The sequence below is a fragment of the Nerophis lumbriciformis genome, linkage group LG03, assembly GCF_033978685.3.
Source record: "Nerophis lumbriciformis linkage group LG03, RoL_Nlum_v2.1, whole genome shotgun sequence".
Lineage (NCBI taxonomy): Eukaryota > Metazoa > Chordata > Actinopteri > Syngnathiformes > Syngnathidae > Nerophis > Nerophis lumbriciformis.
Genome location: NC_084550.2, coordinates 35,037,195 through 35,109,283, shown reverse-complemented (window position 1 = coordinate 35,109,283; position 72,089 = coordinate 35,037,195). Strand labels below are relative to the sequence as shown.

Here is a 72,089-nt window from a genome sequence, read left to right as displayed (position 1 = left end):
TGATCAATGTGATGAAATGAATGCGTCGTCGTATGCATAAAATGACCAAACTACGTAAATATTACACTACATACATACATACATACTTATTTGTATATAAAAAGTTAAATGATTTTTGAGTGTTTTATAGATGGAATATTGCAACTTGCATAGGCTCCTTTGTAAGCTGACTTTTGCTAGCATTTGTTTACAAATTATAATGCATAAAAAAATAAAAACAATGTGCTTGTTTTACAAACCCCGTTTCCATATGAGTTGGGGAATTGTGTTAGATGTAAATATAAACGGAATACAATGATTTGCAAATCATTTTCAACCCATATTCAGTTGAATATGCTACAAAGACAACATATTTGATGTTCAAACTGATACATATGTATATTTTTTTGCAAATAGTCATTATATTTAGAATTTGATGCCAGTAACACGTGACAAAGAAGTTGGGAAAGGTGGCAATAAATACTAAAAAAGTTGAGGAATGCTCATCAAACACTTATTTGGAACATCCCACAGGTGTGCAGGCAAATTGGGAACAGGTGGGTGCCATGATTGGGTATAAAAGTAGATTCCATGAAATGCTCAGTCATTCACAAACAAGGATGGGGCGAGGGTCACCACTTTGTCAACAAATGTGTGAGCAAATTGTTGATCAGTTTAAGAAAAACCTTTCTCAACCAGCTATTGCAAAGAATTTAGGGATTTCACCATCTACGCTCCGTAATATCATCAAAGGGTTCAGAGAATCTGGAGAAATCACTGCACGTAAGCACCTAAGCCGGTGACCTTTGATCCCTTAGGCTGTACTGCATCAACAAGCGACATCAGTGTGTAAAGGATATCACCACGTTTTAAAAAGTCATACATTTTACTTTTTGAAACCGATACCGATAATTTCCGATATCACATTTTAAAGCATTTATCTACCGATAATATCGGCAGTCCGATATTATCGGACATCTCTAATTGTGACACATATTAAATAGAGAACGTTGAATAGAGAAACTGGAAATTGTGATGCATCATGTTGTATGCATGCATGTTCGAAATAAACACAAACTCAACTCAACTCAACTCAACATATACTTCGCTGTTGCCCCCTGTGGTGTGGCGGGCGTACTGCATACTGCAACCCTGTTTTGAGCAAATTCATCCAGTCTATTTGGGTGATGTTCGGCGGGCCAAATGAAAAAATCTCCGGGCCGCTAGTTGAAAAGCCCTGACTTATAGTCATGAGTGTGAATTCTAAAATGATTGTGCACTGAAAAGAATAACTCTCTCATCATAGCCTTCCTCTACGCTTCTGGGTGAACGTGATCAAGAACCCGCAGTTTGTGTTCGACATCCACAAGAGCAGCATCACGGACGCTTGCCTGTCCGTGGTGGCCCAGACCTTCATGGACTCCTGCTCCACCTCAGAGCACCGCCTGGGCAAGGACTCGCCCTCCACCAAGCTCCTCTACGCCAAGGACATCCCGCATTACAAAAGCTGGGTAGAAAGGTACACCCGTGTCTCCTCAACTAGCGTGAAGAAAAGCATGCAACACACCCACAGTGTGTCCCGTCTGCTGGCAGGTACTACGCCGACATCAGCCGCTTGCCCGCCATCAGCGACCAGGACATGAATGCCTACTTGGCCGAGCAGGCGCGCCTACACTCCAGCGAGTTCAACGCGCTCAGCGCCCTCCACGAGATCTACACCTACGTGGGCAAATACAGCCAGGAGGTGAGGAGAATGTGATGAAGTCACTCACATTTTCACTGTGCTGCAAGTCTTCACTGACCTTTAAAGCACGCATGGAGGAGGACAGTTTCAATATAGTGAAAATAATTCTAGGAATTGGTGAAGGTGCTACGAACATTATTATCATGGAAAATGTCACATTCTATAACATGCATGCTAACAACTCAGGAAACCGTGTGTGTGTATAATATATACATATATATATATATATATATATATATATATATATATATATATATATATATATATATATATATATATATATATATATATATATATATATATATGTATATGTATATAAAAATGTGTAGGTATATATGTGTGTGTATGTATATATATATATATATATACACACACATATATATATACACACACATATATACATACACACACATATATACACGTATATATATATATCAGTGACGTGCGGTGAGGTTGATGGCTGGTGAGGCACTGACTTCATCACAGTCAGATTTACAAACATATGAACCCTAAAGAGTATCTTATTCACCATTTGATTGGCAGCAGTTAACGGGTTATGTTTAAAAGCTCATACCAGCATTCTTCCCTGCTTGGCACTCAGCATCAAGGGTTGGAATTGGGGGTTAAATCACCAACAATTATTCCCGGGCGCGGCTCCGCTGCTACCCACTGCTCCCCTCACATCCCAGGGGGTGAGCAAGAGGATGGGTCAAATGCAGAGGACAAATTTCACCACACCGAGTGTGTGTGTGACAATCATTGGTACTTTAACTTAACTTTAACTTTACACATACAAACTGTAGCACACAAAAAAGCACATTTAATAAAAAAAACGTTATTATGGTCTTACCTTTACTTATAAGTGCGGGAACAGTGGTGTTCGTGTTGGAGGAGTTGTGAATGAATGAAATATGAAATCCGTGCTGCAGTCTGCAGGTGTACCTAATGTTGTGTCCCTGCAGTCGTTCACGGCTCCTCCGGCGCGAGCAATGTTGTTTTTGCACTTTTTGGCTTCTTGTTAAGTGACTTTTTTTGGGTGGATTCGGTCTTGCACGTGGAGGGTTTGGGTGTGGGCTTTGGTTGGTGTGGCGTTCCCGTCGGGGCAGTCTGCGGCGGAGGTGCATTAACCGGCACCAGGAGGCGGGATTACGCAAGCCTCACACAGTGCGTCTTCGCAGCAGTTTTATGATCGCTCAGCACAAGAAATACTTTACACACATACAGTTGTTGACAAAATACACTGTACATTATATACCTCAGCTAACTAAACTATGGAAATGTATAATATAATTCATATAGCAATACGGTCTCACTGCACAGTAGACCAGCAGTTAGCCGAGTCCGTCCATGTTGAGGCACTGAGTGACGCGCCTCGACTGGCTGCTGATCACCGCACCGTCTCTTCTCAGTATTTGAACGGCAAATGTGAAAATTCAGCGATTTTGAATAAAAATAATCTAAAACTGGTGAAGTTAAATGGAAAATAACTTTATAGTATAATCACTGGATACATATAACAATTTAATTTTTTTTTTTTCTTTTTACATTTTTTTTTTCCATGATGGCAGGTGAGGCCCCGTCTCACCTGCCTCTAGTGACTGCACGTCACTGCTGTATATACACATAAATACATATACACGCACACATTTTTATTAATGGTGTAACGGTACACAAAAATCTCGGTTCGGTACGTACATCGGTTTAGAGGTCACGGTTCGGTTCATTTTCGGTATAGTAAGAAAACAACAAAGTATAGATTTTTTGGTTATTTATTTACCAAATTTGTAAACAATGGCTTTATCCTTTTAACGTTGGAACACCATAATAATTCTGCCCAAAAATAGAAATAGCTCTATGTGTGTTCCAATTCAATTATTTAGTGTCTCTGGATCTTGTTTAAATCTCAGCAAAGATTATACAGTTCTTGGAGAAAGGTTTTGGAGAGTAAAGCAGTACAGTCCATGTGCTGCAGGTTAAGGGTGAAAATGTGTAGAGGGTTGGCTCGAGAGCCTCCTACCAGCCCAGACAGAACAGGTGGTGGGGTTCCTGGCTGGAATCTCCCAAGAACGATCCTCGGACTAGATGCTTTTTTTCCTTAGCTCGCCATCATAAAGAGAAGCCCGGCCTGTGTAAGAACCAGGACCATCCTTATAAATCAATGTGTACACAAATCAAATATCTTTATTAAATAACACTAATTGCATTATAAAGTATTTAGAACAGGGTCTAGTTTTTTCCTCAATATAGTACAATATAAATCAACATACATGTCAGAATCATAAATAAAGTGCTAAAATAACCATTAGCAGCATAAATATGACCTATACAATTCGGTCAGATAGATAGATAGATAGATAGATAGATAGATAGATAGATAGATAGATAGATAGATATTACTTTATTGATTCCTTCAGGAGAGTTCTCTTAGAAAAATTCAAATTCCAGCAGCAGTGTACAGAAATGAGATGTGTGTGGGGGGTTTGGTGGTAGCGGGGGTGTATTTTGTAGCGTCCCGGAAGAGTTAATACTGCAAAGGGTTCTGGGTATTTGTTCTGTTGTGTTTATGTTGTGTTACGGTGCGGATGTTCTCCCGAAATGTGTTTGCCATTCTTGTTTGGTGTGGGTTCACAGAGTGGCGCATATTTCTAACAGTGTTACAGTTGTTTATACGGCCACCCTCAGTGTGACCTGTATGGCTGTTGATCAAGTATGCATGGCATTTAGAAGTCGCACATATCGTCTGACTGGGCCGGCACGTTGTTAGAATGAATGAAAAGCGGACGTGACGACAGCTCGTAGAGGACGCTAAAGCCAGTGCCTTTAAGGCACGCCCCCAAGACTGTGATCCGGGTGGACTACGACAGTGGTCCCCAACCACCGGGCCGCGGACCGCCGATTGGTACCGGGCCGCACAAGAAAAAAAGTTTTTTATTTTATTAAAGCAACATAAAAACACAATATATACATTATATATCAATGTATATCAATACAGTCTGCAGGGATACAGTCCGTAAGCACACATGATTGTATTTCTTTATAAAAATAAAAAATAAAAATAAATATTTTTCAAGCGTTGACCGGTCTGCAGCTACAAAAAGGTTGGGGTCCACTGGACTACGAGATATAATGACTGATGAACACCTTCGTTGGATAATAAAGGTTGCCTCAGCTCAAAGCCTGAGCCCCGACATTAATGAACTAGCATCCAAGAAAAGATGGCAGGTATCTGGCTTGGGCACATCAGATTAGATCAGTGTGTTGCAAACTGAGCAGTTTAAAGTCCTGAATGGTTGGTTTATTCATTGTTATTTTATTTTCACATTTATTAGCCTGTGGAAAAAGTTAATGTTGATATTTACCTCAGAAGGCTGCAAATAGAAAAGAGGCATTACATGTTTATTTAAATTGTATTTGATATGCCAGTGATATATTTTAATTATTATTATTATTATTTGAAACGCGATTTTGCATGTCACGATAAAGTTATATAAGCCTTGCTTGTTCAATATTCAATGCAAAACTTGTTTGGGTCCCTATTAAAAGGTTAATTTGTTCAACCTTGGCCCGCGGCTTGGTTCAGTTTTACATTTTGGCCCACTCTGTATTTGACTTTGACACCCCTGATGTATATGGACGATTGAGAAATATGCCACAAAGACTGTTGTAATGAAACAATGGAAGAAAGACTAATATATTTTCATAAACATGGACTCACCAACTCCGCTTCTACAGTCACACACAGCTTAATGACAACAAATCCGACGCTGGTAGTCGGCTCTATAAAGTTAACAAATAGGCATTTAGTTTAGAATCCCGTCAGCATAATATTTTGGGTGAAAACGAGAATAAAAACCTACCTCGAGCAGAAATACAATCTGTCTCCCCTCACGTCCTGTTTACTGGCCACATAAGCACAGCTGATTGGACCGCGGCGGTCACGTGACTAGGGAGAGCGTGCAGTTCTCAAGAGCCTAAAAGTCTCCACAAAAGTGAGTATTTGACACCTGCGTTACACCAGTGTTGTGCCTCGGTGTGCATTGTTTACACAACGTGTGGTACGCTACTTATGTCCGTCCGTGCAGTGCGCTACTTAATATGTTCCTGTGGAAACTCCGAACCGAACCCCCCGTACTGAAACGGTTCAATACAAATACACGTACCGTTACACCCCTAATATATATATATACATATACACACACATACATACATATACACATATCTATATACATATACGTATATAAAGCCTATACATATGAGTACATAGTATTATAATAATATAACAGATATATAATTGATATAATCAATAAAGTACTATCTATCTATCTATCTATGTGACAGTCCAAAGTCTACCTAGTTTACTTCCGTGATGACCTCCTTAAAGTTTTGTAATAAAAACAGAAATATCGAGCAGTTCAAATGTGCCAAACATGGACAAGTGTGGAGAGAGTTTTTAGCATTTTTCCCCATCATCCTGTGTAGTGGATTTAAATGGTGGTGATTTAGATATTTGTTTTGTTTATGCTGATTGGGACGTTTTTTTTTTAATGATATCCACAGAGTTCAATGAGCAGGTTGTGTTGTGTGTCATCGTGTGTGTTGACTTTTTTTTGTGCTGGTTAATTTTTTATTTCCTGCACCATGACTAGGGAAGGTTGTTTGGATGGGTCATATAGGTAGTTGCTGTGCTGTGAATCCTTGCAAGTTCAATTAATGGTTAAGCAGGCGACAAGTAAGCTAGCTAGATGGTAAGCTCGCAGGGTTGTTTTGGTGCTTTTGATCGTCTCCCCGTCCTGAAACTCCGTGCGGCGTTTAGACAAAAGGAACAGCGAGTACATATTCTTATTAATAATTCATTTTAAGGAAGTGATATTTTGACGCCAAAAATCAATTGGAATTGGTACAACTGGTCAAGGTCTTCACCCAAATGAGCTGGGTCCCATGGTTGGCGCTAGGATGCCTCCCACAGCTGGACTGGCTGGACACCACAGTGGCTGCAAGCATGTGTGCCCTCTGATAAGAGTTGGCAAACATTCGCGGTGCAGCGTACTACAAAATAAAAGCTCAAAGGTCGAGTGGCACAAGTGACAACATTAAAAACACGACTCATGAATAATGTCAAACTGGACTATATGACTGGCTAAAGAATGCTCATCTCTTGGTTTCGGTTTGTGTGCTTGCTAACTGTGTGTGCGTGTGTGTGTGTGTGTGTGTGTGTGTGTGTGTGTGTGTGTGTGTGTGTGTGTGTGTGTGTGTGTGTGTGTTAGATCACGGAGGCGCTGGAGCAGGACGAACAGGCCCAGAAGCAGAAACTGGCATATAAAGTGGAGCAGATCATCTCAGCCATGTCTGCCGAGAGCTGAGACGCACGCGCCGACATACATGCACGCACACACACACACACACACACACACACCTACACACACACTCACACACATATTCTTGTATTTGTTGCCTTCTTGAGACCTCCGAAAAATGCCTACCTCTTTAGGACCACCCTTTCTAGATATATAAAGATTTGTATTTACAACATTAATAATATATGCATACTATGCAAATATAAAAAAGCTTGTTGTGAAAAATGATATGGAATTTCACAAGAAAAAGGTATTTTGGTAGTATTATAAAAAGAGTCATCATTTTACTCAACGCAAGTCAAAATTTTACAAGATATGCTACACAAACTGAACGTTTGTGCAGTATTATGATAAAAGTTGGAATTTTACTCAATCACAGTCGCAATTTTACAAGAAAAGCTTAAAATGTTGGCAATTTTATGAAAAGAGTCGTAATTTTACTCGATAAAAGTCACAATTTTATAAGAAAACTTTACAACTTTAGCAATGTTATACTAATAATCGGAATTTTACTTGGCAAAATTATGACAAAAGTCATAATTTTAACTTTTAACTTTAACTTTTGTCATAAAATTATGACAAAAGTCATAGTTTTACTCAAAAAACTTCACTATTTTACAAGAGCAACAACAAAATTGGCAATATTGTGATAAAAGTCAGAATTTTATATGACAAATGTCGCCATTTTGCATTAAAAAGTAATAATTTTACATAAAAAAGTAATAATTTTACATAAAAAAGTAATAATTTTACATAAAAAAGTAACAATTTTACAAGAAAATATTGCAATATTACAGAAACGGAAAGAATATGATAATTTGTTCCCAATTTTATAAGAAAAAAGTTGACCCACTGTGAGAAAAAGAATGCTTTTAGTTTATTTTTTGCATTTTTTGTTTGTAATTGTTTTTTAATCTTTATTATTTACTTCAAGTTATTACAGCATGTCTCTATATACATATTTGTTTTATACATTTTGGCCTTAGGGGGTGCATTTCGATTTCTTACACACACTTGTTATTACATATGTTGACCAGAGGGGGAGCACTTTTAAAACCGACACACAGTCAATTTGAAAAATCCCTCCTTTTTGGGACCACCCTAATTTTGATAGATTTCACCACCAGACTCTGCAGCATCGCGTGGATATCGGGGACGGTACCTCTGGATTGGCAGACCGGGGTGGTGGTTCCTCTCTTTAAGAAGGGGAACCGGAGGGTGTGTTCCAACTATCGTGGGATCACACTCCTCAGCCTTCCCGGTAAGGTCTATTCAGGTGTACTGGAGAGGAGGCTACGTCGGATAGTCGAACCTCGGATTCAGGAAGAACAGTGTGGTTTTCGTCCTGGTCGTGGAACTGTGGACCAGCTCTATACTCTCGGCAGGGTCCTTGAGGGTGCATGGTAGTTTGCCCAACCAGTCTACATGTGCTTTGTGGACTTGGAGAAGGCATTCGACCGTGTCCCTCGGGAAGTCCTGTGGGGAGTGTTCAGAGAGTATGGGGTATCGGACTGTCTGATTTTGGCGGTCCGCTCCCTGTATGATCAGTGTCAGAGCTTGGTCCGCATTGCCGGCAGTAAGTCGGACACGTTTCCAGTGAGGGTTGGACTCCGCCAAGGCTGCCCTTTGTCACCGATTCTGTTCATAACTTTTATGGACAGAATTTCTAGGGGCAGTCAGGGCGTTGAGGGGATCCGGTTTGGTGGCTGCAGGATTAGGTCTCTGCTTTTTGCAGATGATGTGGTCCTGATGGCTTCATCTGGCCAGGATCCGACTGGATCGGTTCGCAGCCGAGTGTGAAGCGACTGGGATGAGAATCAGCACCTCCAAGTCCGAGTCCATGGTTCTCGCCCGGAAAAGGGTGGCGTGCCATCTCCGGGTTGGGGAGGAGATCTTGCCCCAAGTGGAGGAGTTCAAGTACCTCGGAGTCTTGTTCACGAGGGAGGGAAGAGTGGATCGTGAGATCGAAAGGCGGATCGGTGCGGCGTCTTCAGTAATGCGGAAGCTGTATCGATCCGTTGTGGTGAAGAAGGAGCTGAGCCGGAAGGCAAAGCTCTCGATTTACCGGTCGATCTACGTTCCTATCCTCACCTATGGTCATGAGCTTTGGGTTATGACCGAAAGGACAAGATCACGGGTACAAGCGGCCGAAATGAGTTTCCTCCGCCGGGTGGCGGGTCTCTCCCTTAGAGATAGGGTGAGAAGCTCTGCCATCCGGGAGGAGCTCAAAGTAAAGCCGCTGCTCCTCCAGATGGAGAGGAGCCAGATGAGGTCGTTCGGGCATCTGGTCAGGATGCCAACCGAACACCTCCTGAGGGAGGTGTTTCGGGCACGTCCGACCAGTAGGAGGCCACGGGAAAGACCCAGGACATGTTGGGAAGACTATGTCTCCCGGCTGGCCTGGGAACGCCTCGGGATCCCCCGGGAGGGGCTGGGGAGAGGAAAGTCTGGGCTTCCCTGCTTTGGCTGCTGCCCCCGTGACCCGACCTCGCATAAGCGGAAAGAAGATGGATGGATGGATGGATGGATCACCACCAGGGGTGCAAATGAGATCTCTTTTTTTTGTAATGTGCTTAAGGCCGACGACAAACGAGTCACGGACCACAGATGGCCCCTGTGCCGTACTTTGGGCAACCCAGCTGTAGAAGCTAACTGTTAATGACCACTATAGTCTTAGGACCGTAGTGTATTTGTTCATCCTATGGTCACATATGAGACGCGGGTTGTCTTACGTCAGCACCGGAAGTCGTAAAATCAGCTGTTCACCTGGCGGGTTTTTTCGGAGGGATGAATAGGGAAGTCCTTCTTTAGCTGCCGTCTTGTTTCATCATCAATCAATCAATGTTTATTTATATAGCCCTAAATCACAAGTGTCTCAAAGGGCTGCACAAGCCACAACGACATCCTCGGTTCAGATCCCATTCCATAGTCCTGGAGCTTGAATAGAAAACGCTCTATAGCCCACAGGCTTTTTTTGCACGTATTGCTGCCTTTGCACAGGTCAATGTTTACTTTTGTATGAAAAATCCGGACTTTGGAGCAATGTTCACAGACTCTAGTATTTGGCTCTCTATTAGATGCAATGGTTTTCCGTATTGGAACCATGATTTCGGTCCTCACATGGAAGGTACGTTTCCTTGTTGATGTCTCAAGAAGGGTAGAAATACAAGATCACACACACACACACACATACAGATAGACGATTCCAACATATGCCGGTGTGAGGAGGAGGAGGAGCAAGGTGCACAGGCACCATGTTTATGCCTGCACACAAACACGGAGGCTAATATATGCAGAGACGCTGCACACGTGATGGACCTAGTACAAACGACGACAACACGCACATGATCATGTGCACACACAAAGACAACACGCACACAGCAGACCCACCCAAAGCATGATGTTTGTATCCAATGTCAGTGCTTGGCAACAACCATCTCCTAAAAGTGCACCACCCCCAGGTAGATCTGTCCAGCAAATGTGATCCAGGGCTAAACTTGGCAACTCAACTCAAAGAAAGGTGCCGATGTAGTGTCTGCATAATAATAATAATAATAATAATAATAGCTATTCTATGTTTAAGACAAAGGTACTGGCTGGACATGACGCAAACATTTAAAGGGAAACTGCACTTTTTTTGGAATGTTGTTTTTTGTTCACAATTATTATGAGAGACAAGAAGACTAACCGTTTTTTTTTTGTTTTTTTTTGCATTCTAACATGTAAAAGTCGGCTCGTTCTTGGTGGCTAGCAATGCAGCTAATGTTAGCAATCAATTCTACCTCTAAATCACTTGAAAAATGCATTCAAAAGGCGTCAACAATACTTCATTTACGTTCTGTAACCTGTATAATAACCAAGCTAAAGCGACATTGTTATTGTAAGAGTGAACACTGAGGAACTACTTTTTCTCGCGTAGTAACACATCGACGTGCTGTAAGGTATTAGCCGTAAAAGCTAGCTTCGGCGAGAGATAAGCTAGCTTGTATTTTAGCAGGAAACATGTTTGAGTTTGTAATGCACAACACAATGTGATAGGACACCGTGGGAAACATGAACAATCATATTACAGTATCTGTAAAGTATTATTTCATGTTTTGCTTGTACACAGCTAGCCAGACAGTGTATGTACTGTAGTTGTAATAACACACATAACGTGCTGCGTGTATCATCATCAATATAAAGTGTGACTCACTCGATGGACAGTTGTCTGGCTGGGTCCGTTTTTCAGTTTTTCCCGGTTTATTTGGATAAGCACTCCATTTATGTTGAAATATCATTGCTTCAAATTCCAGAGTCACTTTCACCTCACTCTCTCGGCTTCCGTCTGCTCCAACGTCTCACTCCTCCTTCGTGCTCGCTTCTAGAAGCAGTGGTTCATCCTCCGTATGTTCAGCTTCAAAAAGACAAAGTTGTGAATCCTCATTCGTCCGAAAATAGTTGTTTTCCTTGTTTGTTTCCAAGTCTGCTATGATTAGAAACACACACTCCCGTTTGTTTCCGTGAGGAGGAACACACATTTGTTGCCAGAAGTCGGAACTGCGCTGCTATGGAAACGGAAGTTACGAGGAAATTAGTCCCGGCAATGATTAAAATGACCAAAATAGGGTAAATATTGAACATATTACATATTATTATAAAAGTGTCTGTTAGTACATTATATATATACTTGCAGTGTGTATATTGTACATATTACATATTGTTATGAAGGTGTCTGTTACTACATTATATATATACTTGCAGTGTGTATTCTGTACATATTACATATTGTTATGAAGGTGTCTGTTACTACATTATATATATACTTGCAGTGTGTATATTGTACATATTACATACTGTTATGAAGGTGTCTGTTACTACATTATATATATACTTGCAGTGTGTTTATTGTACATATTGTTATGAAGGTGTCTGTTACTACATTATATCTATACTTGCAGTGTGTATATTGTACATATTACATATTGTTATGAAGGTGTCTGTTACTACATTATATATATATATACTTGCAGTGTGTATATTGTACATATTACATATTGTTATGAAGGTGTCTGTTACTACATTATATATATACTTGCAGTGTGTATATTGTACATATTACATATTGTTATGAAGGTGTCTGTTACTACATTATATATATACTTGCAGTGTGTTTATTGTACATATTGTTCTGAAGGTGTCTGTTACTACATTATATATATACTTGCAGTGTGTATATTGTATATATTACATATTGTTTTGAAGGTGTCTGTTACTACATTATATATATACTTGCAGTGTGTATATTGTGCATATTACATATTGTTATGAAGGTGTCTGTTACTACATTATATATATACTTGCAGTGTGTATATTGCACATATTACATATTGTTATGAAGGTGTCTGATACTACATTATATATATACTGTGTATAAAAAGTTGATGGAGGGTTTTTAAGTGGTTTTAGAGACTTTGAAGGTTACAACGATGACTTCCATTAGCCGTATCTTTCAAGCGTTTATCATCGTTAAAGCCCCTCCCCCCCAAAAAAAGACATGTGTGTTCTTGTCTCTCATACTGAAATAAAAAAAAAAAAGGTGCAGTTCCCCTTTAAGCGTTTAGCACGTAGCATGTCCATGCTAAACTGTTGTGTATTTGATCCAATGTGCTAACTGAGGATGTTCTCAACACGTTTCATGTTTGCTCCGGTTGTTGCCCGGCCAAACAAACGGGTTTGTAAAAACAGCCGCGGGTTCAAAGAAGGAAGCGGTGCACCGTGGTGCCCCAACTTAGGAGCTCTTAACTCAAAACACTTGTATCTCACATAACCTGTCTCCGAGTGAACGGCGTGGCGTGCTTTTTAAAAAGAAATACTAACTTTTAGACAGGAAATATTACAATAAAATGTATTACAGTACAAACTACAGTAGTTTTATGGAGTATTGTAGTAATAATGTACAGCATTTACATTGGAGAGTGGACTTCTTCGATCTCCGTCAAACACGCTATCAGCAGCTTTCTCATATTTTCGTGGATAAATGCTCCCAACTGCTTCACGCTCTGTCGTATTCATATTTCTTTAATTCAGTGAATATAATCCACTTCTTCTCAGCACGGCCCAAACAAAGCTATGTCGATCTCTCGCTATAAGCTAAAAAATAGCGAGTGAGAGTGGACGTTTGAGGCGGAACATGCGGGGTTCGGGTTGCTATGGCAACTAACTCCATTCGTAGCTTAAAGCCTCGCGATTAGCCGAGGGACAGCTGAAAACACTCTTAAGTTGAGGTACCACTGTTTGTATGTATTTTGAATTTGAATATTTTTTTCAGTGTGATTAACCAAGACCGTACACACCTTGTATTGTTTTCTGTTTTGGTCCGGACAGGAGAACCAAAGTGTGAACAGCAGCCTTAGTCTTCTTCTGACCCGACCTCGTCTCATCACCCTTCCCTTTGATCTTGTTGGCTCTGAAGTACAACATTGTACACAGCAGTGTGGTACGCCAAAGAATCACTGAATGAAATACTTAAACACAGTGTGACTGTTCAAACTGTGTAATGTCACAGTGGCCAAAAATATTAAATATACCGTATATTCCGGACTATAAGCCGCTCCTCTTTTTCACGTTTTTTTTTGCTTTTTCTTCACTGGCGGCCTTAATGCGAATGGTTTTCAGAAAAAAAAACAAAGCAAAGACACTGAAAAAGTGTGTTATTTTTTGTGCCACGGCGCCATCTTTTGGACCAGGTGCTGCAGTGCCCTTTAGTTTAGCGCTTTCAACCGCAAGTTTCGTCTTTTAGCCGTCCATAGCGTTTCTACTCGTATGGAACCTTCATTCATCACTCCAAGCAACGTTTGTAAGTTTTACAATATAACTAAAACAATTCTTACTTACTAAAGTGTCCCAAGTGTGATGTCTGAAGGCATGTTTTCATTCATATTTGTACGTGCTATCGTAATGTAATGACGCTAGCGTTGTTAGCATTACCTAATATGATAACACGTTTAGAAGTGTCTGTGTTAGTATTATTAACTTACGACAACCTTCTTTTTGTATTGTTGCACTTTCACAAATTCCTCAGTAAATTCACCAAAACGTCACCGTGGAGTTATTGAGTCTGTTTAGCTGATTGGAGAGCTAGCTTGCGCAGCTAGTGTGTCCATGACGATGACTTTGGTTTTGTCTTAGAATCGGTTCGACTGAAATGCGAAACAAACGGGTCCGTAACACAACCGCGTGTGCAGAGAAGGAAGTGGGGATCTTCTATTTAGCGCTTTCAACCGCAAGTTTCGTCTTTTAGCCGTATAGCGTTTCTACTTGTATGGATCCTTCATTCATCACTCCAAGCGACGTTTGTAAGTTTTACAATATAACTAAAACTATTCTTACTTACTAAACCGTCCCATGTGTGATGTCTGAAGGCATGTTTTCATTCGTATTTGTACGTGCTATCGTAATGTAATGACGCTAGCGTCGTTAGCATTAGCTAATATGATAACACGTTTAGAAGTGTCTGTGTTAGTATTATTAACTTACAACGGCATTATTTTTGTATTAATTCACTTTCACAAATTCCTCAGTAAATTCACCAAAACGTCCCCATGGAGTTATTGAGTCTGTTTAGCTGATTGGAGAGTTAGCTTGCGCAGCTAGTTGGTCCATGACTATGACTTCTGCTTTGTCTCATTATCGGTTCGACTGAAATGCGAAACAAACGGGTCCGTAACACAGCTGTGTGTGCAGAGAAGGAAGTGGTGATCTACTGTTTAGCGCTTTCAACCGCAAGTTTCGTCTTTTAGCCATCCATAACGTTTCTACTCGTATGGACCTTCGTTCATCACTCCAAGCAACGTTTGTAAGTTTTACAATATAACTAAAACAATTCTTACTTACTAAACTGTCCCATGTGTGATGTCTGAAGGCATGTTTTCATTCGTATTTGTACGTGCTATCGTAATGTAATGACGCTAGCGTCGTTAGCATTAGCTAATATGATAACACGTTTAGAAGTGTCTGTGTTAGTATTATTAACTTACGACGACCTTCTTTTTGTATTGTTTCACTTTCACAAATTCCTCAGTAAATTCACCAAAACATCACCGTGGAGTTATTGAGTCTGTTTAGCTGATTGGAGAGCTAGCTTGCGCAGCTAGTGTGTCCATGACGATGACTTTGGTTTTGTCTTAGAATCGGTTCGACTGAAATGCGAAACAAACGGGTCCGTAACACAACCGCGTGTGCAGAGAAGGAAGTGGGGATCTTCTATTTAGCGCTTTCAACCGCAAGTTTCGTCTTTTAGCCGTATAGCGTTTCTACTTGTATGGATCCTTCATTCATCACTCCAAGCGACGTTTGTAAGTTTTACAATATAACTAAAACTATTCTTACTTACTAAACCGTCCCATGTGTGATGTCTGAAGGCATGTTTTCATTCGTATTTGTACGTGCTATCGTAATGTAATGACGCTAGCGTCGTTAGCATTAGCTAATATGATAACACGTTTAGAAGTGTCTGTGTTAGTATTATTAACTTACAACGGCATTATTTTTGTATTAATTCACTTTCACAAATTCCTCAGTAAATTCACCAAAACGTCCCCGTGGAGTTATTGAGTCTGTTTAGCTGATTGGAGAGTTAGCTTGCGCAGCTAGTTGGTCCATGACTATGACTTCTGCTTTGTCTCATTATCGGTTCGACTGAAATGCGAAACAAACGGGTCCGTAACACAGCTGTGTGTGCAGAGAAGGAAGTGGTGATCTACTGTTTAGCGCTTTCAACCGCAAGTTTCGTCTTTTAGCCATCCATAACGTTACTACTCGTATGGACCTTCGTTCATCACTCCAAGCAACGTTTGTAAGTTTTACAATATAACTAAAACAATTCTTACTTACTAAACTGTCCCATGTGTGATGTCTGAAGGCATGTTTTCATTCGTATTTGTACGTGCTATCGTAATGTAATGACGCTAGCGTCGTTAGCATTAGCTAATATGATAACACGTTTAGAAGTGTCTGTGTTAGTATTATTAACTTACGACGACCTTCTTTTTGTATTGTTTCACTTTCACAAATTCCTCAGTAAATTCACCAAAACATCACCGTGGAGTTATTGAGTCTATTTAGCTGATTGGAGAGTTAGCTTGCGCGGCTAGTCGGTCCATGACCATGACTTTGGTTTTGTCTTAGAATCGGTTCGACTGAAATGCGAAACAAACGGGTCCGTAACACAGCCGTGTGTGCAGAGAAGGAAGTGGTGCTCTTCTGTTTAGCGCTTTCAACCGCAAGTTTCGTCTTTTAGCCGTCCATAACGTTCCTACTCGTATGGATTCTTCATTCATCACTCCAAGCGACGTTTGTAAGTTTTACAATATAACTAAAACTATTCTTACTTACTAAACTGTCCCATGTGTGATGTCTGGTTTTCATTCGTATTTGTACGTGCTATCGTAATGTAATGACGCTAGCGTCGTTAGCATTAGCTAATATGCTAACATGTTTACAAGTGTCTATGTTGACATTATTAACTTACGATGTGTTTCAGTTTCACAAATTCCTCAGTAAATTCACCAAAACATCACCGTGGATTTATTGAGTCTGTTTAGCTGATTGGAGAGTTAGCTTGCGCAGCTAGTGGGTCAATGACCAGGACTTCTGTTTTGTCTCATTATCGGTTCGACTGAAAGGTGAAACAAACGGGTCCGTAACACAGCCGTGTGTGCAGAGAAGGAAGTGGTGCTCTTCTGTTTAGCACTTTCAACCGCAAGTTTAGTCTTTTAGCCGTATAGCGTTTCTACTCGTATGGACCTTCATTCATCACTCCAAGCAACGTTTGTAAGTTTTACAATGTAACTAAAACAATTCTTACTAACGTAAGTGTCCCATGTGTGATGTCTGAAGGCAAGTTTTCATTCGTATTTGTACGTGCTATCGTAATGTAATGACGCTAGCGTCGTTAGCATTAGCTAATATGATAACACGTTTAGAAGTGTCTGTGTTAGTATTATTAACTTACAACGGCATTATTTTTGTATTGTTTCACTTTCACAAATTCCTCAGTAAACTCACCAAAACGTCACCGTGGAGTTATTGAGTCTGTTTAGCTGATTGAGAGCTAGCTTGCGCAGCTAGTGGGTCCATGACTATGACTTTGGTTTTGTCTTAGAATCGGTTCGACTGAAATGCGAAACAAACGGGTCCGTAACACAGCCGTGTGTGCAGAGAAGGAAGTGGTGCTCTTCTGTTTAGCGCTTTCAACCGCAAGTTTCGTCTTTTAGCCGTATAGCGTTTCTACTCGTATGGATCCTTCATTCATCACTCCAAGCGCCGTTTGTAAGTTTTACAATATAACTAAAACAATTATTACTTACTAAAGTGTCCCATGTGTGATGTCTGAAGGCATGTTTTCATTCGTATTTGTACGTGCTATCGTAATGTAATGACGCTAGCGTCGTTAGCATTAGCTAATATGATAACATGTTTAGAAGTGCCTGTGTTAGTATTATTAACTTACGTCAACATTTTTTTGTATTGTTTCACTTTCACAAATTCCTCAGTAAATTCACCAAAACGTCACCGTGGAGTTATTGAGTCTGTTTAGCCGATTGGAGAGCTAGCTTGCGCAGATAGTGGGTCCATGACGATGACTTTGGTTTTGTCTTAGAATCGGTTCGACTGAAATGCGAAACAAACAGGTCCGTAACACAGCCGTGTGTGCAGAGAAGGAAGTGGTGCTCTTCTGTTTAGCGCTTTCAACCGCAAGTTTCGTCTTTTAGCCGTATAGCGTTTCTACTTGTATAGACCTTCGTTCATCACTCCAAGCAACGTTTGTAAGTTTTACAATGTAACTAAAACAATTCTTACTAACTTAAGTGTCCCATGTGTGATGTCTGAAGGCATGTTTTCATTCGTATTTGTACGTGCTATCGTAATGTAATAACGCTAGTGTTGTTAGCATTAGCTAATATGATAACACATTTAGAAGTGTCTGTGTTAGTATTATTAACTTACCACGACCTTCTTTTTGTATTGTTTCACTTTCACAAATTCCTCAGTAAATTCACCAAAACGTCACCGTGGAGTTATTGAGTCTGTTTAGCTGATTGGAGAGCTAGCTTGCGCAGCTAGTGGGTCCATGACCATGACTTTGGTTTTGTCTTAGAATCGGTTCGACTGAAATGCGAAACAAACGGGTCCGTAACACAGCTGTGTGTGCAGAGAAGGAAGTGGTGCTCTTCTGTTTAGCGCTTTCAACCGCAAGTTTCGTCTTTTAGCCGTATAGCGTTTCTACTTGTATAGACCTTCGTTCATCACTCCAAGCAACGTTTGTAAGTTTTACAATGTAACTAAAACAATTCTTACTAACTTAAGTGTCCCATGTGTGATGTCTGAAGGCATGTTTTCATTCGTATTTGTACGTGCTATCGTAATGTAATGACGCTAGTGTTGTTAGCATTAGGTAATATGATAACACATTTAGAAGTGTCTGTGTTAGTATTATTAACTTACCACGACCTTCTTTTTGTATTGTTTCACTTTCACAAATTCCTCAGTAAATTCACCAAAACGTCACCGTGGAGTTATTGAGTCTGTTTAGCTGATTGGAGAGCTAGCTTGCGCAGCTAGTGGGTCCATGACCATGACATTGGTTTTGTCTTAGAATCGGTTCGACTGAAATGCGAAACAAACGGGTCCGTAACACAGCTGTGTGTGCAGAGAAGGAAGTGGTGCTCTTCTGTTTAGCGCTTTCAACCGCAAGTTTCGTCTTTTAGCCGTATAGCGTTTCTATTGGTATGGATCCTTCATTCATCACTCCAAGCAACGTTTGTAGGTTTTACAATATAACTAAAACTATTCTTACTTACTAAACTGTCCCATGTGTGATGTCTGAAGGCATGTATTTGTACATGCTATCGTAACGTAATGACGCTAGCGTCGTTAGCATTAGCTCATATGATAACACGTTTAGAAGTGTCTGTGTTAGTATTATAACTTACCACGACCTTCTTTTTGTATTGTTTCACTTTCACAAATTCCTCAGTAAATTCACCAAAACGTCACCGTGGAGTTATTGAGTCTGTTTAGCTGATTGGAGAGCTAGCTTGCGCAGCTAGTGGGTCCATGACCATGACTTCTGTTTTGTCTTAGAATTGGTTCGACTGAAATGTGAAACAAACGGGTCTGTAACACAGCCGTGTGTGCAGAGAAGGAAGTGGTGATCTACTGTTTAGCGCTTTCAACCGCAAGTTTCGTCTTTTAGCCGTATAGCGTTTCTACTTGTATGGACCTTCATTCATCACTCCAACCAACGTTTGTAAGTTTTACAATATAACTAAAACAATTCTTACTTACTAAACTGTCCCATGTGTGATGTCTAAAGGCATGTTTTCATTCGTGTTTGTACGTGCTATCGTAATGTAATGACGCTAGCGTCGTTAGCATTAGCTAATATGATAACACGTTTAGAAGTGTCTATGTTAGTATTATTAACTTACAACGGCATTATTTTTTTATTGTTTCACTTTCACAAATTCCTCAGTAAATTCACCAAAACGTCCCCGTGGAGTTATTGAGTCTGTTTAGCTGATTGGAGAGCTAGCTTGCGCAGCTAGTGGGTCCATGACCATGACTTTGGTTTTGTCTTAGAATCGGTTCGACTGAAATGTGAAACAAACGGGTCCGTAACACAGCCGTGTGTGCAGAGAAGGAAGTGGTGATCTACTGTTTAGCGCTTTCAACCGCAAGTTTCGTCTTTTAGCCGTATAGCGTTTCTACTTGTATGGACCTTCATTCATCACTCCAACCAACGTTTGTAAGTTTTACAATATAACTAAAACAATTCTTACTTACTAAACTGTCCCATGTGTGATGTCTAAAGGCATGTTTTCATTCGTGTTTGTACGTGCTATCGTAATGTAATGACACTAGCGTCGTTAGCATTAGCTAATATGATAACACGTTTAGAAGTGTCTGTGTTAGTATTATTAACTTACAACGGCATTATTTTTTTATTGTTTCACTTTCACAAATTCCTCAGTAAATTCACCAAAACGTCCCCGTGGAGTTATTGAGTCTGTTTAGCTGATTGGAGAGCTAGCTTGCGCAGCTAGTGGGTCCATGACCATGACTTTGGTTTTGTCTTAGAATCGGTTCGACTGAAATGTGAAACAAACGGGTCCGTAACGCAGCCGTGTGTGCAGAGAAGCAAGTGGGGATCTTCTATTTAGCGCTTTCAACCGCAAGTTTCGTTTTTTAGCCGTATAGCGTTTCTACTCGTATGGATCCTTCATTCATCACTCCAAGCAACGTTTGTAGGTTTTACAATATAACTAAAACAATTCTTACTTACTAAAGTGTCCCATGTGTGTTGTCTGAAGGCATGTTTTCATGCATATTTGTACGTGCTATCGTAATGTAATGACGCTAGCGTCGTTAGCATTAGCTAATATGATAACACGTTTAGAAGTGTCTGTGTTAGTATTTTTAACGTACAACGGCATTATTTTTGTATGGTTTCACTTTCACAAATTCCTCAGTAAATTCACCAAAACGTCACCGTGGAGTTATTGTGTCTGTCTAGCTGATTGGAGAGCTAGCTTGCGCAGCTAGTGGGTCCATGACCATGACTTTGGTTTTGTCTTAGAATCGGTTCGACTGAAATGTGAAACAAACGGGTCCGTAACACAGCCGTGTGTGCAGAGAAGGAAGTGGTGCTCTTCTGTTTAGCGCTTTCAACCGCAAGTTTCGTCTTTTAGCCGTATAGCGTTTCTACTCGTATGGATCCTTCATTCATCACTCCAAGCGACGTTTGTAAGTTTTACAATATAACTAAAACAATTCTTACTTACTAAAGTGTCCCATGTGTGATGTCTGGTTTTCATTCGTATTTGTACGTGCTATCGTAATGTAATGACGCTAGCGTCGTTAGCATTAGCTAATATGCTAACATGTTTACAAGTGTCTATGTTGACATTATTAACTTACAATGTGTTTCAGTTTCACAAATTCCTCAGTAAATTCACCAAAACATCACCGTGGAGTTATTGAGTCTGTTTAGCTGATTGGACAGTTAGCTTGCGCAGCTAGTGGGTCAATGACGATGACTTCTGTTTTGTCTCATTGTCGGTTAGACTGAAATGCGAAACAAACGGGCCCGTAACGCAGCCGTGTGTGCAGAGAAGGAAGTGGTGCTCTTCTGTTTAGCGCTTTCAACCGCAAGTTTCGTCTTTTAGCCGTATAGCGTTTCTATTGGTATGGATCCTTCATTCATCACTCCAAGCGACGTTTGTAAGTTTTACAATATAACTAAAACAATTCTTACTTACTAAAGTGTCCCATGTGTGATGTCTGAAGGCATGTTTTCATTCGTATTTGTACGTGCTATCGTAATGTAATGACGCTAGCGTCGTTAGCATTAGCTAATAATATGATAACACGTTTAGAAGTGTCTGTGTTAGTATTATTAACTTACCACGATCTTCTTTTTGTATTGTTTCAGTTTCACAAATTCCTCAGTAAATTCACCAAAACATCACCGTGGAGTTATTGAGTCTGTTTAGCTGATTGGAGGGCTAGCTTGCGCAGCCAGTGGGTCCATGACTATGACTTCTGTTTTGTCTTAGAATCGGTTCGACTGAAATGCGAAACAAACGGGTCCGTAACACAGCTGTGTGTGCAGAGAAGGAAGTAGTGATCTACTGTTTAGCGCTTTCAACCGCAAGTTTCGTCTTTTAGCCGTATAGTGTTTCTACTCGTATGGATCCTTCATTCATCACTCCAAGCAACGTTTGTAAGTTTTACAATGTAACTAAAACATTTCTTACTTACTAAACTGTCCCATGTGTGATGTCTGAAGGCATGTTTTCATTCGTATTTGTACGTGCTATCGTAATGTAATGACGCTAGCGTCGTTAGCATTAGCTAATATGCTAACAAGTGTCTGTGTTGACATTATTAACTTACAATGTGTTTCAGTTTCACAAATTCCTCGGTAAATTCACCAAAGCGTCAGTTATTGAGTCTGTTTAGCTGATTGGAGAGCCAGCTTGCGCAGCTAGTAAGTCCATGACCATGACTTCTGCTTTGCTTGGTCAGCCGTTTTACTGCCCGTTTGGAAACGGTTAAGTTTTGAAAAATTACAAAATCTTACTGCATAAATAAGTCACTTCACAACGTATATATCTGCGGCTTATTGTCCGGTGCGGCTTATATATGGAAAATATATTTGTTTTCCTTAAAGATTTAGTGGGTGTGGCTTATATACTGGAAAATACGTTTAATGAACACTTAGGCCTACTCCGTTACTGTACTCTAATGTTGGTGGTTTCCGAGGTGCTACTTGGTAGGAAAAAAAAGATCTATAGAGCGCCAATTCTGCCATTCCAAGATAAGCGGAGGACAAATAGAAGTGTTGTCGAAATGAATGATGCCATAATCCTAACCGTGGGTTCGATAAAGTCACCTCCCGTGTGCGACGAGAACACCTGCTGCTCCCATGAAGTCATCTGGATAGATTAGCTTTGTGGCCGCTGGACGAGGATGTTTGGGAACTTGTAGTCCGGGAGACGTCTGCAGTGCAGCAAACTCCCGCTGGACCCGGAAAGCATTGGCATCATTAGCGGGTGTCCGTGTAAATTAGACGCGCCTCACCGCCATCTTTAATCGTGTCATTCTTTTATTAGTGCCGGACTGCTGGTGGTCTCTCTGCTGCTGTACTTAGAAGAGTGCCATACCACACCTCCAGGGGAGTGTTTCTAGGTGTTTCTGTGACAAAGACGGCGTTTACACTGCAGGCCAAAGTGGCCCAAATCGGACTTTTTTTAAATGTATTTAATTGTTTTCCAACCGACTGTTTATTTACACTGCATGTAAAATGTGTTTATCAGACTACGCAGTTCGATAAAGTGAAAACAAAAGGAAGTTGACTGGGAGGAAGTCGCTACCACTACAAAATAAAACAAAAGTCGCCACACTTTAAAAATAAGTGTTTTTTTACAAAAAAATGAAAGTAATATAATGTATGAATGGATGTATATAGTGTAATATATTTGGGAGGGTTGTAATTGTTTTATGGCTGTTAAGTAGAGGCTCTATGTTAGCTTTATTTTTTAACTCGCAAATGCGCCACGACGTTAATTCCGGTATTTTTATTTTTTTTATTTTATAACTCTACTTTAAAAACTTTTTTTTTTTTTTTTTTTAATGAATCAGTCCAACAAAATAATACACAATATTCCAATTCCAAAACCAAACCCAGCATGTGGAGGTTGCCCTCTAGCATACTTGCCAACCTTGAGACCTCCAATTTCGGGAGGTGGGGGGTGGGTGCAGGGGGCGTGGTTGGGGGCGTGGTTAAGAGGGGAGGAGTATATTTACAGCTAGAATTCACCAAGTCAAGTATTTCATATATATATATATAAGAAATAATTGACTTTCAGTGAATTCTAGCTATATATATACATATATATATATATATATATATATATATATATATATATAAATAAAAGAAATACTTGAATTTCAGTGTTCATATATTTACACATATCCACACACATAACACTCATCTACTCATTGTTGAGTTAAGGGTTGAATTGTCCATCCTTGTTCTATTCTCTGTCACTATTTTTCTAACCATGCTGAACACCCTCTCTGATTATGCATTGCTGTGTGGCACGCACAAAAGTGCTTTCATCAAATGCACTAGATGGCAGTATTGTCCTGTTTAAGAGTGTCACAACTTTGCTGTTTACGGCAGACGGACTGCTTTACTGTAGATGTTCTTTATATTGTGGGAAAGCGGACTCAGGTCCGCATGGAGCTGGAGGGGGCGTGGCCTCCAGCTCCGCCTGAATTTCGGGAGATTTTCGGGAGAAAATTTGTCACGGGAGGTTTTCGGGAGAGGCGCTGAATTTCGGGAGTCTCCCGGAAAATCCGGGAGGGTTGGCAAGTATGCCCTCTAGTGAGTTCTTCGGATCACCACACGCTTGCACGAGAGCCCGGTATTCAGGGTTCAACAATGTCTTTTATTGTGAGCGCACACACGACAGTCTCTGCGCCGTGACTTTTCAGTCTTTTTGGCGTGTCGACTTTCTGGCCTTCTCTCTCTCGCAATGACCAGCGTCTGTGTCCGCTCACCAGCGCCAACTCCACACACGTGTCTCGGTCCGGCTGCTGCTAATACGGGCGACAGGTGGTTAGATAACCAGCCCCAGCTGGGCAATCCACTCACCTGCCGCTGGCTTCGAGGCCGGTCCTTACACACCCCGCTCCGCGGCAGGCCCGCAGACCACGCCCCCCTCCACACAGCAACATTCAGAGTAGCAATCAACAGAGCAATTGAGAGGACACACAAACATGACACAAAACAATCCAAAAGAAGTCAAACAAAAATGAATAATATCAACAACAGTATTAATATTAATAAGAATTCCAACATGGTAGTGATTGGAAAACCTCCATTGACATTATCATCACAGCCATTTATAACAAGTAAAATAAAAATAATTTAAAAAAGAACTTTCATCGCATCTCATAAGCTTGACAAGACATTGTGTCCAATATTTTCCACAAAGATAAAAGAAGTCATATTTTAGGTTCATTTAATAGTTAAATTCAGGTCTTTCAACACTCGCTATTTCTTCTGAATCAAAATAGATATATTTGTAGAAGTTGCTTCCTAGCAGTTCCACTTTAGACACAGCACAGGAGCCAAGCGTGCAGTTTTAACAAAGTTTGAATATGCATAGATTTTTGTCATAGTCTTTCTCCAGCAGAACGTGACTTTTCAGTCACGTCCGTATCCTCTCTCTCCTCCTCTCTCAGCCGCCTACTGTTAAAGACAACAGATGATTAGATTAACACGTACCACCTGGGAAATCTAATCACCTGTCAGCTGTGTCTCGTCGTCCGCGCATGCCCCGACCCCATCCGATGGTGCTCGTCCTCAGCACCACAGACAGAGGCGGTGATCTTTGCTCCTGCAGGCGCGCTGGCCACACCTCTCTCCACAATATTCATATATTACATATAGTCTATCATTTGTGCACTATTGACCTAACCTGACTCTCGCCAGACCCTTGTGGTTCGCTGAGCTCCACACAAAGGTCTGGGCTCGAAGGCATTGCAAACTCCTTCAAGATAGCAAAAAATAATGAACCAATCAGGATCGCCGGGCGGGATTTCCTAGATGTGACGTAGCGCCGAAGCGACTGTTTGATTCAAACAACACCTCGCTGCGTCAAGTGCTGACATTGATTCTGCTATTGCAACTGTTTTGTCGAATCTATCGAATATTAATTCTTTAAAAGATGAACAGAGATTGGTTTTGAAGGCATTTATTGGTGGCAAGGATGTTTTGGCTCTTCTTCCGACTGAGTTTGGATTTCCCAGCGTCATGGGTTGATTTCCATGTGAGTGGTTGAAGTAGCACGTCATTCAAGATAACGGACAAGTGGTTTATCCAATCACATACAATGATTTGTTTACAAGGCCCCGCCTTCTGAAATACATCTCCTATTGAGAACTCCCAGATCCTTGTGTGGAGATCAGCGAACTACAAAGATCTGACGAGAGTCAGGTTACTATTTGTCAGGTTCAAACAGTGATGACAACTATTAAACAGACAAAGAAGCAAGGAATCAAACAGAGACAGAATTACATTTGGCTCAATGAGGAGAAACGTGTAGACCTTGTACCCTTGTACAGTGTCCCACCACGCTCTGACGAAAGATTGTACGCCTCCTCTTTTATTTGGACTTTCCCTGATTACATGGCAACAACTGTTTCTAAGGGAAGGGGGGTCGTAAACAGCCGTCGCCTTTGGTTACAAAACAGTTCAAAGAAAAGTTGCCTGAAGGGGGGTCAGGTCCTGCTTTCTCTCCGCTTTGTAGATCTCGGGTCAAGACAAAATCTTCCTGTGGATTACAATACAACAAAGAAACCGACACCTTCATGACGCTTCCCATCCTACACAGTAGAGTTTTACAAGCCTTTTGATTGGTAAGATCAAAGACAGCTTTTGTCTGCTCGCCGGGAACTCATTGAAACACAACATTTTGTGATAATTTAGATACAGTTATTCTGACACTATTGCATATATGCATATATGCAGCGAAAATGTGGTGGCCAAAAATAGACTTTGCTCACCAAAACCTGGTTTTGTGATGATTTTTTTTTCTTTTTTAATTGAACAATGAACAAACACACTGAGGCCCTTCCAATATTCCATTCAACATAGCTCCAATGTGGCGGATCAGGCCCAGCAATCAGCATAATAAATCAAATTAAACAATTCTCATACAAACAAAAACTGTCAAAGTCAAAGTAAATACAAAAGACGATACACATGAGATTAAAATACAATCTATATACATGAAAAAAAAAGAAGAATAAAACAATGTACAATTTGAGGACTTTTTAATCATTTTCCAAGATTTTATTATGAATTTGAAGTCAATAATTCAATGGAAAATTTTGGTTTCACTCTAAAATATTGTCTAGAGTGTCCGCCCTGACATTGGTAGGTTGTGAGTTCAAACCCCGGCCATACCAAAGACTATAAAAATGGGAGCCATTACCTCCCTGCTTGGCACTCAGCATCAAGGGTTGGAATTGGGGGTTAAATCACCAAAAATGATTCCCGGGCACGGCCACCGCTGATGCCCACTGCTCCCCTCACCTCCCAGGGGGTGATCAATGGTGATGGGTCAAATGTAGAGAATAATTTCGCCACACCTAGTGTGTGTGTGACAATCATCGGTACTTAAAATATGGACTTTTTTGTATAAAAAATGTAGCTTGCAATATAATCGACTTGATAACCATCTCGCTGTCTTTCATAAATATGCCAAATTTGATCTCCACATCTTTGTCTCTCAGCCAATGTCTTATCTCCTCCCAAAACAAAAGCACAATATCACATCCCACAGACGAATGATTTACATCCTCCACAGATATCACAGCCGTCAACCACATTGTTTTTTCACAAAACCACCTGTAGGCTATGTTCCATCAACGATTTTAATTTGTGTTTGTCAGGTTCAAACACCAAACTATTTATTAAACGAGACACGAAGCAAGGAATCAAGCAGAGACAGAGTTGAGTTTTGCTCATGAGGAGAAACGTTTGGGGCTGCACACTCGGTTACAGTTTCACCCTACGCTCTAAGGTACAGCCCCCGCGCTCCTCTATTTATTCAGGAGTTCCCAAGTTTACATCAGAGGCTGCTTCTGAAGGGAGGGATAATGCAATACAATGTGTGATTATTCAGAATGGAAATGTGCTGACACTTGTGATTTCGCCCTGTCTCTGTTTTGTCTGCGTTGAGGTACTCGAAGTCCGTCCTTAGCTGTCAGCAGGCAGGGTCTGGAAACAAACTGCTGCTGCGAGACAACTCGCAATGGAAGATTACAAGTTGTGTGCCTTTGCACAGATAGAAAAGTACAACTTGAGCACAATCGATAATAACTATAGCAACGGCCTTTAAGCATCAGAGTTGTGTGATAACTTACACATAATTATTCTAACAGTGTTTCTTTAATTTTGGGAAGAATTGGATATGTAAGATATATTATCCCTATTTTTGTTATTTCTACTTGAGTATTCTATTTTGAGCTTTATTGTCTATGAATTGGCAAATATTCTTTTACCAACACTGCCCTTGCGATGAAGTATCTACTTTCATTGGCGACCGCGTCGTTCCCGGCGCCTACACGAGTGACGTCGCTCGCCCTCAGATGACGGAAAAGTCACATTTGTTTACACCGAAGTCAGATTCCAATTGGACTGAGACTGAATCTGATGCCAAAAGATCAGATTTGAAGCACTTTGGAGCGTTTAGACCAGGGGTCGGCTACCCAACATGTTGAAAGAGTCATATTGGACCAAAAATACAAAAAACTGATCTGTAAACGCCGTATGTAAGTGTTACAATGAAGGCAACACATTAAGTAAGTATCTCAGAGGGTGAGAGAACTCCTGGAAATTACTGGCTTAAAACTGCCAAAGGTATAGATGAGTGTGTCCAAGTTAAAGGAAAGAACAGGCTGTCTTCTACTAATGGATTTATTACAATCTTTGCAAGCTGAGTAACATTTGCTGTGGTCTGGAACAAAATGGTAATGTTTGCTGTGGTCTGGAACAGACATGCAAATATACAAACCCCGTTTCCATATGAGTTGGGAAATGGTGTTAGATGTAAATATAAACTAAATACAATGATTTGCAAATCCTTTTCAACCCATATTCAATTGAATGCACTACAAAGACAAGATATTTGATGTTCAAACTCATAAACTTTAATTTTTTTTTGCAAATAATAATTAACTTAGAATTTCATGGTTGCAACACGTGCCAAAGTAGTTGGGAAAGGGCATGTTCACCACTGTGTTACATCACTTTTTCATTTAACAACACTCAATAAACGATTGGGAACTGAGGAAACTAATTGTTGAAGCTTTGAAAGTGGAATTCTTTCCCATTCTTGTTTTATGTAGAGCTTCAGTCGTTCAACAGTCCGGGGTCTCCGCTGTCGTATTTTACGCTTCATAATGCGCCACACATTTTCGATGGGAGACAGGTCTAGACTGCAGGCGGGCCAGGAAAGTACCCGCACTTTTTTTTTACGAAGCCACGCTGTTGTAACACGTGCTGAATGTGGCTTGGCATTGTCTTGCTGAAATAAGCAGGGGCGTCCATGAAAAAGACGGTGCTTAGATGGCAGCATATGTTGTTCCAAAACCTGTATGGACCTTTCAGCATTAATGGTGCCTTCACAGATGTGTAAGTTACCCATTTCTTTGGCACTAATGCACCCCCATACCATCACAGAGGCTGGCTTTTGAACTTTGCGTCGATAACTGTCTGGATGGTTTGCTTCCCCTTTGTTCCGGGTGACACGATGTCGAATATTTCCAAAAACAATTTGAAATGTGGACTCATCAGAGCACAGAACACTTTTCCACTTTGCATCAGTCCATCTTAGATGATCTCAGGCCCAGAGAAGCCGGCGGCGTTTCTGGGTGTTGTTGATAAATGGCTTTTACTTTGCATAGTAGAGCTTTAACTTGCACTTACAGATGTAGCGGCCAACTGTATTTAGTGACAGTGGTTTTCTGAAGTGTACCTGAGCCCATGTGGTGATATCCTTTAGAGATTGATGTCGGTTTTTGATACAGTGCCGACTGAGGGATCGAAGGTCACGGTCATTCAATGTTGGTTTCCGGCCATGCCGCTTACGTGCAGTGATTTCTCCAGATTCTCTGAACCTTTTGATGATATTATGGACCGTAGATGTTGAAATCCCTACATTTCTTGCAATTGCACTTTGAGAAACGTTGTTCTTAAACTGTTTGACTATTTGCTCACGCAGTTGTGGACAAAGGGGTGTACCTTGCCCCATCCTTTCTTGTGAAAGACTGAGCATTTTTTGGGAAGCTGTTTTTATACCCAATCATGGCACCCACCTGTTCCCAATTAGTCTGCACACATGTGGGATGTTCCAAATACGTGTTTGATGAGCCTTCCTCAACTTTATCAGTATTTATTGCCACCTTTCCCAACTTCTTTGTCACGTGTTGCTGGCATCAAATTCTAAAGTTAATGATTATTTGAACACCAAATATGTTGTCTGTGTAGCATATTCAACTGAATATGGGTTGAAAATGATTTGCAAATCATTGTATTCCGTTTATATTTACATCTAACACAATTTCCCAACTCATATGGAAACGGGGTTTGTAAATTAAATACACAGAGTACATAAGTAAAGGAAACTAAATGAGCTCAAATATACCTACAAAGTTGCATGTGAGCATGGATTATTAGCACTCCACGCAAGTCAATAACATCAACAAAGCTCACCTTTGTGCATTCACGCACAATATAAAACGTTTGGTGAACAAAATGAGACAAAGCAGGAGTGGCATAAAACATGTGTGGCAGCGTCGGAGAAAGTTGCACACACGTAAACCAACTACGGTGAGTTCAAGGACCGCCAAAATTAGTAGGACAAAACGGCGCTGGCCGCATAGTGAAGCATAAGTGGTAGTTCTAACAATTAGGAAGGTTTGTGTCATGTTTGTCCTCCTACACAAACATTATTAAAACAAATATATTTTTCCCCTCTTCTATTTCCATTTTTGAAAAACCTCCAGGGAGCTGAAGAGCCGCATGACGCCCCGTTCAGACTGTCAAAAAATAAATCCGATCTGTGTAACTTGAGGGCGAAAAAATTAGATTTTGGTGTGCAGTGTAAACGGTGCCCATGACAGTTGTCTCTTTGTGCGCTTTTTTGTTTTCCTCCATTCATTCATGTTGGGACGAGCAAAACGAAATGAAAAAGTAAAAAAAAAAAAAAAAAAAAAGTTGTACATTTCCTGTTTAAATGTTGCGCTATGACAAAAGGACCCATCTGTTTTACGTGTGCTTTGGTAAGTTATAAATGTGTTGTGCAATAAAACTGTCAAGACGTGTTTTTTAAACTATAATTGTATAAATATTGTACATAGAAAACACTCCTATTTTGCAAGCAAAAGATTCACTTTTTACTGTTGTTATACATTAAAATGAACAGCTGATGGTACTCATGTCTGCCTGCCTTCTTTGCAAGTATTGTCCATGGCTTCTTTAGAGACTTCTGCTCCATGCTCATTTCCAGAGCAATTGTAGCAGCTTCTTATGTCAGAACGCAGACCTGTGATTGGTCAGTTTTTTCCTGAACACAGGCAAGCAGACTTTGTTTGTGCTTGAAACGCACAAATTATTGTATGAAAAAAGAAACCCAACAGTGATTAAACATTTGCATGAAAACTGATATTGTGTACTAAGTATCTCGGTGAAATAATTACTAATGTGTGTTTTTCAGCTTATTGTGACGTCGTCGCGTCCAGAAGAAGTCACAAAGTATGACGCTCTTTTTAACTTTTATTGCCAATCTTGTGCTAACAGAGGGATGTCAAACTGGTTTTCGTTGAGGGCCACATGGCAGTTTTGGCTGCCATCAGAGGGCCGCTTGTAACAGCGAATAATGTATGAATTTGCCTCTAGATTTTATTATTAATTATATATATATATATATATATATATATATATATATATATATATATATATATATATATATATATATATATATATATATATATATATATTTTACCAGTCGATATATCTATTATAATAGATCTATGATCTATGTTAATATTTGTTTGCATGTCCCTTGGCAAGTTTCACTGCAATAAGGCGCTTTTGGTAGCCATCCACAAGCTTCTGCTTGAATTTTTGACCACTCCTCTTGACAAAATTGGTGCAATTCAGCTAAATGTGTTGGTTTTCTGACATGGACTTGTTTCTCCAGAATTGTCCACACCTTTAAGTCAGGACTTTGGGAAGGCCATTCTAAAACCTTCATTCTAGCCTGATTTAGCTATTCCTTTACCATTTTTGACGTGTGTTTGGGGTCATTGTCCTGTTGGAACACCCAACTGCGCCCAAGACCCAACCTTCAGGCTGATGATTTGGAGGTATTCCTCCTTTTTCATTGTCCCATTTACTCTCTGTAAAGCACCAGTTCCATTGGCAGCAAAACAGGCCCAGAGCATGATACTATCACCACCATGCTTGACGGTAGATATGGTGTTCCTAGGATTAAAGGCTTCACTTTTTCTCCTCCAAATATATTGCTGGGTATTGTGGCCGAACAGCTCCATTTTTGTTTCAGACCTTCTGGAGGACAGTTCTGTGCTGAAGAAACAAGTCCATGTCAGAAAACCAATTTTGTCAAGAGAAGTGGTCAAAAATTCAGAAGCTTGTGGATGGCTACCAAGTGTATGTAAACTTTTGACCACGACTGTAAGTATATATCCATCCATCCAGAAAATGGATGGATGGATATATCCATCCAATCCATTTTCTACCGCTTATTCCCTTATATATATATATATATATATATATATATATATATATATATATATATATATATATATATATATATATATGTATATACAGTGTATATGTGTATGTATGTATGTATGTATATATGTATGTATGTATATTACAACTAAGTATATATCCATCCATCCATTTTCTACCGCTGATTCCCTTATTTATATATATATATATATATATATATATATATATATATATATATATATATATATATATATATATATAAAACCAAAAGACCACAATTTGGAAGAAAAACACTAGCTGTTTTGTAATATGATTATGAAAATAAAGAAGTAGCACTTAAATACGGATATATGTAAATATCTGCCTCCGACAATATATATGTATGTATGTATGTGTGTATATATATACAGTATATACAGTATATATATATTTATATATACACAGTGTATATGTGTATGTATGTATATTACGACTGTAAGTATATATCCATCCATCCATTTTCTACCGCTTATTCCCTTATACATATATATATATATATATATATATATATATATATATATATATATATATATATATATATATATATATATATATATATATATATATATAAATATATATATATATATAGGAATAAGCGGTTCCCTTATACATATATATATATATATATATATATATATATATATATATATATATATATATATATATATATATAAATATATATATATATATATATATATATATATATAAGGGAATAAGCGGTAGAAAATGTATATATATGTATATTTATATATATATATATATATATATATATATATATATATAAGGGAATAAGCGGTAGAAAATGGATGGATGGATATATACTTACAGTCGTAATATACATACATACACATATACACTGTGTATATATAAATATATATATACTGTATATATATATATACACACATACATACATACATATATATTGTCGGAGGCAGATATTTACATATATCCGTATTTAAGTGTTACTTCATTATTTTCATAATCATATTACAAAACAGCTAGTGTTTTTCTTCCAAATTGTGGTCTTTTGGTTGTCTGCAAATACTGTGTGCTAACCTTGACTTTGGAATGTGGAGAGGAGAGATACTCTTTCTCCTTATCTGTTCTTGGGTCCAGATGCGGAGGACAATGGGCATGTGTTTGGGCCGGAAAGACAAGACAACGAGGGTGGGAGGGAGAGAGACTTTATAGAAGAGAAGGTTTCCATATTTTAGGGGAGACCATCTTAGCTGTGTGATTGAATGTTCTATGCTGGACTGGTCTCATTATATTTGCAAAGCTTTGCAAATATATTACAAAATACCTATTCTGTCTCTGGTGGTTCTTCTACTCAGCTTTAAGTGTCGTAAAGAGCTTGGGAGCGACCAGCGACTTGAATTCCCTGGGAGGAACAACTGGTCTAAACGCAACAATATATATAAATATACTGTATATATATATGAGGTGGCGACTTGTCCAGGGTGTACCCCGCCTTCCGCCCGATTGTAGCTGAGATAGGCTCCAGCGCCCCCCGCGACCTCGAAGGGATTAAGCGGTAGAAAATGGATGGATGGATATATATATATGTATATATATATATATATATACATACATACATACATACATACATACATATATATATATATATATACACATTTTTTAAATACATTTTTGAAAATGATTTACCAATTCAGAATAAAAACTAATAAAAATGTTAATGGCTTTTGTCTTAAATTCTATTCCAAAATGTGTTTGTATAAATAAAAATAAATACTTGGATATCTGCTTGCTCACCTTGAAAGAAAGTTATCCATCAGTTTGAATGTACACAAATCAAATGCATAGGCAACCGTGTAATAATATAATGAGGCGATTATGCATTTAAATTTATGCATTCACTGGAACCAGCAGCCGTAACTGCGGTGTGGCCCTCAATAAAAATGAGTGTGACTCCGCGGGACTTCAGGCTTTACTTCCAATTATAGCTGCAGGTCACTTAGCCACAAAACAAGTTGAAAATGGCGACAACATCGCCGCGGGTGACATAAATTGATTTGGGCCGCTAACACGACGTCAAGTACAGCAGTGTCACGACAGAAGAGCAGAGCTTGTAAGACAACAAAGAAAGAAACATACCAGGAGAAAATTGTCGCCTCCTTTGAATTGAATAAAAGAAGCGAGAGACGAACATCCTCCTGGGGCGCTGAGGAATAATTGACTGTACAATATTTGCTGTGGCATGTGAGCAGCCTGCAAGGAATTCATTATTGATGTTTATTCCCCAGATGTCGGCACGCAGGACTCCTATCGCTACCTGGCAGATGCAGCGGGTGGTGGTGGCACTCGGTCTCAGGCTGCACGAGTGCTGCCGGCACTGGGGAAACATGTACTGTGACAATCAGGATTCAGGATGCTTTATTATTGTCCATTCTTTAACATGTGCAAGACACATAAAAACTGAAATGACATTTTGGGCAAAGTCCCGCTAAGAGCAGACATACGTTACAGGGAGACAAGACGGGACCGCCTATGGATCAGCCACTTACGGCGCTCCTTAAAAAAGGTGGGAAAAAGGTGATATTGGGAAAGGGGGGAAGAGTAAAAAATATTAGTCACAGGCTGGACCCTCGGGAGGGGGTCCAGACTGAGTCCAAGGGAAAAAAACTAATTTGCCATAGCACACATAAACATGTTACATATAATCACAACAACTTGCAACAGAGGGGGGGTTGGGGCCCTGGAGGCCGGACTGCTGCTATAAAGCGCTACTCAGCCTTTGGTGAAGGCGTGGGGTGGGGGTGGGGAGTGTGTTTGTGTATACGCCCCATTGTCTTTGGGTGTAGTGGTGTTGTGTTCATAAGCCCAGGGTCGTTCTGCATGCATTGCAAGCAAAGTTCGACTTCCAGGTGTCGTTGAGGAGGGAGGGAGGTCAAAAGCGTCCATCTTTGAAATTCCTCAGGGGATGATTACAGAACAGCCTGTTCTTGTCCTCAAGGCCATTCGGGGGAGTCAAATCGAGCAGACAATACAATGGCTTGCCTGTTCTATTCGTCCATGCAGGCTGCTCTCATATCCAATTTTTCCTTTACAGCAAGCTTCTCCATGATGTGATCCATCTTGCGATTAAGTTCAGAAATCGTCCCAGACTGTGATCCCACAGCCCGACCCGATCCGTCCATTGCGACGAACAGCCTTTGGGCTCCTTGAGTGGCTGTCATCGTCCTACAAATTTTACAATGCCAACGTTATCATGGTTCCAAATAGGTAGCTGTCTTCCACGTCCTCGATGGAAAGGACTGAGAGGCACATGATTCTCCATTTGTCCCAGGAATCTCTCACGAACCCCGCAGCAATGGTTCCATCAGGGCAGCCAGGCTCCCCAGAACCTCTTTTCCTCGTCGAAAAGATTTTGTCAATTGAGTCGAGAGTCCAGCTCATCAATTCCATGTCTGATGTTTAGATTTGGAGGACAGTGCAAAGAAAGAGGCTTCAAAAAAAGTTTAGACAAGACAAGACAAAGGAGAGCAAGCAAGGAAAAGACAGGAGGAGAAAAAAATGCGACCGCCCTCACCAGACGCAAGACAGGAACAAATCAGTATGATTGCCTCACTTTGGGAAACTGACATGTCAGTTTTGGGATGAAGAACAAGACTACGAAAGTGGACCAAATCGGGTTTTGTCGAAATCTGTTTTTTTCTTCAGGTGACTGCTTACCATATTTTTCGGACTACAAGGCGCACTTAAAATCCTTTGATTTTCTCAAAAATGGACGGTGCGCCTTATAACCCGGTGCGCCCAATGTACGGCATAATTCTGGTTGTGCTTACCGACCTCGAAGCTATTATATTTGGTACATGGTGTAATGACAAGTGTGACCAGTCGTCGGGGATCACTCGAAACGAGTATGATTGTCCTCCTGTCCACCACACTGTCTTTGGCAAAGTGAAGGCCATGGAGACCAAGACAATTGGGGGCCCATCTTTGCTGCAGCCTTCTTCCGCCTTTGTGACTGCTGTGGAGCTTCTATGCAACCATCATCCGGCCACTCCGCCGTTGAGGTATTTTTCGACGAGGGAGACGCGCAGACTCCAACGTCACTTCTTCGCTGTGGGGAGCTGTGTCCGGTGGCAAGGGAAACCCAGGACGAGCTCCGGTCTGTTGGAGGACCGCCTATGGTGAGCCTACCAGCACTTGCTTTTCTCTCAGGGTCAATCAATCAATCAATCAATCAATGTTTATTTATATAGCCCTAAATCACAAGTGTCTCAAAGGGCTGCACAAGCCACAACGACATCCTCGGTACAAAGCCCACATAAGGGCAAGGAAAAACTCACCCCAGTGGGACGTCGATGTGAATGACTATGAGAAACCTTGGAGAGGACCGCATATGTGGGTACAAAGCCCACATAAGGGCAAGGAAAAACTCACCCCAGTGGGACGTCGATGTGAATGACTATGAGAAACCTTGGAGAGGACCGCATATGTGGGTAACCCCCCCCCCTCTCGGGGAGACCGAAAGCAATGGATGTCGAGTGGGTCTGACATAATATTGTGAGAGTCCAGTCCATAGTGGATCCAACATAATAGTAAGAGTCCAGTCCATAGTGGGGCCAGCAGGACACCATCCCGAGCGGAGACGGGTCAGCAGCGCAGAGATGTTCCCAGCCGATGCACAGGCGAGCGGTCCACCCCGGGTCCCGACTCTAGACAGCCAGCACTTCATCCATGGCCACCGGACCTGTGCCCCCCCCCCCCTCCACAAGGAAAAGGTGAGCAGAGGAGAAAAGAAAAGAAACGGCAGATCAACTGGTCTAACAGGGGGGCTATTTAAAGGCTAGAGTATACAAATGAGTTTTAAGATGGGACTTAAATGCTTCTACTGAGGTAGCATCTCTAATTGTTACCGGGAGGGCATTCCACAGTACTGGAGCCCGAATAGAAAACGCTCTATAGCCCGCAGACTTTTTTTGGGCTCTGGGAATCACTAATAAGCCGGAGTTCTTTGAACGCAGATTTCTTGCCGGGACATATGGTACAATGCAATCGACAAGATAGGACGGAGCTAGACCGTGTAGTATTTTATACGTAAGTAGTAAAACCTTAAAGTCACATCTTAAGTGCACAGGAAGCCAGTGCAGGTGAGCCAGTATAGGCGTAATATGATCAAACTTTCTTGTTCTTGTCAAAAGTCTAGCAGCCGCATTTTGTACCAAGTGTAGTCTTTTAATGCTAGACATAGGGAGACCCGAAAATAATACGTTACAGTAGTCGAGACGAGACGTAACGATCGCATGAATAATGATCTCAGCGTCGCTAGTGGATAAAATAGAACGAATTTTAGCGATATTACGGAGATGAAAGAAGGCCGTTTTAGTGACACTCTTAATGTGTGACTCAAAGGAGAGAGTTGGGTCGAAAATAATACCCAGATTCTTTACTGATTCGCCTTGTGTAATTGTTTGGTTGTCAAATGTTAAGGTGGTATTATTAAATAAATGTCGGTGTTTAGCAGGACCGATAATCAGCATTTCCGTTTTCTTGGCGTTGAGTTGCAAGAAGTTAGCGGACATCCATTGTTTAATTTCATTAAGACACGCCTCCAGCTGACTACAATCCGGCGTGTTGGTCAGCTTTAGGGGCATGTAGAGTTGGGTGTCATCAGCATAACAATGAAATTTAACACCGTATTTGCGTATGATGTCGCCTAGCGGCAGCATGTAAATACTTAAGAGTGCAGGGCCAAGAACCGAACCCTGAGGAACTCCGCACGTTACCTTAACATAGTCCGAGGTCACATTATTATGGGAGACGCATTGCATCCTGTCAGTAAGATAAGAGTTAAACCACGACAAAGCTAAGTCTGACATACCAATACGTGTTTTGATACGCTCTAATAAAATATTATGATCGACGGTATCGAAAGCAGCGCTAAGATCAAGAAGCAGCAACATAGATGACGCATCAGAATCCATCGTTAGCAGTAGATCATTAGTCATTTTTGCGAGGGCTGTCTCCGTAGAGTGATTTGCCCTGAAACCGGATTGAAAAGGTTCACAGAGATTGTTAGACACTAAGTGTTCATTTAGCTGCTGTGCGACAATTTTTTCGAGGATTTTCGAAATAAACGGAAGGTGGGACACCGGTCGGTAGTTTACCATGAGGTCAGGATCGAGGTTAGGTCTTTTGAGCAGAGGATGAATAACCGCTTTCTTGAATGCTAGGGGAACAGTGCCAGAGGAAAGTGATAAGTTTATAATATTTAGCACTGATGGACCTAATAATACAAAAAGCTCCTTGATAAGTTTCCCAGGAAGTGGATCAAGTAAACATGTTGTTTGTTTTATCCCACTTACACGCCGTAATAGTTCCTCTAATGTTATTTCATCAAAAAGAGAGAGACTATTTTGTATTGCAGTATCCGTCGTAGATACAGTTGTATCTGTGTTAATAGAACCCAGTTGTAGCTGGGATGTGTTGTCTTTAATCTCCTTTCTAATGAGTTCAATTTTCTTATTAAAGAAATTCATAAAGTCATCTGCCGAGTGGGTGGAGCTATTGGGAGGAGTCCCTTGTTGGGTTAGCGATGCTACTGTACTAAACAAAAATTTAGGGTCGTTTTTGTTGAGGCGGATGACATTTGAGTAATATTTAGCTTTAGCTAAGGTAAGCATGCGTTTATACGATATGTATAAAAGGTGTGCTCCCCTAGCCTTTTGTCTTCCCAGACTAACCCACAAGGCAGCGGGGCAGTGGTTGGGTGATACCAGGGCGTGTCCACAAAGTGGGCCTGCGCATCACGCCTCTGGGGACCACTGACCAGTAGATGGCAGTCATACATAAGAGATATGCCATAAAATGTTGGTGTTTACTTGAGTCATATTGCCATCATAGTTAAAGTTAAAGTACCAATGATTGTCACACACACACTAGGTGTGGTGAAATTTGTCCTCTGCATTTGACCCATCCCCTTGTTCACCCCCTGGGAGGTGAGGGGAGCAGCAGTGGCCGCGCCGGGGAATCATTTTTGGTGATTTAACCCCCAATTCCAACCCTTGATGCTGAGTGCCAAGCAGGGAGGATTTTAAGTGCGCCTTATAGTCCGGAAAATATGGCAATGTCATCTCTGCAAGTGGGGCTGTTATTTATTTTAGATTCTTTTTGACTCACAAAATGTTTTACCTGAAATGATGCGAACAAACATGAAGTCGCCGTTAACTTTTGTCCAGAAATACGCTTAGGAACGTGATAAAAGCTACTTCGATTCCTTCCACCTTAATTGTGGCAGTTGGCAATGGCACCGACTTAATATTATTGGATACATTATCGGAGACAATTTGCGTTTCACTAACTTCCGCCCTTTCCAATATGGATATCGGCAATGCATTGTGGGAAATGTAAACAAATCCCAACCCCTCTGTATAGTCCATGGGTGTCAAACTCCTTTTAGAAAGGGGGAGGCCACATGGAGAAAAATCTACTCCCAAAATCATGTCACGATAACTTAAAAATAAAGACAACTTCAGATTGTTTTCTTTGTTTAAAAGTAGAACAAGCACATTCTGAAAGTGTACAAACCATAATGTTGTTGTTGTTGTTGTTTTTTACACTTACATTTTGCGGTTAATAGTATTCTATCTTTATTTGTCGTTGTGGAAGTCGCTTCTTAGCAGTCCCACTGTCAGACACGGCACAGGAGCCAAGAGTGCAGGTTTAACAAGGTTTTAATAAGAATGCTTCAACGAAAGTTCTTCTCTCCAGTAGAAAGTGACCTTTCAGTCACGTCCGCATCCTCTCTCCCCTCCTGCTCCCGGCTGCTTACTGTTAAAGACAACAGATGATTCGATTAACACGTACCGCCTGTGAAATCTAATCACCTGCCAGCTGTGGCTCGCCGTCAGCATTGCCACGCCCCCGTCTGATGGTGCTCTGTCCTCAGCACCATGGACAGAGGCGGTGACCTTTGCTCCCGCATGCAGCGCTGACAACATCTCCCTCCACAGTCGTTATTTATACTTTCTGAATAAATTGTGTGTTCATCAGTCAACTCATTGGTGGTAATTTTCAATCTATCAAGATAAAAAAATATCAAAGGATGTTATTTATGTACTTTGCTCTTGTGGTTTATATATATATTTTTTTACATATGTAGCATAATCTACAAATATACAAAAAATTGCTATCCCGACATCTAGTGGACACATTTAGAACAGCAGTTTCTTTCATTCAATAATGTTGGCTCATTTTTATACTTCGCAAACTCATCCCGCGGGCCGGATAAAACCTGTTCGCGGGCCGTACGTTTGACACCCCTGGTATAGCGGCTTTGCCCACTTCTCGTTAATGCAAATGCCTAATAAATACTCTTCAGTCTTATAATGCATGCAATCACTTGTTGTGATGACTGTTAAGGGGAAAAGACACACCTCAGCACACACTCATACAATCAAGCGTCACATCCCCTGAAGCACCGCTGGAACACATACCGGGGGCTGCTGAGGTCTGCAGACATCAGCCCCCCGTCGCCCCAATTAAATATGCATGCCGCGTTATCAGACTGCACACAATCAAACAGGCCGTGTGTGCAGCCTCCCTTCTTGCCAAGGAAGAGGGACAATGTCCTGATCGACGGATCGACTCACGATTCCCCTGGACTGAGAGCATTTATATATATATTTTTAAATTTTGTAATTTATTTATTTATTTATTTTTAAATTTTTTTACTTTTTAAAAAATTATTATTATTTTTTTTATATGTATTTTTTTCTGAGAGCATTTATTTCCTGAGCTAATCTGTGATGATGCTTCATCAGTGCGAATTTGCATAACCCCCCACCACCACCACAATTAATGACATCATCACAAGTTGTAAAAGGGAATGCAGTCGGAATTCCAATGCTTGTCGGTAAGGGAAGGAAGAAGGAACGGAGGGGAAAGACAGTGGACTACTGCCCTCCTGTGGACGAACCTGGGATGTGCAGAGAGCCACTGTTAGTGTGTGATGCAGAGAGAGGTCCCACAGGTCCTAAACACTGACACAGTCATGATTCACAGGGATGAAAGCCACATGTTCTCTCCAGCTTTATGATTGCCTGCGCCAGTAAAGAGTTCATCAAGACATCACTGCCGTGGACCGGAGAGGTTGGGTCTTAAAGACCTCGTCCAACCTCTGCAACATCCCCCCTGAAATCACCGGAAGACGGCCCATGTCCATTGTGGTCCATCAGTGAAAACACGTGTCTGCATTGTGTTTGGAAGAACGCACAAGGCTAAAATGAATTATTTTAACTAGAGATGTCCGATAATGGCTTGTTTGCCGATATCCGTTATTCCGATATTGTCCAACTCTTAATTACCGATTCCGATATCAACCGTGTGGACTTAGAGAAGGCATTCGACCGTGTCCCTCGGGAAGTCCTGTGGGGAGTACTCAGAGAGTATGGGGTTTCGGACTGTCTGATTGTGGCGGTCCGCTCCCTGTATGATCAGTGTCAGAGCTTGGTCCGCATTGCCGGCAGTAAGTGGGACACGTTTCCAGTGAGGGTTGGACTCCGCCAAGGCTGCCCTTTGTCACCCATTCTGTTCATAACTTTTATAGACAGAATTTCTAGGCGCAGTCAAGGCGTTGAGGGGATCCGGTTTGGTGGCTGCAGGATTAGGTCTCAGCTTTTTGCAGATGATGTGGTCCTGATGGCTTAATCTGGCCAGGATCTTCAGCTCTCACTGGATCGGTTCGCAGCTGAGTGTGAAGCGACTGGGATGAGAATCAGCACCTCCAAGTCTGAGTCCATGGTTCTCGCCCGGAAAAGGGTGGAGTTCCATCTCCGGGTTGGGGAGGAGATCTTTCCCCAAGTGGAGGAGTTCAAGTACCTCGGAGTCTTGTTCACGAGTGAGGGAAGAATGGATCGTGAGATCGACAGGCGGATCGGTGCGGCGTCTTCAGTAATGCGGACGCTGTATCGATCCGTTGTGGTGAAGAAGGAGCTGAGCCGGAAGGCAAAGCTCTCAATTTACCGGTCGATCTACGTTCCCATCGTCACCTATGGTCATGAGCTTTGGGTTATGACCGAAAGGACAAGATCACGGGTACAAGCGGCCGTAATGAGTTTCCTCCGCCGGGTGGTGGGTCTCTCCCTTAGAGATAGGGTGAGAAGCTCTGTCATCCGGGGGGAGCTCAAAGTAAAGCCGCTGCTCCTCCACGTGGAAAGGAGCCAGATGAGGTGGTTTGGGCATCTGGTCAGGATGCCACCCGAGTGCCTCCCTAGGGAGGTGTTTAGGGCACGTCCGACCGGTAGGAGGCCACGGGGAAGACCCAGGACACGTTGGGAAGACAATGTCTCCCGGCTGGCCTGGGAACGCCTCGGGATCCCCCGGGAGGAGCTGGACGAAGTGGCTGGGGAGAGGGAAGTCTGGGCTTCCCTGCTTAGGCTGCTGCCCCCGCGACCCGACCTCGGATAAGCGGAAGGAGATGGATGGATAGATGGATGGATATCAACCGATACCGATATATACAGTCTTATATACAGTCAGAATTAACACATTATTATGCCTAATTCTGTTGTGATGCCCTACTGGATGCATCACAACAATAAATCAACTCAAGTTATGGAAAAAAACGCCAACATGGCACTGCCATATTTATTATTGAAGTCACAAAGCGCATTATTATTATTATTATTATTATTATTATTATTATGGGATTCTGGGTATTTGTTCTGTTGTGTTTATGTTGTGTTACGGTGCGGATGTTCTCCCGAAATGTGTTTGTCATTCTTGTTTGGTGTGGGTTCACAGTGTGGCGCATATTTGTAACAGTGTTAAAGTTGTTTATACGGCCACCCTCTGTGTGACCTGTATGGCTGTTGACCAAGAATGCCTTGCATTCACTTGTGTGTGTGAGAAGCCGTAGATTTTATGTGATTGGGCGCAAAGGCAGTGCCTTCTAAGGCACGCCTCCAATATTGTTGTCTGGGTGGAAATCGGGAGAAATTCGGCAGAATAGTTGGTCCGGGAGATTTTCGGGAGGGGCACTGAAATTCGGGAGGGTTGGCAAGTAAGACTGGGAGACGCAACTGCTCTGTACTTCTCCCTGAGTCCGTGTACCACTCCGTACAGCGGCATATAAAAAATTGATACATATTTCTTTTTGAAACCGATAATTTCCGATATTACATTTTAAAGCATTTATCAACATCTCTAATTTTAAAGTCTTATGTAGGGCTGGGCGGTATACCGGTATTATACACACCCAAAAGCAGTGAAGTTGTTACGTTGTGTAAATGGCAAATAAAAAGAGAATACAATGTTTTGCAAATCCTTTTCAACTTATATTCAATTGAATAGACTGCAAAAACAAGATATTTAATGTTCGAACTGGTAAACTTTGTTATTTTTTGCAAATATTAGCTCATTTGGAATTTGATGCCTGCAACATGTGTCAAAAAAGCTGGCACAAGTGGAAAAAAAGACTGAGAAAGTTGAAGAATGCTCATCAAACACTTATTTGGAACATCCCACAGGTGAACAGGCTAATTGGGAACAGGTGGGTGCCATGATTGGATATAAAAGCAGCTTCCATAAAATGCTCAGTCATTCACAAACAAGGACGGGGTGAGGGTCACCACTTTGTCAACAATTACATTAACAAATTGTCCAATAGTTTAAGAACAACATTTCTCATTGAGCTATTGCAAGGAATGTAGGGAGTTCACCATCTACGGCAGGGGTGTCAAACTCAAATACAGAGTGGGCCAAAATGTAAAACTGAACAAAGCCGCGGGCCAAGGTTGAACAAATTAATCTTTTAATAGGGACCCAAACAAGTTTTGCATTAAATATTGAACAAGCAAGGCTTATATAACTTTATAGTGACATGCAAAATCCAGTTTCAAATATTAACAATAAAAATTAAAAAATATCAATGGCATATCAAATACAATTTAAATAAAAATTGAATGCCTCTTTTCTATTTGCAGCCTTCTGAAGTAAATATCAACGTTAACTTTTTCCACAGGCTAATAAATTTGAAAATAAAATAATGAATAAACCAACCATTCAGGACTTTAAACTGCTCAGTTTGCAACACACTGATCTAATCTGATACCTGCCATCTTTTCTTGGATGCTAGTTCATTAATGTCGGGGCTCAGGTTTTGAGCTGAGGCAACCTTCATTATCGAACGAAGGTGTTCATCAGTCATTATATCTCGTATTCCACAGTCTTGGGGGCGTGCCTTACAGGCACTGCTTTTAACGTCCTCTATGAGCTGACGTCACGTCCGCTTTTCATCCCTTCTAACAACGTGCCGGCACAGTCACAAGATATGAGCGGCTTCTGTACGCACACACACGTAAATGCAACGCATACTTGATCAACAGCGATACAGTTTACACTGAGAGTGGCCGTTTAAGCAACTTTAACATTGTTAGAAATATACGCCACACTGTGAATCCACACCAAACAAGAATGACAAACACATTTTGGGGGAACATCCGCACAGTAACACAACATAAACACAACAGAACAAATACCCAGAACCCTTTGCAGTACAAACTCTTCCGGTGTTGTGCCGGATAATGCACCCCCGGCGTAGAATGCACCCCCTGACGGGAGTGTTATATCAACTAAAGCCCACACTTAAAGTTTCACGTGCAAGACGTGGCGCAGTTGAAGAATGGCCGTGCGCGACCCGAGGGTCCCTGGTTCAATCCCCACCTAGTACCAACCTCGTCATGTCCGTTGTGTCCTGAGCAAGACACTTCACCCTTGCTCCTGATGGGTGCTGGTTAGCGCCTTGCATGGCAGCTCCCTCCATCAGTGTGTGAATGTGTGTGTGAATGGGTAAATGTGGAAGTAGTGTCAAAGTGCTTTGAGTACCTTGAAGGTAGAAAAGCGCTATACAAGTACAACCCATTTATCATTTATCATTTAAGATTGAATCTATTTGAAAAAGTTATTTAATAAGAAGCCAAAAGTGCAAAAACAACAATGTTCGTGTTGGAGGAGTTGTGAATGAATGAACTATGAAATCCGTCAGTCTGCAGGTGTACCTAAGGTGGCGGCCCAGCAGCGACTGCAGCACAAATTTCATTTTTCATCCACCCCCCCCACCACCACACACATTGTCTCTGTGCGATATAGAAAATGACTCCATCGTGATTGTTTTGGCAAACTCTACATAAGGCCAAAGCCTTCACCCAAACAGAAGGGCCTCATGTCCAAATGTCAGTTTGGCTCCCATTTCCCCCCAGAGGACAGAACTGGAATTACAGGCAACATTTCCCAACAGCTGAAGACCATCAGTAATCAGGAAGGCTCTCACCTGAAGCAATCAAATCCACTCCTTTTAAGTCTGCAGCTCCAGCTCAGACTTCAGGCCAACAAACACTGCTCGAGGAGATTTTGCCAAATACAGTAGAGACAACTTTTTAAAGAGACCAGGGTGGCTGACGGTGAGATGACTTATATTATTTTGATGTTTTGATTTGATGTGTTGAATTTATTTTAATTGCCAGGTGGTTGTTAAAATGTTTAAATGTCAAATCCAAGCTGTTAAAGGTCACTATATGTACATTTGGAAACACTTTTATGTTAAAAAATGGTTTATTGTAATGTGTTTATTTTTGGTACCTAATTGCTTTTGTATTTGTATTTCCAAAGGTTTTTCACCTTAAAACTATTCAATGAAAAAAAGAGACAATCAAGTCCAAAATAAACGGATAAACAGAGATTTGTCTCATCATTGGACTAAAACAAAGAGTGAAGTCCCAGTGTAACCCCTGGTCAAAAAGTCAAACCCTTTTCAAGTTAGGGGAGAAAACAAACAAACAAAACATAACTTGACAGTGATATTGGAGTATAGGTTCTCACGCAGTTGCTTTTAGCTGCGGGCATTACACTACAGGCTCTTCTCACTCTTTCTTGTCTCTCCTTCTCACAGAGACTTAAAACAAGCGCACCTTCTTACATACGTCACATACGTATACGCCCTCGCGGAGCAGAGAGGTAGCGGCATAGGTAAAGTTAGCTGTGGTGCGAGTGGTAATACGAGAGAAAGAAGGTGCCAATCTGGTAACAAATGAAGGAAGAATTAATTCCCAAGAAAAACAGCAGGAAGTCCATCGTCTGGCGGTGGTTTGGCTTCAAGTGGGAATATGTCGAACAGACAACCGTCATTTGTCAAGTGTGGGGCAAAAGTGTTAGCATTACTGCTAATATGTAGCATCATTTGAAAAGTCACACGGTAGAGAATGAAGAGTGCTTACTCCGCATGTCAACATCTCCGTTCGGTGCCACACCCACAAAATACCGAGGCAACCATTTCCACATCAACACCGTATGAAAAAAATAGTCAACAATAGAAGGAGATAACGTCCGCAGTAACCTAAGGACGAAGGACATACACTATTTGATTTCCTATTATGCAGCTAATTTTTATTTGACACTTATTGAAATATCTTGTGTGACATCATGCACAAAAGTGCACTAAAAGCTTGTTTTAAAATGTGTCTGACGAATGTTTTAATGTAGATACATAGAATCATCATACTGGTGTGATTATATGCATCAAGTGTTCATTCAAGGCTAAGGCAACATATGGAGATATATATCGTGTATCGTGACATGGCCTAAAAATATCGAGATATTAAAAAAAAGGCCATATCGCCCAGCCCTACCGTATACCGTCATTCGTTCTAAAAATACCACAGTATCAGTTTTGGTCCATATCGCCCAGCCCTAATCACACGTCAAGACATAGTCATGAACCAGCGAGGCCAGGAATTTCTCTGCCCGAGAAAAATCCTCACATTCGGTTTCATAACTTCCTGTGGAGAGATTCTGCCAGGAGCTGTCACATGTTCCACTTGCAGAAGACACGGCATGAAGCGTGCGTGTGCTCCCAAATAAAACAAAGATTAATCATAATAACCGAGAAATGCAGTATAGAGCAGTGTTTTTCAACCACTGTGCCGTGAGATACAGTCTGGTGTGCCGTAGGAGATTATCTAATTTCACCTATTTGGGGTAAAAAAATATTTTTTGCAAACCAGTAATTATAGTCTGCAAATGATGTGTTGTTGTTGAGTGTCGGTGCTGTCTAGAGCTCGGCAGAGTAACCGTGTAATACTCTTCCATATCAGTAGGTGGCAGCAGGTAGCTAATTGCTTTGTAGATGTCGGAAACAGCGGGAGGCAGTGTGGAGGTAAAAAGGTGTTTAATGCTTAAACCAAAAATAAACAAAAGGTGAGTGCCCCTAAGAAAAGGCTATACAGAACGAAACTAAAACTGAACTGGCTACAAAGTAAACAAAAACAGAATGCTGGACGACAGCAAAGACTTACTGTGGAGCAAAGACGGCGTCCACAATGTGCATCCGAACATGACACGACAATCGACAACGTCCCCACAAAGAAGGATAAAAACACAGTAGATGCGGGAAATATCGTTCAAAGGAAGACATGAAACTGCTACAGGAAAATACCAAAAAAAAGAGAAAAAGACACCAAAATAGGAGCGCAAGACAAAAACTAAAACACTACACACAGGAAAACAGCAAAAAAGTCCAAATAAGTCAGGGTTTTATGTGACAGGTGGTGACAGTACAACTACACTGCAAAAAGTCAGTGTTCAAAAACAAGAAAAAAATACAAAAATGAGGGGTATTTTATTTGAACAAAGCAAAATTATCCGCCAATAGAACAAGAAAATTTGGCTTGTCAAGACTTTCCAAAACAAGTAAAATTAGCTAACCTCAATGAACCCCAAAATACCTTAAAATAAGTAATTTATCACTTATAACAACTGTACTACTACATGAGTACATATTTTCTATTGTTTCATTGAAAATAAAACAGCAAAGTCCATTTGGCTGTCATCTGTTTTAATTATGAGACACAATTGTGTCAAAGTCATGAATTTTTTTTCATGCTTGAAAAAAGAAATTGTTACTTTAAAAAAGTAGTTTTATACTTGTGAGTGTTGATGACACAGCTTTGCAACAGTTGATATTCTAGTTTCAAGCATGTTTTACTCAATATAGGTCATCATATCTCAGCAACAAGCTGTAATATCTTACTGAGATCATTTAGGAACAAAACCCTTAAAACAAGTAAAACACTAACATAAAATCTGCTTAGTGAGAAGACTTATCTTATCAGACAGAAAATAAGCAAATATCACCCTTATTTGAGATATTTCATCTTACTTAGATTTCAGTTTTTGCAGTGTACTTTGAGACAAGAGCTATATTGATGCATGGTTGGTTATGGTTTAAAGTCATACCCAACAATTGCGGCAACGACTTTTTACTGTTAACTGAGTTTAATTTTTAATGATTTCTGCTGGTGGTGTGCCTTCGGATTTTTTCAACGCAAAAAATGTGCCTTGGCTCATAAAAGGTTGAAAAACATTGGTATAGAGAACGGCATGCATTTTTAGGACATCCCTCACAACTACTTTGCTCTAAAGCAAAGGTGTCCAAACTTTTTGACTTGGGCCGAAAGTCAACTGCATTTAATTTATACAAACCCCAAAACCAGTTGTCATGTTGTGTAAATTGTAAATAAAAACAGAATACATCCATCCATCCATCCATTTTCTACCGCTTATTCCCTTTTGGGGTCGCGGGGGGCGCTGGAGCCTATCTCAGCTACAATCGGGCGGAAGGCGGGGTACACCCTGGACAAGTCGCTACCTCATCGCAGGGCCAACACAGATAGACAGACAACATTCACACTCACATTCACACACTAGGGCCAATTTAGTGTTGCCAATCAACCTATCCCCAATGATTTGCAAATCCTTTTCAACCTATATTCAATTGAATAGACTGCAAAGACAAGATATTTAACGTTCCAACTGGAAAACTTTGTTATTTTTTGCAAATTTTAGCTCATTTGGAATTTGACTCCTGCAACATGTTTCAAAAAAGCTGGCACAAGTGGCAAAAAAGACTGAGAAAGTTGAGGAATGCTCATCAAACACTTATTTGAAACATCCCACAGGTGAACCGTCTAATTGGGAACAGGTGGGTGCCATGATTGGGTATAAAAGCACCTTCCAAGAAATGCTCAGTCATTCACAAACAAGGACGGGGCGAGGGTCACCACTTTCTCAACAAATGCGTTTGCAAATTGTTTAAGACCAACATTTCTCAACCAGCTATTGCAAGGAATTTAGGGATTTCGTCATGTCTGTGTGATCATGTTTTGTTTTAGTCGTGTTCGGTTTTGTTTTTGGACTCTTTGTGCACTTTTGTTTGTTTTGTCACCATAGCAACCCATTAGTTTTCACCTGTCATGTCACACACCTGATTCATTTGCACTTGCACACCTGTCACTAATCATGTCACTGCTATTTAAGCCTGTCTGTGTTTTTTGATCGTCCTGGTGACATATCCTAACCATCCAGACTACCTCTGCTACCCATGATATTCATGTCCACTATAGTTCATGCTTCATGCCATGCCACAGTAAGTGTTTATTAGTTTCACGTCCATAGTTTTGCCTTTGTCCTAGTTTTTGTTTTCTAAGCCAAGTTTATCTCCGCCTCTGAGCGCGCCTTTTGTTTGTATCCTTTTTTTGTAGTTTGTTAGTGTTTAAAATAAAAGATGTCACTACCTTCACGCCATGTCCGGTCCAAGTTCACTTGCATCTCGGGAAAACAACCACTCCATAGTCCACGTCCTGACAGATTTCACCATTTACGGTCCGTAATATCATCAAAAGGTTAAGAGAATCTGGAGAAATCACTGCACGTAAGCAGCAAGGCTGAAAACCAACATTGAATGCCCGTGACCTTCGATCCGTCAGGCGATACTGCATCAAAAAGCGACATCAGCGTGTAAAGGATATCACCACATGGGCTCAGAAACACTTCAGAAAACCTCTGTCAGTAACTACAGTTGGTCGCTACATCTGTAAGTGCAATTTAAAACTCTACTGTGCAAAACCAAAGCCATTTATCAACAACACCCAGAAACACCTGAGCTCATCTAAGATAGACTGATACAAAGTGTAAAAGATTTCTGTGGTCTGACGAGTCCACATTCCAAATTGAATCAACACTAGTGGCGGCCGAGTCCATGGTTCTCGCCCGTAAAAGGATGGAGTGCCATCTCCGGGTTGGGGAGGAGACTCTGCCCCATGTGGAGGAGTTCAAGTACCTCGGAGTCTTGTTCACGAGTGAGGGAAGAGTGAATCGGGAGATCGACAGGCGGATCGGTGCGGCATCTTCAGTAATGCGGACGCTGTATTGATCCGTTGTGGTGAAGAAGGAGCTGAGCCGGAAGGCAAAGCTCTCTATTTACTGGTCGATCTACGTTCCCATCCTCACCTATGGTCATGAGCTTTGGGTCATGACCGAAAGGACAAGATCACGGGTACAAGCGGCCCAAATGAGTTTCCTCCGCCGGGTAGCGGGGCTCTCCCTTAGAGATAGGGTGAGAAGCTCTGTCATCCGGGGGGAGCTCAAAGTAAAGCCGCTGCTCCTCCACATCGAGAGGAGCCAGATGAGGTGGTTCGGGCATCTGGTCAGGATGCCACCCGATCGCCTCCCTCGGGAGGTGTTTAGGGCACGTCCGACCGGTAGGAGGCCACGGGGAAGACCCAGGACACGTTGGGAAGACTATGTCTCCCGGCTGGCCTGGGAACGCCTCGGGATCCCCCGGGAGGAGCTGGACGAAGTGGCTGGGGAGAGGGAAGTCTGGGATTCCCTGCTTAGGCTGCTGCCCCCGCGACCCGACCTCGGATAAGCGGAAGAAGATGGATGGATGGATGGACTAGTGGCGGCTGTGCAGCGTAAACAAATGAAGGACATTCAGTTGACAGACAGTTGCGATAACCAATCAGATCACCACTTGTTGACAGTAGCCCATCTAGGTAGCCATAGGGAAAAAGTGACTGAAGGAGGAAGCAGGAAGTGGTAGAGGCTAGCTCTGGCAGAGAAATCAGCGGTACTCATTTTTTTTTTAACCCACAAGGAAGGAGGGCAAAATGTTGATTAGGTGGAAGATAAAGATTTGCAAGGCCATTTTCAAGGAGGGTATTTAAAGAGAAATCAGTTCTTGTGAGATGAGGTCGGCCGACAGAGCTAGCTACGCTGTCAGTTTGCCCGCCACTTCCACTCGAATTAACCAACTACGAGCGGTACCTGTGGCTTCTACGGCGTTGGATGGGTGCTCCACATCCCCCCACCACATCCCACCTCCCCGGATTGTAAATAATCAAATGTAAATAATCAAATGTATATACTTGTTCTTATGTTTTCTGAACTCACTATGTTCTCTGCTCACTGTACATATCCTACCGAGTCAGACCGACACTGTTTCGATGTCCATTTCTCAGATGATGCAATTGTTGATGACTGAAGTGCTGATATCAACCAAACCTAACCACCCCCTCCTAGGTGGGAAACGCGCGGCCGGCCACTGCTAACGAGACCCAACAAAACGATTTAATTTCCTTTCAACTCCACATCTGAATCTGTGGATCAGGGGAATGGTTTAGCGGTCTAAGAGCTCACAGCGAGCCAATGGTGCCATGCACTGGCCCACTTACACCTAAAGTAAACGTGTAAGAGCTCTGAACCACGGCCAATCCTTGAGTACCATTGGCGGAGGTGAGGTAGGGTGTGCCATGTTTTTGCACAGGATCTTAGCTGTTCCTAGTAGTGCGTTCTTCTGGACGGAAATGTCAGATGTTGTTCTTGGTATCTGCTGGAGCCTTCCACCCAGCTTGGGAGTAACTGGCCCCCAATGATCACTACTGGCACTTCACACCCCACATGTTCTTCAGCTTTTCTTTCAGCTCTTGGTTTGTCTGCAGTTGCTATGGTTCCTTTTTACGAGCGGTATCTTCAAACTGAGGTCCTCTACCAAAGGCCTGTCATCTTGAGGTTTCTGCGCAGGATCTTTGCTGTTCCTAGTACTGCGTTCTTCTGGACGGAAATGTCAGATGTTTGTCCTTGGTATCTGCTGGAGCCTTCCACCCAGCTTGGGAGTGACTGACCCCCAGTGATCACTATTGGCACTTCACACCCCACATGTTCTTCAGCTTTTCTTTCAGCTCTTGGTTTGTCTGCAGTTTCTATGGTTCCTTTTTACGGGTGGTATCTTCAAGCTGAGGTCCTCTACCAAAGGCCTGTCATCTTGAGGTTTCTGCACAGGGTCTTAGCACTGCGTTCTTCTGGACGAACTGTCAGATTTTGTTCTTGGTATCTACTGGAGCCTTCCACCCGGCTTGGGGGTGACTGGCCCCCAGTGATGACTACTGGCACTAATATTGCCTTCACACCCCATATTTTCTTCAGCTCTTCTTTCAGCTCTTGGTTTGTCTGCAGTTTCCACGGTTCCTTTCTCCGGATGTTGCTATTGCTTGGGATTGCTACTTGTATCATCCCCCGGGGTCTTTTGATCTTTACCCACCACCACTTACTGAGGCAGGTTGGCCATCACCAGTTTGTCGGTCTGGATCTTGGCCTGGACCTTTTAAGATTACCATTACAAGACTCAGTTACACGAGTTTACTGCTTTCAGAGGGAAATGTCAACATATGTGTGACAGGTTTTTTGGGTTTAGTGTTGTTTTTTCTTCGTATAGTGGTGCTTCGTGTTTTGGTTTCTTCCCCAATGAATCTACCCCTGTTCTTTACCTCTCGATGCTGGTTCTGTGTCTTATGTTCACGTCTCCCGTTGCCATTTGCACGACCCGTATCACTTTCTTCTGCCTGGTACTTAATCAAATGACCTTTTGATCTGCTCTCCGTCTCCTTTCTCTGCATCCCGGGGTCACACCAAGCGTTACCATGCGCAACCATGACAGGAAGAATTATATAGTCTGGACCTTAGCTTGAGAACGTTTTCTGTTTCTGACCCGACAGAGTTACCCCAATTTAGGAGTATTTTGAGATAGGAGTTTTCAGTCTCTGCTCCACCCACCAGTGTATGTTGGCGTAGTTATTGTCAGAATTAACCCCATAAGATCTGGTCCCACTCACCGGCAACAGTCCACAGCCAGAGAACACAACCCTAGATATGCGGTTCGTTCCGTGCCCTGGACGACCGAGCATTCCTATTGCTCACTGGGTCTTAAGCACAGACATATTGTTGCTGTCTACTCTGACCTCAGGTCTGACACTCAAAGACTACGTTTCTGAATCTGATTTTTTTCAGCAGACTGTTTACACTGAAAGTAAAATCTGATCGATATCAGACTCCAGTGTAATCGCACACAGGCCCCAATGTGGCCCCAATTTGGCCCCAATGTGGCCACAACGTCACTTGCATGTGCAGTTTGTTAAAGTTAAATCAAATCCCTAACTTAATTCCGTAAATGAACAAGGAAATCGCTGCTACTACTACAAAATAAAATAAAAAATTGGCACATCTTAAAAATGAGTGTTTCATCCATCCATTTTTTACCACTTGTCCCTTTCGGGGTCGCAGCGGGTGCTGGAGTCTATCTGAGCTGCATTTGGGCGGTAGGCGGGGTACACCCTGGACAATTCGCCACCTCATCGTAGGGCCAACACGTTTGTTACGTGAAAACAAATTAAAATAATACACATACATAAATATATTTATTCATAAAATTGTGTGTGTGTGTGTGTGTGTGTGTGTGTGTGTGTGTGTGTGTGTGTGTGTGTGTGTGTGTGTGTGTGTGTGTGTGTGTGTGTGTGTGTGTGTGTGTGTATATATATATATAATGTATGTATGTGTGTGTGTGTGTGTGTGTATATATATATATTTGCATGTATATGTGTGTATATATATATATATGTATATATATATATATATAAAAATGTGTATATATATATATATATATTTACATATACATGTATATGTGTGTGTGTATATATATATAAAAATATGTGTGTGTATATATATATATATATATATATATATATATATATATATATATATATATATATTTACATATACATATATGTATACACAGTATGTGTGTGTGTGTATATATGTATAAATATATGTGTGTGTATATATACAGTATATATGTGTGTGTTTATATATGTATATGTATATATGTGTATATATGTTTATGTGTATAAACTGTATATGTATATATATGTGTATGCATGTATGTATGTATATAAGTGTGTGTGTGTATATTTATATGTATATGTGTGTATATACATGTATAGGTGTATATATACTTTATGTACGTTTGTATATATATATATATAATATATATATATATATATATATATATGTATATATATAATGTGTATATATATATATATATATATATATATATATATATATATATATATATATATATAAAATATGTGTGTACATATATATTTACATATACATATACATGTATATGTGTGTGTGTGTGTGTGTATATATATATATATATATATTCACACAGTATGTGTGTGTATATATGTATAAATATATGTGTATATATACAGTATATATGTATGTGTGTATATGTGTGTATATATGTTTATGTGTATATACTGTATACAGTATGTGTATATATATGTGTATATATGTACATATATAATATGTATATATATAAATGTGTGTGTGTGTATATTTATATGTATATGTGTGTATATACATGTATAGGTGTATATATACTCTATGTACATTTGTGTGTATGTATATATATATATATATATATATATATATATATATATATATATATATATATTATCATGCAGCTAAAATGCACCAAACATGGATAAGTGTGGACAGTGTTTTGCATTTTTTCCATCATGTATTGTAGATGTTTGTAATTTTATGTGTTGTGCTTGGACATTTTTTTTTATAATACCCTCAAAGTTCAGTGAGCAGGTTGTGTTATGTGTGAACATGTTTGTCAACTTTTTGTGTTAGTTCATTGGCGCCATGAGTGGAAAATGTTGTTTGGATTGGGTCATATATAAAAATGCTGTGCTGTGTACAATTCCAAATGCAATTTATGGTCATTAACCTCGATTACTCACTTTGTCCACAAGTTGGTGGTAAACCTGCCGATAGTCAGACAGTCAAAGTTAAGTATCCAGATTTCTATTTTTTTTCCTCTCCTTACATGTCTGAAAAGGAGTAGGAAGAAGCAAAGCTTAGAATAAAACGTGATGAAATAGTTGCAGAAATATGAGGGCTGTACTCACTATTGTGAGCGACTGTAAATGGTATGTGAAATGCTAACCTTTAGTTATTTTATCAATAGTACTTTTCTAGGTAAATCATAATTAAAATCTCGGGTGTTGGTCTGTGTTTTCCCTCCCAATCAGTGTTTTTTTGGATCTCTTCTGTGGGATCGGGACCACTCGGCCAAAGCCTCACTCCCTGTGACCCCGGCGATGGTTCACTGCTTGGCATTCCTTGCAGCATTTTTAGCTGCTCGCCGGCCCAACAAAACTCGGAGAGGCACTGACCCGGTCAGCTCGCGGCCTCTTGAGAAAGATCAACTTGAACTTGCAACGCAATTCCAATTGCATAACAGCAAAGCGTAAAAGTAACTAAGCCGTAAAAGCACGACGAAGTGAAAGAACATAACAGATGTGTGTGTTGGTGAGTCACAATATATCATTTACAACTACTGGCCACACATGTTTAATAATCATTACATAAACAAAGACCGCACAATGGGAATTGTATGGTCAAACAACGACAATCACAGATTTGTTGACATTTAAAATCAATGTTTCTCATTAGAAATAATGATAATGTAAATAGTCTGTTCCAGGGTCAAAATATCACCATCAGGAAGCATTTATTCACCGTTCATTCGAGGTTTACGCAACATTTGAACATTTGTTTGAGAAAAAGCAACACTGAGCTGTAGTCTTTGTTGACATTGCAAGGAATCTACAGAGGTGGTTCAAACTCTGAGTTTCTGAGGGTTATATTTTGACCCGGGGGGCCACATTGAGAGAAGAAATTATATATACGCATAAAATGTGTGTTCACTGTTTACATTAATTTGAAATACATTGCAAAATTAGCAGTTATGTTGCATACAGACTAGAATCTTAAAGGGGAACATTATCACCAGACCTATGTAAGTGTCAATATATACCTTGATGTTGCAGAAAAAAGACCTTTTTTTTTTTTAACCGATTTCCAAACTCTAAATGGGTGAATTTTGGCGAATTAAACGCCTATGTGACGACCGGGGCGCATGGTGATGCGGGGCTCGTTCTCCCAGGAATGCATACGGGCTTCAGACACAGCGCTCATAGCACGGAAGGCAAAAAACTAAAAGAGCTAGCGTGGGAGCTAGAAGGTAAAAAGGAGTCTAGCGTGGAAGCTAGCAGGTTCAGAGCAGGAAACAAAAGTCGTCATTTGTTGTGTGAAAACAAACTACGAAGCAAGACAGAATGACAGGGAAGGCAGGCTTAAATAATAATGTCAGTGATGACCAACAGGTGCGCGTCGGGAACACACGCGGCAGGTGAAAACAATAAGCAGCCATGGCAACAAACTCAGGTGTACAAAACAGGCACTCAAGGAGTCCAAAACTAACAAAAAACACAAGTACCTTGAAAACGTAAACAAAAATATGATCCGGGCAGCGGATCATAACAGCCTTTCTATTATTCGCTCTCGGAGCGATGACGTCACAACGAATCCGCCATTTTCTCACTTTCGTTGGTGTGTTGTCGGAGGGTGTAACAACACGAACAGGGACGGATTCAAGTTGCACCAGTGGCCCAAAGATGCGAAAGTGGCAAGAAATTGGACGAAATTTGTTCAAAATACGAGGCTGTGGGGAAAGCCGACGAAATGGTCAGTCGTTTGTTCCGCACACTTTACCGACGAAAGCTATACTACGACAGAGATAGCAAGAATGAACCGAAGATGATCAAGAGAAGAATATCGACCCTAGCTTCCCTGGCCTGCTGACATCAACTCCAAAACTGGACAGATCAGCTTTCAGGAAAAGAGAGCGGATGAGGGTATGTCTACAGAATATATTAATTGATGAGAACTTTATTCATTACTCGCGGTTTTACTTAAATTATTATACATAAACTTGTGTTTACCAATAATTTAGCTTAAAAACATTTATTTTTTTCAATCATTCGAGTACATTCGGGTAGTCTTGTGTAATGCAGTATTTTGTGTCTATTTAGGTATGTGTGACCCACCCATAATGTGTCACATTTTTGTGTTGATATATTTATTTTATTTTATGGTTTGAATTCGTTTTTGGAGCTGTCATTCCACATTTATCAATATTCACATTGGTCAGTAGGGGGCAGCAGGGCGTTTCTTCCCAATTGAATGCGATCACCTACAGACCGGAAGTGTCTTGTCATTCTGACTAGAGCGACCAGTCTGTGACCAACTGAAAAGTTCTGTGTGCTTATTTCCTCCTGTATAACAGGTTAGTTTGGGTAAAACAACTCACTGAATAATATCCATGTTTTTTTCTAAGTTTAAGTACACATTCTAATGGTGGAGCCTAACTCTAAAGTGGTTGTGAGTTGTAGTTTGTATTTGTGAATGAATCCGGTGCACAGCTGTATTAATCAATACAAAATGGCGACGTGAGTGCGCAATGTTTATATAGGAACTTCTGATCCTAATTCAGACTCCCAAATTAGAGCTCCCGTTTTCTTATTGATTTCATATGTATATTTGTATAATGTGTGTGTTCTGAAATAGGTTTTACATGCTATTTTGTTATGTTTAGACATGGTTATATAAGTTAAGCTCTCAGGAATGGTCAATGAACATTTCAAGTACAGTAACTTAAAGCTGCTATATAAGAAGAAGAATATGAAGAAAAGTAAAGTATTTAAATGAATGTTGCTAAATTGTGCATTAAGTTAAAGGTGAATATTCCTGAGAAAGACAAGACAGTGAAATAATGTCTAATTGAGCACTATATTGTATGTTTTGGAGTGATGATGTGGATATGTGAGAATATATGGCAAAGGCATACAGTATTGTTATGGTAATTATAACTCCAGTGATACAGTAACAGTTTAATGATAGTTTATTGAGTGTTTTGATGAAAATAGAGGTGAAGATAAAGTAAAAGACATTGACATGATAATACAAAGTGACAAAATATATGGGAAATTAAGTGAATTGTGGATTTGTAAATTCTGTTAATAAATTCTGACGAGAGCGACCAGTCTGTGACCAACTGAAACGTTATGTGTGCTTATTTCCTCCTGTATAACAGGACAATATTATCTGACTGCTTGTCCTGGCTACCTGGGACCTGCAACATATGGTTAACCTGAGTGCTGAAATCGTGGAAAAATATATGTTCTTAGCGCGCCTGAAATGGGCTGTCTGCACTCTCAAAGTGCATGTTGTTGCCAAATGTATTTCATATGCTGTAAACCTAGTTCATAGTTGTTAGTTTCCTTTAATGCCAAACAAACACATACCAATCGTTGGTTAGAAGGCGATCGCCGAATTCGTCCTCGCTTTCTCCCGTGTCGCTGGCTGTCGTGTCGTTTTCGTCGGTTTCGCTTGCATACGGTTCAAACCGATATGGCTCAATAGCTTCAGTTTCTTCTTCAATTTCGTTTTCGCTACCTGCCTCCACACTACAACCATCCGTTTCAATACATGCGTAATCTGTTGAATCGCTTAAGCCGCTGAAATCCGAGTCTGAATCCGAGCTAATGTCGCTATAATTTGCTGTTCTATCCGCCATGTTTGTTTGTATTGGCATCACTGTGTGACGTCACAGGAAAATGGACGGGTGTATATGATGGTTAAAATCAGGCACTTTGAAGCTTTTTTTAGGGATATTGCGTGATGGGTAAAATTTTGAAAAAAACTTCGAAAAATAAAATAAGCCACTGAACTGATTTTTAATGGTTTTAAGCCTACTGAAATTGTGATAATGTTCCCCTTTAACTTTTAGCATTAGCTTATTGCAAAGCTGGGCAAATATTTTGACTCGGGTGCCACATTGAGAGAAAAAGTTGTCTGGGGGGGGGGGGCCAAGGTGTATGTGTGTGTAAATTATACATACACATAAAATGTGTGCTCAATGTTCACATTAAATCAAAATACATAGCAAAATTAGCAGTTATGTTGCATACAGACTGGAATCTTAACTTTTAGCATTAGCTTATTGCAAAACTGGGCAAATATTTTGACTCGGGGGCCACATTGAGAGAAAAAAGGTGTCTGGGGGGGCCAAGGTGTATGTGTGTATACATGATATATACGCATTTAGCTGTAAAGATCTGCTGTACAGTATGTGTGTTTGGGTCACTTTTTTTTTTTTCAGGAACACTAATACCAAAAGTCACACTGTCCAATAGAGTTCTAAAAATTGTCAAGGCCAGGGGCGCATTCATGCTGCCTCCTTGCGCCTGCAGACAATCTACAATCTGCGCACCTGCCCCCTCGATGAACGAGCTGCCTTCATAAGCCTGCTCAACCTGCCAATCCGCGCCAAAATATAGTCTTCTGTACCGTAAGCCGATACCCATCTTTATACTCTCTCTCTCTCTCTCTACGTTTCTCCCTCCGTGTTTCATTGTTCTTCCTTGTCGTCCTCCCCAGCAATCTGTCTTCGTCCCCACGTGATCGAGCTGTGCGCCTCGACTTCTCTTTTGGACTTTGGAATGCCACCCTCGATCTCAGAACCTTCGCATGGACTCGGACTCTGACGCCTCTCTCTCGCCCCATGGACTGCCTCGTTCCTTTGCTCTCACCAACATTTACGGTAAAACGCTCCAGTTAAATACTACACATAGTCTTACACTATACACACTCTTGGATTTTGTCACACTCCATTTCCTTAGTTATTATATTTAGTATTGTTTGATTATTATATATATATATATATATATATATATATATATATATATATATATATATATATATATATATATATATATATATATGGTCTATACTGTATATATGATAAATCTCAGAGCTACATACAACCCCAAGTTGTCTGTTGCCGTCATATCCCTTAGTCAAACCATAACAAAAAACGTTATGACAGACCACCTCAAAAAAACGCAATGGAATTTTACAGTTTTTTACAGAATGGGACACCCAAAATGTACATGAAAATAAAGAAAGTGGGGATTTACGATATTAACTATGAACAATAAAACACTGAATATTAACAACATATGAACATCTTTTACTTCTCAGACCAGCTCCTCGATATAAATATTTTATGATCAAGTAAAACACAACAAAAATGTAACAAAACATATGAATGCAAAGTGCAATAAACGCCTACAATATGATATATTATCACTTTTATGCAGACATTTCAATTTCTTCCGTATCTGTTCCTGACACATGCGTTTAGGGCTGGCTGCTCTGAAAACAAACCCCGCCCCTTCTGCTTTGTTCCTGGTCTGAGCTGCTGTGACGCAGATTACTGCAATAACTCCTATAACACGCAAAAGCGCAGATTTCGACCATTGAAATACTTTCTATGGTTCAAGACTTACAGTCATTTAAAAACAGCACTGCACATCATAATGGCAGCTACAGTTTTGATGTTAAACGATTAAAAAAACTATGTAGAACGTCCAGTGGGCCGGATTGAAAATCTTAATGGGCCGCATGTGGCCCGCGTGCCATATTTTGCCCGGGTTTGGTCTTGGGTGTCATTGTCCATAACGTTGGTTAACCTAAGCAAATCATTCTAATTAGGTGAACTTCTATTATTAATCGGGGTGTAACGATTCATTTGAACAAAAGATTCAATTCAGAATTTGTGGTTGCCGATACGATTCAGTGATGATATATATTTTTTTTTTTACAGCGATACGATACAAAATGATTCAGTGAGTTTAAATAGATTCAGTAGCTTTTTTAGCAAAAAATTAAAAATCATTCAGTGTGAGTGTGAAATAAATACTGGATACTGTACACCAGTGTTTTTTAACCTTTTTTTTGAGCCAAGGCACATTTTTTTGCGTTGAAAAAATGCGGAGGCACACCACCAGCAGAAATCAGTAAAAAACGAAACTCAGTTGACAGTAAAAAGTCGTTGTCGCAATTGTTGGATATGACTTTAAAGCATAACCAAGCACGCATCAATATAGCGCTTGTCTCAAAGTAGGTGTACTGTCACCACCTGTCACATCACACCCTGACTTATTTGGAGTTTGTTGCTGTTTTGCTGTGTGTAGTGTTTTTCTTATTGTCTTGCGCTCCTATTTTGGTGGCTTTTTCTCTTTTTTTGGTATTTTCCTGTAGCAGTTTCATGTCTTCCTTTGAGCGATATTTCCCGCTATTTATTTTAGCAATTAAGAATATTTCAGTTGTTTTTATCCTTCTTTGTGGGGACATTGTTGATTGTCATGTTCGGATGTACATTGTCTTTGCTCCACAGTAAGTCTTTGCTGTCGTCCAGCATTCTGTTTTTGTTTACTTTGTAGCCAGTTCAGTTTTAGTTTCGTTCTGCATAACCTTCCCTAAGCTTCAATGCCTTTTCTTAGGGGCACTCACCTTTTGTTTATTTTTAATTTGAGCATTAGACACCTTTTTACCTGCACACTGCCTCCCGCTGTTTCCGACATCTACAAAGCAATTAGCTACAGGCTGCCACCTACTGATATGGAAGAGTATTACACGACTATATCTCACTAGTGTTATTTCTTGTCAGGGAATTATGCATAAATGAATGATGGATACCAACAAACAAGTAAACAACAATTAAAAAACAATGCATTCACATCTTATTTGAATGAACGCTTTAATTAACAAGAAGAATCATTTTCAAGCAATTTTCAATAAAGTACAGTAAGCAACATTTTAACAGTAGAAATACCTGCTACTTCTGCTTTTGTTAGTCAGCATAAAATAATACAATATTAGAATTAAATATATAGTGCAACCAACATCTCTTCAGGTTGAATTAACAGTAGATTTACCTGCTACTTGTACTCTTTTTAGACACAGAAATAATACAAACACAAAATAAACCAAATCTGTTCAGGTTAAATGAGCAGTGGTTTGACCTGCCGCTACTCTCATTTAAATAAACATCGACGGTAGCAGAGAAAAGTCAAATGCAAATGATTGATGACACAACAATTATAGTGTGTGGAGGTCTTGCTCCTCCGGGTTCTTTGGACCACCAAGGACGGACATGACTGCTTTGTTCTTGGTTCTGAACAGGGATTTATTTTTCATTACATGTTCGTTCCGTTGCTTTTCAGCCATAGGGCTTCTGGCGTCTCTGTCTCTTTCTCGCTCGTGCTCGTTCTCCACCATCCACTCTCCCTTCTCCTTCCCGACTGCTGCCTTTAACAGAGCGACAGGTGATAAGACAAACACTCACAGCTGGGTCATCTACCCACCTGTCGCTGATCTCGACACCCCGCTTCGCTGCAGGTCCGCAGGCCACGCCCCCCTCCCACATACGACAATACAAAGACGTAAGAGAAATAACATCGGACAAGTTTCGGCGACTCCCTGACTTCCTGAACCAAAAAAATGAAAACAGTTTATTGAACAAAGTTGGAAAAGTGAAGTGTGACCACTTTTTCTGTCATAAATAACTTTTTTTTTAACCTTTTCAATAATACCGATAATCTTTGTTCAGGAAATCGGTCCGTCACCATAACTTGCTCCGCTTCACTTCCGTCGCGTCCTTTGTGGCTTAAAGTTGTGTTGCGGCTTTATATTATTATGTTGTGGCGTTAGTATTTGTTGTGGCTTTTGCACTCGTGCTGTACCTGAAAGTTGTTTATGATAGTCTTGTCGCGTATTTTTGTGTGACCTTTCTAAGCCACCGTAGCTATCCGCCATTCTTGTTTCGATGACTTGAATAACGTTTAACGTCATTATCATTAAAAGTGTTAAAGTTCATATAAAGTCTGCCGTTCTTAAATCTAATGTTTTCCTTTGCTTGTATCGATACAAACGATTGATATCCTTTGAAAATGACGTTGGAGCGCCATCTCCGGGTTGGAGAGGAGATCGGGCCCCAAGTGGAGGAGTTCAAGTACTTCGTTCACGAGTCAGGGAAGAGTGGATCCTGAGATGCGGACCCTGGATCGATCAGTCTGGCAAAGAAGGAGATGAGCCGGAAGGCAAAGCTCTCAATTTACCGGTCGATCTACGTTCCCATCCTCACCTATGGTCATGAGCTTTGGATTATGGCCGAAAAGACAAGATCACGGGTACAAGCGGCCCAAATGAGCTTCGTCCCCCGTGTGGCAGGGCTGGTACTTTTTAGAGGTGGTATAGTACCGAATATGATTAATTAGTTGTGGAGGGAGGTGTGGCCAGCGCGCCTGCAGGAGCAAAGGTCACCGCCTCTGTCTATGGTGCTGAGGATGAGCACCATCGGATAGGGGCGGGGCATGGGCTGATGGCAAGACACAGCTGGCAGGTGATTAGATTTCACAGGTGGTACGTGTTAATCTAATCATCTGTTGTCTTTAACAGTAAGCGGCCGGGAGCAGGAGGGGAGAGAGGATACGGACGTGGCTGAAAAGTCGCGTCCTGCTGGAGAGAAAACTGGTGATTTGTCTTTAAGTTTTTTAAATATATAACCTGTCAACGTGCTAGCGGGATAGCTAGCACTCGTAGCTTCCTGCAGGTGGAAACAAGAGGACGTGATTGTGCCATGGTGTTTTTATACATGTCATTCTAAGTCATTAACATTGCATTTAGGATCTTTCATGGCAGCTCGCCACCCCTTCACAGACACTGATACTTCCGATGAAGCAGTTCGAGCGACGTGTGACGACGCCACGGCTTGCAAAAGGTTTGCTATCAGTAAAGGATACTGGACAGACCCTTATATCCAGTATTTTGTCAGATCTGTCGGCGAGCGAAAAGCACCTGAAATCAACAGAGGATACTACAGCCGCGTGAAAGGTGTCAACCATCTCCTTGATGCATTTATAAGAAAAACAAAATGTGACTGTCAAGTGATTAACCTTGGTGCCGGCCTGGACACCACCTTCTGGAGACTTAAGGATGAAAACCTCTTGCCGAGGAAGTTCTTTGAGGTTGATTTTCCTACTGTTGTGGCCAGGAAAATACACTATATAAAGACTAAACCACCCTTATCCAAGCCTGTCATCGAAACACACTCAACTGACTCCTTGCTACTAGACGCCCACAGTCTTGACTCGGATCGGTATTGCATCATCGGAGCAGACCTCAGAGACATTGCTACTTTGTATGAAAAACTGAAGAAGTTCCAGCTTAACCCCGAGTTGCCTACATTGCTCTTGTCGGAGTGTGTGCTTGTCTACATGACGCCCGCCCAGTCCTCCAGTTTAGTTCACTGGGCTGCAGACACCTTTCACACGGCCATGTTCATTAACTATGAACAGGTGAACATGAACGACCGTTTTGGCCAAGTAATGATCGAAAACCTGCAGCGGCGTCAGTGCACGCTGGCGGGAGTCGAGGTCTGCCGGTCTCTGGACTCTCAGAAGGAGCGGTTTCTCCTGTCGGGTTGGGATCATGCCGATGCTCTGGACATGGTGACAGTGTACAGTATGCTTCCTCAGGATGAAGTGGAAAGAATTGAGCGTCTGGAGTTCCTGGATGAGAAGGAGTTGTTGCAGCAGCTCCTGCAGCATTACAGCATCTGCTGGGCCACCAAAGACAAGCTCAGACTAGGTTTGTCACAGTTGGCGTTTTGACAGAACATGACCAGAAGAAAGTCTGGATTTGGGCTCACACGCTCCTTTTGGGATTTGTAGTGAACCAAGCCGTGTTATCGACGCCCTATGGCTTAGAGCTAAGAATTTTGATGCACATGAATGTTTTATTAGTAAATTACAAAATGTCAGCATTTGCAGAATGACTGGTGCGTTGTCCTTTTTGTGTCATTTTACATTTTATTTATTGGTAGATTTTCTCACTCCTGCATCTTTTAATAAATGCTTCAAGCAAAAGTACGGCGTGGCGCAGTGGAAGAGTGGCCGTGCGCAACTCGAGGGTCCCTGGTTCAATCCCCACCTAGTACCAACCTCGTCATGTCCGTTGTGTCCTGAGCAAGACACTTCACCCTTGCTCCTGATGGGTGCTGGTTAGCGCCTTGCATGGCAGCTCCCTCCATCAGTGTGTGAATGTGTGTGTGAATGGGTAAATGTGGAAGTAGTGTCAAAGCGCTTTGAGTACCTTGAAGGTAGAAAAGCGCTATACAAGTAAAACCCATTTATTATTTATTTATAAAATCGATGTACATTAAAACTTTGTTCAACTTTGCACGCCTGGCTCCTGTGAAGTGTATGTCAGTGGTACCGCTAGGAAGCGACCTCTACATTAGTATAATTAGTATTAATAATAATTACTTTGTACCGGTATACCATACAAACCTACATTGTATCAAAGTGTCACCACAACATTAACTAAGCACGTACAGTTTGCCTTTTGGCCGGAACTAGCACGATTATAACGGACTTATTTGGATGCAGAGTGAATATAAATTGTGAGAATGCCCCGAGTGACCAATACAAATGTTCTCGGTGGATAGAAGGAAAGAGTGAAGAAGAAGGACGCCGCAAGCACAAGAGGTCTGGCAGTGGATTTTTGTGGGTCTTAAAAGTATGGACTGGACCCAAAGGGGATTCCTCGTGAGAAACAAGCAAGCATTCTCCCCTGACACTTCATCACGCATGTCAAGAGCGCATTACTGTACACTTATGGAAACTATCGGATCTGGCCAAAGTCCACACACGACTGAAGTGTCACAAATCATCCAGACGTCAGTTTGAGGGATGCAGTGTTTGCAGCCTGTTGTGGAAAACATACAGCGGCTAATTGGAGACGAGGTTCGCCGTCTGCCAAGTCTGTGGTCTGAAACAGATGTGCGAGGACGGAGACACCATTGACAGTTGACAGGCATCACCAAGAAAAACCCTGGGACAAGACGCCTCCTCTTCCCGAGCCCGCGTTACGAAGACGCCCTCCACTTCACAAGATAAGATAAAGAAGGCCAGACTCGCTACACGTCTTAAAACAAAGTCTGAGACACAGCCAACCGACAGTCAGTCAGGCACGGACGTAACTCAGCCTTTGATCTTTTTCAGTGAGTTCTGGTGTTGCACGTGTAGCCTGGGACTCGAGCCTGTGGGGGTCGAACCAGCGTGTTCTCAGCAAGAAAGCAATTGAAAGCGGCGAACGTATTCTCACCCGTGGAAATTGTTCCAAAAGGGATTTTGTAAAATTGCATTCCAGAGTAGCTGAGATAGTCCGTCACGAAGGAAAACGTTGTTACAACACAAAGACGCAAAGGACGTTTGGTGCTGTGTGAAAACCTGTCACTCTTCAGAATTGTCAGAATCAGAATCAGAAATACTTTATTAATCCCCGAGGGGAAATTTAAATTTTCAGCACAATCCCATTCAAGAGCAGACAGAACAGGATCGCTGACGGGTCTGCCAACTTCCGGTGCCCCTTACAAAAAAGGTGAGATACAGGTAAGTAATGGGGAGAAAAAAAATCGGTCTAAGCCTGGGCCTCTGGAAAGGGGGTCCAGACTGAGGTCAAGGGAAAAAACAACTCATAGCCATAGCACACATCCCTCTCACATCAAACTACAAAGAACACAAATGACATTAAAGACATTACAAGAGCAGAGCTGATGCAACCAGCCACTTCTACATACAGCTTTGAATAAAAAGTAAAAGAAACATATACACTGTGGTGGCCTCTGCGGTGTTCCATAGGGTGGAGAAAGCATGGCCAGAGACAGGAGCAGACCCAACAAAGCAACCAAGAGACCACTCTCGGCCGCCCACTAACTCGGCCAGTGTCCAGTCCGCATGGATGAGCGAGGATGCGTCTAAGAGGACTGAAGTGTCCGATACCTGCTCATTCAGTCAAGACACTGTGAAGCCTTGTCGAGTCAACACGATATGTTGGGTTTGCAGTCGGGTTACCATCCATCCATCCATCTTCTTCCGCTTATCCGAGGTCGGGTCGCGGGGGCAGCAGCCTAAGCAGGGAAGCCCAGACTTCCCTCTCCCCAGCTACTTCGTCCAGCTCCACCCGGGGGATCCCGAGGCGTTCCCAGGCCAGCCGGGAGACATAGTCTTCCCAACGTGTCCTGGGCCTTCCCCGTGGCCTCCTACCGGTCGGACGTGCCCTAAACACCTCCCGAGGGAGGCGATCGGGTGGCATCCTGACCAGATGCCCGAACCACCTCATCTGGCTCCTCTCGATGTGGAGGAGCAGCGGCTTTACTTTGAGCTCCCCCCGGATGACAGAGCTTCTCACCCTATCTCTAAGGGAGTGCCCTGCCACCCGGCGGAGGAAACTCATTTCGGCCGCTTGTACCCGTGATCTTGTACTTTCGGTCATAACCCAAAGCTCATGACCATAGGTGAGGATGGGAACGTAGATCGACCGGTAAATTGAGAGCTTTGCCTTCCGGCTCAGCTCCTTCTTCACCACAACGGATCGATACAGCGTCCGCATTACTGAAGATGCCGCACCGATCCGCCTATCGATCTCACGATCCACTCTTCCCTCACTCGTGAACAAGACTCCGAGGTACTTGAACTCCTCCACTTGGGGCAGGGTCTCCTCCCCAACCCGAAGATGGCATTCCACCCTTTTCCGGGCGAGAACCATGGACTCGGACTTGGAGGTGCTGATTCCCATCCCAGTCGCTTCACACTCGGCTGCGAACCGATCCAGCGAGAGCTGAAGATCCTGGCCAGATGAAGCCATCAGGACCACATCATCTGCAAAAAGCAGAGACCTAATCCTGCAGCCACCAAACCAGATCCCCTCAACGCCTTGACTGTGCCTAGAAATTCTGTCCATAAAAGTTATGAACACAATCGGTGACAAAGGGCAGCCTTGGCGGAGTCCAACCCTCACTGGAAACGTGTCCGACTTACTGCCGGCAATGCGGACCAAGCTCTGACACTGATCATACAGGGAGCGGACCGCCAAAATCAGACAGTCCGATACCCCATACTCTCTGAGCACTCCCCACAGAACTTCCCGAGGGACACGGTCGAATGCCTTCTCCAAGTCCACAAAACACATGGTTGGGCAAACTCCCATGCACCCTCAAGGACCCTGCCGAGAGTATAGAGCTGGTCCACAGTTCCACGACCAGGACGAAAACCACACTGTTCCTCCTGAATCCGAGGTTCGACTATCCGGCGTAGCCTCCTCTCCAGTACACCTGAATGGACCTTACCGGGAAGGCTGAGGAGTGTGATCCCACGATAGTTAGAACACACCCTCCGGTTCCCCTTCTTAAAGAGAGGAACCACCACCCCGGTCTGCCAATCCAGCGGTACTGCCCCCGATGTCCACGCGATGCTGCAGAGTCTTGTCAACCAAGACAGCCCCACAGCATCCAGAGCCTTAAGGAACTCCGGGCGGATCTCATCCACCCCCGGGGCCTTGCCACCGAGGAGCTTTTTAACTACCTCAGCAACCTCAGCCCCAGAAATAGAAGAGCCCACCACAGATTCCCCAGGCACTGCTTCCTCATAGGAAGACGTGTTGGTGGGATTGAGGAGGTCTTCGAAGTATTCCCTCCACCGATCCACAACATCCGCAGTCGAGGTCAGCAGAACACCATCCTCACCATACACGGTGTTGATAGTGCACTGCTTCCCCTTCCTGAGGCGGCGGATGGTGGTCCAGAATCGCTTCGAAGCCGTCCGGAAGTCGTTTTCCATGGCTTCCCCGAACTCCTCCCATGTCCGAGTTTTTGCCTCCGCAACCGCTGAAGCCGCACACCGCTTGGCCTGTCGGTACCTGTCCGCTGCCTCAGGAGTCCTATGAGCCAAAAGAACCCGATAGGACTCCTTCTTCAGCTTGACGGCATCCCTCACCGCCGGTGTCCACCAACGGGTTCTAGTATTACCGCCACGACAGGCACCAACTACCTTGCGGCCACAGCTCCAATCAGCTCCCTCGACAATAGAGGCGCGGAACATGGTCCACTCGGACTCAATGTCCAGCACCTCCCTCGTGACATGTTCAAAGTTCTTCCGGAGGTGGGAATTGAAACTCTCTCTGACAGGAGACTCTGCCAGACGTTCCCAGCAAACCCTCACAATGCGTTTGGGCCTGCCAGGTCTGTCCGGCATCCTCCCCCACCATCGCAGCCAACTCACCACCAGGTGGTGATCGGTTGAAAGCTCCGCCCCTCTCTTCACCCGAGTGTCCAAAATATGAGGCCGCAAATCCGATGACACAACTACAAAGTCGATCATGGAACTGCGGCCTAGGGTGTCCTGGTGCCAAGTGCACATATGGACACCCTTATGTTCGAACATGGTGTTCATTATGGACAATCTGTGACGGGCACAAAAGTCCAATAACAGAACACCACTCGGGTTCAGATCCGGGCGGGCATTCTTCCCAATCACGCCTCTCCAGGTTTCACTGTCGCTGCCAACATGAGCATTGAAGTCCCCCAGTAGAACGAGGGAATCACCCGGGGGAGCACTCTCAAGTACTCCCTCGAGCGAACTAAGGGATTAGTCGGGTTACCAATATTTTAAAACTTATTTCGATACTTTTCAAAATAAAAGGGACCACAAAACAAAATGTAATTATTGGCTTTATTTCAACAGAAAATCTTATGATACATTAAACATACGTTGCTTATTGCAAATCAAAGAACAATTGTGTCTTTAGATAAGATGTTGAACATACGAGACATACTTGGATCGGTTCGCAGCAGAGTGTGAAGCGACTGGGATGGGAATCAGCACCTCCAAGTCCGAGTCCATGGTTCTCGCCCGGAAAAGGGTGGAGTGCCATCTCCGGGTTGGGGAGGAGACCCTGCCCCGAGTGGAGGAGTTCAAGTACCTCGGAGTCTTGTTCACGAGTGAGGGAAGAGTAGATCGTGAGATCGACAGGCGGATCGGTGCGGCGTCTTCAGTAATGCGGACACTGTATCGATCCGTTGTGGTAAAGAAGGAACTAAGCCGAAAGGCAAAGCTCTCAATCGGTTCGCAGCCGAGTGTGAAGCGACTGGGATGAGAATAAGCACCTCCAAGTCCGACTCCACGGTTCTCGCCCGGGAAAGGGTGGAGTGACATCTCCGGGTTGGGGAGGAGATCTTACCCCGAGTGGAGGAGTTCAAGTACCTAGGAGTTTTGTTCACGAGTGAGGGAAGAGTGGATCGTGAGATCGACAGGCGGATCGGTGCGGCATCTTCAGTAATGCGGACGCTGTATCGATCCGTTGTGGTGAAGAAGGAGCTGAGCCGGAAGGCAAAGCTCTCAATTTACCGGTCGATCTACGTTCCCCTCCTCACCTATGGTCATGAGCTTTGGGTTATGACCAAAAGGACAAGATCACGGGTACAAGCGGCCGAAATGAGTTTCCTCCGCCGGGTGGCAGGTCTCTCCCTTAGAGATAGGGTGAGAAGCTCTGTCATCCCGGAGGAGCTCAAAGTAAAGCCGCTGCTCCTCCACACGGAGAGGAGCCAGATGAGGTGGTGCGGGCATCTGCTCAGGATGCCACCCGAACGCCTCCCTAGGGAGGTTTTTAGGGCACGCCCGACCGGCAGGAGGCCACGGAAAAGACCCAGGACACGTTGGGAAGACTATGTCTTCCGGCTGGCCTGGGAACGCCTCGGGATCCCTCGGGAGGAGCTGGACGAAGTGGCTGGGGAGAGGGAAGTCTGGGCTTCCCTGCTTAGGCTGCTGCCCCCGCAACCCGACCTCGGATAAGCGGGAAAAAATGGATGGATGGATGGACATACTAGACCAGCTTTTTTCAACCACTGTGCCGTGAGATAGTCTGGTGTACCGTGGGAGATTATCTAATTTCACCTAATTGGGTTAAAAAAACATTTTTGGCAAACCAGTAATTATAATCCGCAAATAATGTGCCGTTGTTGAGTGTCTCTGCTGTCTAGAGCTCGGCAGAGTAACCATGTAATACTCTTCCATATCAGTAGGTGGCAGCCGGTAGCTAATTGCTTTGTAGATGTTGGGGACATGGTTTGTCGTGATCACAATATGCAGGCGACAGCGGGAGGCAGTGTGCAGGTAAAAAGGTGTCTAACGCTTGAAAATAAACAAAAGGCATTGAAGCTTAGGGAAGGCTATGCAAAACTAAACTAAAAGTGAACTGGCTGCAAAGTAAAGAAAAACAGAATGCTGGACAACAGCAAAGACTTACGCGTGTGGAGCAGAGACGGCGTCCACAAAGTACATCCGTACATGACAATCAACAATGTCCCCACAAAGAAGGATAGCAACATCTTAAATAGGAAGAAGGTGCAGGGAATATCGCTCAAAGGAAGACATGAAACTGCTACAGGAAAATACCATGAAAACAGGAAAAGCCACCAAAATAGGAGCGCAAGACAAGAACTAAAACTCTAAATAAGTCAGGGCGTGATGTGACAGGTGGTGACAGTACACCTACTTTGAGACAAGAGCTATATTGATGCATGAAGTGCTCTAAAACTTGCTGGTAGACGGCTGCGTTGACCCTGGATCTCAGGAAACAGAGTGGACCGACACCAGCAGATGACATGGCACCCCAAACCATCACTGATGGTGGAAACTTTACACTAGACTTCAGGCAACGTGGATCCTGTGCCTCTCCTGTCTTCCTCCAGACTCTGGGACCTCGATTTCCAAAGGAAATGCAAAATGTGCATGGTTGGGTGATGGTTTGGGGTACCATGTCATCTGCTGGTGTCGGTCCACTCTGTTTCCTGAGATCCAGGGTCAACGCAGCCGTCTACCAGCAAGTTTTAGAGCACTTCATGCTTCCTGCTGCTGACCTGCTCTATGGAGATGGAGATTTCAAGTTCCAACAGGACTTGGCGCCTGCACACAGCGCAAAATCTACCCGTGCCTGGTTTACGGACCATGGTATTTCTGTTCTAAATTGGCCCGCCAACTCCCCTGACCTTAGCCCCATAGAAAATCTGTGGGGTATTGTGAAAAGGAAGATGCAGAATGCCAGACCCAAAAACGCAGAAGAGTTGAAGGCCACTATCAGAGCAACCTGGGCTCTCATAACACCTGAGCAGTGCCAGAAACTCATCGACTCCATGCCACGCCGCATTAACGCAGTAATTGAGGCAAAAGGAGCTCCAACCAAGTATTGAGTATTGTACATGCTCATATTTTTCATATTCATACTTTTCAGTTGGCCAACATTTCTAAAAATCCCTTTTTTGTATTAGCCTTACACAATATTCTAATTTTGTGACACACGG

General features: G+C 42.0%; 2 protein-coding genes and 1 long non-coding RNA gene across 3 annotated transcripts in view; all 3 read left to right on the top strand.

Moving 5' to 3' along the window:
• The window catches only part of LOC133583694 (plexin-A2-like), a 452,088-nt gene extending 443,534 nt beyond the window's left edge, over positions 1-8,554 (top strand). Inside the window, exons 30-32 of the mRNA XM_061937663.2 lie at positions 1,286-1,498; positions 1,573-1,723; positions 6,988-8,554. Coding sequence (XP_061793647.1) covers positions 1,286-1,498; positions 1,573-1,723; positions 6,988-7,083 — 460 coding nt within the window. The 3' untranslated portion in view covers positions 7,084-8,554. The remainder of the gene's footprint in view (positions 1-1,285; positions 1,499-1,572; positions 1,724-6,987) is intronic.
• A 36,610-nt stretch (positions 8,555-45,164) lies between these two features.
• On the top strand, positions 45,165-59,719 carry LOC133576010 (uncharacterized). Its single transcript, XR_009811548.1, has 3 exons — positions 45,165-45,423; positions 59,299-59,396; positions 59,486-59,719. It is a non-coding gene; the product is annotated as an uncharacterized lncRNA (long non-coding RNA).
• Positions 59,720-63,432: 3,713 nt separating this feature from the next.
• LOC133576003 (leucine carboxyl methyltransferase 1-like) lies at positions 63,433-64,808 on the top strand. The gene has a single exon (XM_061928990.1). It carries the CDS (start codon positions 63,586-63,588, stop codon positions 64,561-64,563), a length of 978 nt encoding a protein of 325 aa, XP_061784974.1. The 5' UTR covers positions 63,433-63,585; the 3' UTR covers positions 64,564-64,808.
• Positions 64,809-72,089: the final 7,281 nt, after the last annotated feature.

Bases quoted from the DNA above. Each gene is read 5' to 3' on its own strand.
- LOC133576003 (XM_061928990.1), top strand. From the start codon at position 63,586: ATGGCAGCTCGCCACCCCTTCACAGACACTGATACTTCCGATGAAGCA.